Source organism: Symphalangus syndactylus, chromosome 11 (genome assembly GCF_028878055.3).
Source record: "Symphalangus syndactylus isolate Jambi chromosome 11, NHGRI_mSymSyn1-v2.1_pri, whole genome shotgun sequence".
NCBI classification, from domain to species: Eukaryota; Metazoa; Chordata; class Mammalia; order Primates; family Hylobatidae; genus Symphalangus; species Symphalangus syndactylus.
The window spans coordinates 101,949,388-102,021,476 of NC_072433.2; positions in this window are offsets into that span (position 1 = coordinate 101,949,388).

Sequence of the window (72,089 nt, forward strand, 5' to 3'; positions counted from 1 at the left end):
GATAAAAATTGTATGCACATGATCATTCAAATTATGTAGAATAAAAAAATTAAAATCCTAGGAAAATAATACACATATTAAGTCTATTTTTTTGAGGAGCAGAGTTGTGGTTACTTTAAAAAATTTTTCATTTATATACTTTCTAAGTAGTTTACAATAAAGGTACTACTTTTATAGTAATATAAACTTAAGGCCAAGCACGATGACTCACACCTGTAATCCCAGCACTTTGGGAGGCCAAGGCAGATGGATCACAAGGTCATGAGTTCGAGACCAGCCTGACCAACATGGTGAAACCCAATCTTTACTAAAAATACAAAAATTAGCTAGGCGTGGTGGTGCATGCCTGTAATCCCAGCTACTCAGGAGGCTGAAGCAGGAGAATTGCTTGAACCCGGAAGGCGGAGGTTGCAGTGAGCCAAGATCACGCCATTGCACTCCAGCCTGGGCGACAGAGCAAGACGCCCCATCTAAAAAAAAAAAAAAATGCACAACTAAAGGACTATACACTTAGCAGACACATAGTCAGTATAAGGCAGAAACCAAGGAATTAGCAACACAGAGAGCTAAAGGTCAGTGAGAAAAACAATACAGACATTAACGTGAAATCGATGAGGTAACTAAAAACCAGTTTCTTTGTTTCAGCTACATATATAGAAGCAACATATCATTCTGGTTTTAACAAGAATGTCAGGCCTGTTAAAATCAGGTCCAGGAAGAACAAACCAAGGTCACTGACTTCACTTGGGTAGTTGTAGATAAGAAAATCTAAAACAGACTGCACAAAAAAGGTAACATTGTTTTCTTTCTCTCCATTTTATAAAAGGTCCATTCTTTCTTTTATCATAATGGAATTTCTAAGAAGTGATTAAAGCTGGTAAAAGTAGAACTATAAATAGTAGTCTAGGAGTTCCAGCAGTAAGTCAGCAAAGTCATACTTATTATGGAATATGAGAGAAGCAGTAAGAGAAAAATGATTCAATAAAAAAGAGGGAGCTGCAGCTGACCAATAGGAAGGTTAGATATGAAACTCAGATAATCTTCTTCAGGGATGTAAAGATGACACCATTTAAATTGGGCTAGGAAAACAGATCAAATTACTTTTTTAATATTTGGGAAGCAATTTTACAACAGCTTCAATAATAATAAATGTAACATTCCCCTCTGGATTTAAATTTAAATTCAAAGTCTTGTACCAAGCAGCAGAACTGACTCGCTCCTTTATATAGCAATTTATCTTCAGAAATCCTACCTCTAGAACAGGGCTCTGGTCAATTATGATGAATACATTCCTTTTTGTGGGGAGAGAAGAGTGAAGGAAGCACTTCCACATCTCTCAAGTTCTATCCTTACTATCTATCAAGATTTTTTAAATGCTGAACATTTGACCCAGCAATTCCACCTCTAGGAATGCATACTAAAGAAATTCTGACATAAGTATGCAAAAATAAAGGGACAAGAAATGTTCATTGCAGTATTTTTTAGTAAAGACAAAAATTTGAAGTACCTGAATGTCCATTAACTTACTAGCAATACTATATAATCACTAAACAGAATCAATTATATATGTATAGGTCCAAAGTATGTTGTCAAGAGGAAAAAAATCAAAATTTTCAAAATACATAATGTAATCACCTGTGCTTTAAAATGTATGTCTACGTGCATGTAAAGGTGTGTATAAACATCTATATATCTGTGTATGACCGTATAGAAAGATAGTAATGACAATAGCTAACACTTACATAGTCTTAGTAATTATTAGCAGTAACAAATTATTAGCAATAACACACAAGTGAGAGACAAGAGCATGCTGGCAGCCCTCGCTCACTCTTGGCACCTCCTTGACCTTGGTGCCCACTCTGGCCATGCTTGAGGGGCCCTTCAGCCCAATGCTGCACTGTGGGAGCCCCTCTCTGGGCTGGCTGAGGCCAGAGCCATCTCCCTCAGCTTGCGGGGAGATGTAGAGGGAGAGGCATGGGCAGGAACCATGGGCAGGAACCAGGCCTGCAAGCGCTTGTGGGCCAGCGTGAGTTCCAGGTGGACGTGGGCTCGGCAGGCCCCACACTTGGAGCTGCCAGCCGGCGCCACAGGCCCTGAGCAGTGAGGAGCTTAGCACCCAGGCCAGCAGCTGTGGAGGGTGCGCCGGGTCCCCCAGCAGTGCTGGCCTGCCAGTGCTGCGCTCAAATTCACAGGGCCTTAGCTGCCTCCCCTAGGAGTGCTGCCCCCTGCTCTGCAGTGCCCCTGTCCCACCACTGACCAAGGGCTGAGGAGTGCAGGTGCATGGCGTGGTACTGGCGGCCAGCTCCACCTGCAGCCCCCATGTGGGATCTTCTGGTTGAAGCCAGCTGGGCTCCTGAGTCTACTGGGGACTTGGAGAATCTTTATGTCTAGCTAAGGGATTGTAAATACACCAATCAGCACTCTGTGTCTAGCTCAAGGTTTGTAAACACACCAATCAGCACCCTGTGTCTAGCTCAAGGTTTGTAAATGCACCAATCAGTGCTCTGTGTGGACTTGGAGAACTTTTGTGTCTAGCTCAGGGATTGTAAACACACAAATCAGCACCCTGTCAAAATGGGCCAACCAGCTCTCTGTAAAACAGGCCAATTAGCTCTCCATAAAATGGACCAATCAGCAGGATGTGGATGGGGCCAGAAAAAGGACTAAAAGCAGGCTGCCCGAGCCAGCAGCGGCAACCCACTCGGGTCCCCTTCCACACTGTGAAAGCTTTATTCTTTTGCTCTTTGCAATATATCTTGCTGCTGCTCACTCTTTGGGTCCACACTGCCTTTATGATATGTAACACTCACTGCAAAGGTCTGCAGCTTCTCTCCTGAGGCCAGTGAGACCACGAACCCACTGGGGGGAATGAACAACTCTGGATGGGAGGAATGAACAACTCCAGATGCACCGCTTTAAGAGCTGTAACACTCACCACGAAGGTCTGCAGCTTCACTCCTGAAGCCAGCAAGACCACAACCCACCAGAAGGAAGAAACTCCAAACACATCTGAACATCAGAAGGAAAAAACTCTGGACATGCCACCTTTAAGAACTGTAACACTCACCGCGAGGGTCCGTGGCTTCATTCTTTAAGTCAGTGAGACCAAGAACCCACCAAGTCCAGACACACAAGGATGCAGATAGGGGCAAAAACAGATGAAGAGAGACTATCCTTTTTAAATTTATTATCTTATACATTGATTTAAAAACTCTTTACAATTCTAAATATTAAGTTAAAAAATTTTAAACTTCTTTTAAATTCTGCTTTTCTTCTAAAATGTCCTAATAATGTTTAGAAGTAAAGCTTAGAAGCCAAGCCAATTACAAAATTAAGAAGCCACAAAGATCCACGTCATTCTAAAATACACAAGGTAAAGGAAAATATTAGACTCTCTCTTCCTCATGAAAAAAGTCTCCTGGTACGACAATGCTTATTTTTGTCAAATCCTATTTAAAACAATGCAGAATCTTCACCTAAAAGGCAATCATAAATTAAACAGTACTTCCATGTTTCTGTAGCAGAGCCATCCTGAAAAGCAGGTCCTGGCCTGAGCTTGCTCACTAGTGCTCTAAAGAAAGGATGCAACATAACTTCCATTTTCCTTATGCTGACTAAATCTATCATAAGCGAAGTATAATCTGCAAAGAATGCCAATTTTCCAGTCTTTGCCTTTGACTAGACTTACACCTTTCTTAGTATCTTTCTTCTATGTGCGTGAATTTGGTATTTTACTCAAATTTCGAGTCTACATGTATTCCTCAGGCTGCTGTCACCCAGTATTTCACATTATTACATCAATGTTTTTATCACTTTGATAAAAGTTGAAATCATCATTGAGGCTGGAGCAATAGGAAAATGGATCAAACCCATTTTCCTGTTAGGCCACTGTGCTTGCAGTCAGCATTTTACCCAGTCTGTGCCCCTCTATTCCCTTCTAGGTACTGGCTTCACAGGACACCAGAATGAAGGATCCAGGCAGACCTGTGGTCTCAGGACGACCCAGGGTGAGAATATGGAAATAAAAACAAGATAGGTTTCTGAGAAGTTGGTTGCACTATTCAAGTACCATTAAGTCTGTCCTATGCCTTAGCATCTCACAGAAGAGATATATGCCAATAACTTTTGATAATGGCATATTAACACAAAGAAATACAAAGAATCATGAGAAGTCACCTCATCAGTCACCAAGAGTCTCAGCATTCCCATTGCTGGGAATATCGGGTTCCAAAGACAACAGAGAAAACCTTAAGTATCTCTGAGACAAAAACTGAGGTAGAATGATCATCTTCTCTTGTTTACCTAACAAGGAGCATTTATTCCTCTTCTTGCTTGTCTCTGTTTTCTAGTTAACATGATTCAGGCTTCATATTCAGATCAGGTTTGACATCTCCAGCCAAGCTTTCCCTTAACTAGTCAATGTCCCAATGACAAGCTCTCAGAATATTATGTACTGCCTTATCACAGCATATGTCAACATTACAACTACCCCCTTGTTTATGTGATTATTTTATTATGATTATGCCTGCCTCCTCACTAACCTCTAACTTCCGCAAGTTCAAGAACTGTACTTGTAATGCGGTAGGCTCTCAAAAAATATTCATTGAATGGAGGAGTGAATGAATGAATAAATGAGTGAATAGAGCACGCCAGTTCGTCTCAGAGGCTGCTGGCCTTCCTCACCCTCAACCACAGCATGCTTAGCTTTGGCTGGTTTGTCAGTACATGGTCCAGTCATCACTGCCAAGGTAGAAAGGTTGTTTTTATCAATAATTTATGAAGTACAAATCATTGCAATTTATGTAAGAAAGAAGATAAGGTCTTATGGGTTCCTGCTTCAGCTTCTCTAGTTAATCAGATATTCAGAGGTGTGAGTCTGAAGAGTAAAACAGGAAATTTGCTTGTTGGATAAATAACAGGTGATAGAGAAGACTATTTGATCAAAGCAGGAAAGGCCATTCTTGGTGACAGTCTAGTAGTAATCCTGGCAGTTCAGTCCCAGGAACTGTGTTTTGGCTGAGCTTTCAGTGCCAGGAAATTTGATTCTTTGAAGGCCTTGGTACTAGACATAATCTCAACATGGAGGGAGTATATTCTTTCAAATGAGATGTCCTTCATTAGTCATTGTCCCTAACATTGCCAGAAAAGCATAAAGGTGATAAGGACCAATTTAACTTGTAATAACTTGGGAGGTTTTATTGCCCCTATAAATCAAATAGGCAATTCAATGAATCAAACCTATTTTTAAAAAGCATACTTTGACAAATTATGTATCACTTTAAAAAAAAAACTTATCCATTATCAACATATTACATCTCTACAATTTCAGCCACCTTCCCTTCACCATAACAACTTGCATCCCATGAAAAGCAGAGAGCTACCAACAGCAGAAAGAGGAGCATCCCCAATTCAGATATGTCTACCTTCTTTTTGAAAGCTCTCTCGGCCTATGTAACTGTTTTAAAATAATTTTATCTTTTATTTTAGATACAGGGATACATGTGCAGGTTTGTTACATGTGTATATTTTATGATGCTGAGGTTTGGAGTACAGATCCCAACACCCAGGTAGTGAGCATAATACCCAATTGGTAGTTATTCAACCCACGCTCCTCTCTTTCCTTCCCCCGTCTAGCAGTCCACAATGTCTATGAAATGCATTTTCAAAACGTATATGACCCAGTTATCACTACCAAGGTAGCACAGTTTCCATCTTTATGTCCATGACTAACCGATGTTTAGCTCCCACTTACAAGTGAGAACGTGCAATATTTGGTTTTCTGTTCCTATGCAACATTTTAAATTCTCATACACTTAAACTAATCATGGACGGCTTTAAAACGGGAAAAATAAAGACTCCAAAGGAAATGTTTGTCAGCATGCAAATAAAATTGGAATAGATTTAAAAGTAATAAATATATCAGTTAATTCATGTGCTAGATAAAATAAATCAATAGTGCAAAGGAAAAGGCATTTCTAAATAAAAAAAATCTTCTTTCTTAATTTTACTATAATAATAGCTTTGGGCTTCTGTATTTCAACAATTCCGATTTATCAAAATCCACATATTTTGAATTTTAGAAAAATTTTTTATTATGACTATTAATTGCCTCTAATTACTATTTTCTATTCTTTTTCTTTTTTTTTCTTCGAGGTGGAGTCCCACTCTTTCATCCAGGCTGGAGTGCAGCAGCTCACTGCAACCTCCGACTCCCAGGTTCAAGCAACTCTCCTGCCTCAGCCTTCCAAATAGCTGGGACTACAGGGGCCCACCAGCATGCCCAGCTAATTTTTGTATTTTTAGTAGAGACAGGGTTTAACCATGTTGGCCAGGATGGTCTCGATCTCCTGACATCATGATCCACCTGCCTCGGCCTCTCAAAGTGCTGGGATTACAGGCGTGAGCCATCACACCTGGCCTACTATTTAATTTTCTAACAAAGTTTTAAATTTATTTAATCTGATTCTGCCTTACTTCCCAAAGCAATCTTTTTGCTATGTTGTTTTCGATATACAGAAGCTGCTTTTCTCTTCTAGAGTGCCCAAACATATTCCTGTCCTTAAGCTTTCTCCCTTAGATAAATGCCTCTCAGTGGGCTTCAGACTTTAACAGTAGTGTGGCTTTCTCCAGCTACAACTAACTAAACCCTTTTAGGTGAATGACTCAGAAACTCTTCTTACCTTGAGCGGTTTCCATTACAGGTATAATAATTTAACACAGCCATTTTAAAAAAAAGCACATCCATATGTAAATAAGCATAGCCCATGAGAATATTCTTGTGTACTGTTTATAAATCTAGAAATAAAGTAGCAGGGGCTACATTTCCGTTTAAAACAATGGCAGTGCACTGAAAGGAATGGGAGTGCCAGACGGTGGGTGGGAGGCTGGAGAGGAGATCAGATCAGCTCGCATCTGTCTTGAAGGACTTTAGCAGCTGATAACAAGGAACACGCTCTCCCTCCAGACAAACCTGTTTTGTTTTGTTTTTTTCTTTTAATTTTAGGAGTTCTTGATTTGCAAAACAGATGATATCAGATTTTTTCAAGTTCTTTCTTTTTATCTAGAGCAGACATTCTGTGGGTACATGTGTCAGGGAAACACGTAAGGATGGTGGTGTATGTCGGGAAGATAGGATGAGGATAATGTGCAGCTTGAAAAAGTGTATGATATACCTTCTTGAGGAGGAAAGAAGCTGGCACAGCTTTATGGAATGACTCATAACTTAAGGTGCATTTGATCTAAGGAACAACCTTTTTTGTGCAGAGGAGCAAAAAAAGGTAAGGAACACTGCTGTTGATAATTACGATTGTCTAATCAAGATGTTCACATAGGGAGATATTGTAAACATGCTATCCCCAAGCAGACTCCTTTTTCTGAGTTATCAGCACCATGACATCATCCAGGCAAGAGTTCTGGGCAAAGTTGTAAAGAACGGCTTTGGTAGAGTCACATCTCTTCTAACGGTGGTCATTTCAACCTACTGGGCATCTTTTCCTCTCCTGCTTGGATTTCCAAAGGCCCAGTGATCCTGTATTGTACCCCTGAATGACTAAACTCTTAACTACATCTCCTACCTAGGTTTATCTTTCCCAAGACAGCACCTCATGTATTGACTTTATCTTACTCCTCTGTCACAGAGACACTTACCTTCTCAATGTCTCGTATTCATTGGTTGCCTCAAGAGATAATAAATAATTCAGTGTAAATGTAAATGGCTGGTTATGGCTTAAGGTTTTATATCTGCACAGTAATAATTTTGTTTATGCTTATGTATTCTATGAGAGTGAGCTGAAATAGATTGATATTCTAAGATAAATTTGATTTGAACTATGATAGTTAACAATGATGAGGTGAGTGAATTCTTCAGCAGATATATGTTGATGCGGGGTGTAAAATTTTAAGTTGGAGTTATAGCAATAATATTTAGGGAAACAAAAAGGATATAAAGAGATTTTCTAAGCAAGAAAAGCATAGATGATTATCTGCTGCAGAGCTGAACCAGATGTTCCAATAGCCCAAAGTGAGCCCAATATTAATTTCTGGTACATTGGTACCAACATACACCCCCAGTAGCCACTTGTGGCAGTATTTATCCACCTAAGAGATCACAAACCAGTGTAGTGTGTATAGTGTTTATTGTGTCAAGTCTTCTGGGCTCATCTCTTTCTAGCTATATGTCCTTGGGCAATTATTCATCATCATTCTGCTTTAGTTTCTTCATCTGTAAAATTAGAGTTGACATTATCTACCACAAAAGTTTTTTATTATGATTAAGTGCACTAGTAAAGATAAAACATCAAGTACTGTATCTAGCACATAGTAAGCATTCAATAAATGTTAGCCATTATTATTGTAGCACTGACAATTATTTTCAATTTGTATATCTTTATATCTCCGTAATCTTTTCAAATTCAATTTTATTGTTATCTTAATTTTTATTTATATCCTATGTATAAATGAACATTTTTCACATGCTGCATTAGACATTTATTATTTTTATATTGGAAATTATTGTTTGCCCTTACTCATTTTTCCTATGTGATTTTTTTTCTTGCTGACTTACAGATATTTCCCCAAGGTTGATATTGGCCTTTGAGATTTTTGAAATTATTTTAAAAAGCATATTCCCCTTTACAAATTCAAATAATACATTTTTCAGACATGAAAGTCATATGAAGTATATTTCAAAACACTAAGATCTTATGGTTATTTTAAATATGAACAAACTGAAGGCTGAAACCTTATAGACATAAAATCTGGAATAAATATATACATATAGATACATACATATACTTCATGAGGCTTTTGTTAGCAATGCTTCCAAATACTTTTTGTAGCACTCCTATAAACAAAGTCTTTGAAGTACTTTCAATTATGAGATGTTAGAAATGTATTAATATAACATCACACTGCCCTTTCTTACCCAGCTCGTTGCAGCTGGGTCTTCTTCAACAAGACTCCTCTACACATGAAATGCACCAAGTCCAGCTATTTTCACAGAGGAAGAACATCCAGAGAAGTTACACACTCTATAAAGAACAGAGCCAAGGCATTTCCGTTTGTTCCACTGGATGTATTTCTTTTTTAAAATTAGAACAGAAATGTTGATATCTTCAATGTATACTATGCTGAGAGGACTTTATCTTAAGTCAAAGAACATCAGTTAAGCTAATGTACCCATCAAAGCTGTCTCAAGTAAGGTTTAAGTAAGGTTTTGAAGATTCTTGTTAGATGTTCATTAGAGCCTTGTCATTATTTTTACCGTTTCTCAACAAAACATAAGACATTTTGATATCACACACACAAAAAGCAAGCTCCAACGGAATAGTTATGTCCAACTGTTAGTAGTCATCTGCCAAGATAAAGATACTTAGATGTCCTTAATACTTTTTTATAACTTCATTCAATAACAGTCCTTGCTGTTGAATCAAATATTTAATGATTGTCTACTATGTGCCAGGGCTGGAAACGCACAATAAACACAATACTTCTATCTTATCAATCATGGAATTTAGGGACCAGTGGGGATGGCAGCACAGTAAGAGAAGTTTTGGGGAGCTCCTAAACAGCTTCCTGGAAGAAGTGACCTCCACGCTAAGATCTTAAAAATAATGAACACACTTAAGAGAAATAAATTCCAAGCATAGAAAAATGCAATTGCAAATGTGTAGAAAAGAAATAGTAAAGCTTTAGAGGGATGGAAAATTCTATACCATTGGTGGGTAGCAAGAGATAAGTAATGAATTATATTAAAGGGCTCAGGTAAAAGATCTAGCTTTAGATGTTCATTGAAGCTGCAGGATAAATTGAGATTTACCAAAAAAAATTTAAAAATTTTTTAAAAAGTATAAAGTAAGAAGAGACAAGGGCCTAGGACAGTACTCATGGAAAGCAGATTTTAAGTAACCAACAGAGAAAAATATATTCACAAAGAAGGCTGAGAAAAGGGAAGAAGGCAGGGAGGAAGGGAGCCAGGGGAGGACAGAGACAGAGGAAAACTAGAAGAGTATGATGTACCCAAATACAAGGAAAGATGGGGACCTATTCTTCAATAGGTGCAGTTTTCATTTGGAATGATGAAAAACTTTGAAAATAGATAATGGTGATGGTTGAACAATATTGTGAACCTAATTATTGACATGGAAGTGAATATTAAAAATTGTTAAAATGGCAAATGTTATGTTATATATGTTACTTATAATTAAAAACAGCAACATAAAATACAAGAAACAAGTACTCCAAGGAGGATGTGGTCAAATGCTGTTTGCTCTTAAAAGTTCTAGGATTTAATTGGTGGTACTAGCGGATGCAGTGGGCCGAAAAGTGTTATAAACAAGGAAGTGGTATTGGCAAATGTAGACACATCTTTAAAGAGCCTTGTCTGGTAAAAGCAGTAGACAGATAAGGTGGCAGCTGGAGGGAACCCTGGAGTTGAAAGCCATATTACCTTTTTAAGATGGCAGTAATTGAGCATGTTAATATGCTAATGGGAAAAAGCCAATAGAAAAAGAGAGGTTAAAGGTGCTGAGAAATAACATCTGACAAGGAGAAGCAAGGAGTCTAAAGAGAAAATGGATGTCTGGAGAAGGCAACATTTTGGGCAAGCAGCCCTACTCAAGCACAGCAGAGATCTAAGGAACAGTGTAGTCCCAGGCAAAGTGGTGAAAGGGGAGGAGGTGGCACTGAGTAGGAAAGAATTAAGCCTGTTAATATCAGCCTCTTACAATGGAGGGATTAGTCAACTCAGTTTACTCGAGTGAGTCAGTTATGCAATCTTACACCATACACATTAATACAGTTTGGCTCTATGTCCCCACCCAAATCTCATCTCAAATTGAAATCCCCATGTGTAGAGGGAGCTACCTGGTAAGAGGTGACTGGATCATGGAGTAGTTTCCCCCATACTGTTCTCATGATAGTGAGTGAGTTCTTATGAGATCTAATGGTTTAAAAGTATGTGGCAATTCCCCTCACCTCCTACTGCCATGTAAGACATTCCTGCTTCTCCGTTTGCCTTCCACCATGACTGTAAGTTTCTTGAGGCCTCCCCAGACATATGGAACTGTGAGTAAATTGAATCATGTTTCTTTATAAATTACCCAGTCACAGATAGTTTTTATAGCAGTGTGAAAGTAGACTAATACAGAAAATTGGTAATGCAGAAAGTGGGGCATTGCTATAAAGATAACCTGAAAATGTTGAAGTGACTTTGGAATGGGTAATGAGCAGAGGTTGGAACAGTTTGGAAGTCACAGAAGAAGACAGGAAGATTTGGGAAAGTTTGGAAATTTCTATAGATTTGTTAAATGGTTTGGACCAAAATGCTGATATGAACAATGAATTCAAGGCTGAAGTGGTCTCAGGTGGAAATGAGGAACTTATTGGGAATAGAGCAAAGGTCACTCTTGCTATGCTTTAGCAAAGAGGCTCCTAGTTATACGACCAATAAGCTAGTTGGCTGGCTGTGTCCTAGAGATTTTGCCCATTCCCTGGAGATCTGTGGAACTTTGAACGTGAGAAAGATGATTTAGGGTATATGGCAGAAGAAACTTCTAAGCAGCAAAGCATTCTGAGTGCTTTTTCTGAAAGTCTGAAAGTTTACAGTCATATGTGTTCACAAAGAGATGTTCTGAAGATGAAACTTCTGTTTGAAAGGGAAGCAGAGCATAAAAGTTTGGAAAATTTGCAGCCTGACCATGTGGTAGAAAAGAAAAATCCACTTTCTGGAGAGAAATTCAAGCCAGCTGCAGAAATTTGTATAAGTAACAAGGAACCAAATGTTAGGGAGAAATGTCTCCAGGGCATTTCAGAGATCTTCAAGGCAGCCCCTCTCTTCACAGGCCCAGAGGCCTAGGAGGGAAAAATGGTTTTGTGTGCCAGGCCTAGGGCCCTGCTGTTTGGTGCAGCCTTGGGACATGGAGCCCTGAATCCCAGCTGCTCCAGTTCCAGCCATGGCTAAAAGGGGCCAAGGCACAGCCTGGGCCATTGCTTCAAAAAGTGCAAGCCCCATGCCTTTGTGGCTTTCACGTGGTGTTGGGACTGCAGGTTTGCAGAAGACATGAGTTGAGCTTTGGAAACCTCCACCACATTTCAGAGGATGTATGGAAATGGCTGGATGTCCAGGCAGAAGTCTCCTGCAGGGGTGGAGCCCTCATGGAGAACTTCTACTAGGGCAATGCAGAGGGGAAATGTGGAATTGGAGCCCCAATATGGAGTCCCCACTGGGGAACCACATAGTGGAGCTGTGAGAAAAGAACCACCATCCTCCACATCCCGGGATGGTAAATCCACCAACAGCTTGCACTGTGCACATGGAAAAGTCACAGGCACTCAACACCAGCCTGGGAAGGCAGCCATGAGGGCTATACCCCGAAGAGCCACAGGAATGGAGCTTCTCAAGGTCCTGGGAGCCCACTCTTTGCATCACTGTGCCCTTGATATAAGACATGAAGTCAAAGGAGATTATTTTGGAACTTTAAGATTTAATGACTGCCTTCTTGGATTTCAGATTTCCAGGGGGGCTGTAACACTTTTGTTTTGGCCAATCTCCCATTTGGAACAGAAACATTTACTCATTGTATCTTAGAAGTAACTAACTTGTTTTTCTATTTTACAGGCTCATAGGCAGAAAGGTCTTTCCTTGTCTCAGATGAGACTTTGAACTTTGACTTTGAAGTTAATGCTGGAATGATTTAAGATTTTGGGGGACTTCTGGGAAGGCACGATTGGTTTGGAAATGTGAAAAGGACATGAGATTTCAGAAGGGCCAGGAGATGAATGGTATGGTTTGACTCTGTGTCTCCAACAAAATGTCATCTCAAATTGTAATCTCCACATGTTGAGGGAAGGACCTGGTGGAAGGTAATTGGATCATGTAGGTGTTTTCTCCCATACTGTTCTCGTGACACTGAGTAAGTTCTCACAAGATCTGGTGGTTTAAAAGTACATGGTCCTCCCCCCTTTCCTTGCTGCCACATAAAAAGTGCCTCCTTCCCATTCACATTCCATCATGATGGTAAGTTTCCTGAGGCCTCCCCAGCCATGTGGAACAGCAAGTCAATTTAACCACTTTTCTTTATAAGTTACCCAGTCTCAGGTAGTTCTATATAGCAGTGTGAAAATGGACTAATACTCACATTGACATGTCTCTGGAACTTTCCTGTACTACAGTATATTCTTAGATAAAACTCTTGCTTCTCTGACTTAAGATTTGAGAAGGAATAGCACATAAAAATTCTTCAGAAAGAAAACCATTGATGCTAAAACATGAACTAGCTAACAGCCTACTTTATCACCTACCTTTATCTCAGATAAATGGTTGCCTCATTCATTTTTAAAGGATCTTAAAATAAGATTCATCAGGCCTATTAGTCTAACCCATGATTTAATCATCCATAAAGACAAGACCCTTCTTTTTCAAATAGAACTCTCTAGGTGAAATTTTATTCTCTATTTTCTCTTACTCTGGTCTGTACAGTGGGATAGTGGGATATTGAGGGCAATGGCTGAATGTACCTCAGTCATTGATTTATTAGATTAAATAAACCCATAATCTCAGCTCTTACTCCCAGACCCTACCTCTAACCTATTTTTCAACTCTTTTCCCAGGCTTGTTCCAATTTCTCAACATTACTCTTGCTGATCAATATCTGTCTCCTTATTTCTGTTTTTCTTCCTATTTTCCTTAAACATCTTTCAAAGTCAATGTTTGATGATGTTTTACTCAATCTTTAAAGAATTGCTGACTATTGTGAATAATGATGCAGTAAACAGGGGTACAGATAACACTTCAACATACTTATTTCATTTCCTTTGGATATGTACTTAGTAGTGGAATTGCTGGATCATATGATAGTTCTACTTTTAATTATCTGAGAAACCTCCATACTTTTTTCCATAACAGAAGTATTAATTTACATGCCTACCAGCAGTGTGTAAGGGTTCTCTTTTCTTCACATCCTCACCAACACTTGTTATCTTTTTACTTTTTTTACAGTAGCTACTCTGAATTGAATGAGGTGTTCCATTTTAGTTTCGATTTGCATTTCTCCAATGATTAATGATGTTGAGTACCTTTTATACATCTGTTGGTCATTTATATGTCTTCTTCTGAGAAATTTCTATTCAGATCATTTGCCCATTTTTAAATTGGGTTTTTCTGTTGTTGTTTGAGCTCCTTGCATATTTGAATACTAACCCTTTTATCAGATGTATAGTTTGCAAACATATTCTGCCATTCTGTAGATTGTCTCTTCACTCTGTTGATTGCTTCTTTTGCTATGCAGAAGCTTTTTTAGTTTGATATAATTCTGTTTTTCTATATTTTGTCTATATGTAGCTCATGCTTTTGAGGTCTTACCAAAAAATTCCTTGCCTAGACCAACATCATAAGCTTTTCCTTTATGTTTTCTTCTAGCAATATTAATAATAACTAAGACATAGAGTCAACCTAAATGTCCATCAGTGGTTGAATGGGTAAAGAAAATGTGGTATTATGCACAATGGAATACTATTCAGCCATTAAAAACATGAAATCCTGTTGTTTGTAGCAACACGGGTAAACCTGGAAGACAATGTGTTAAGTGAACTTAACTTAAAATTGTTAAGTGAAATAGGCCAGGCACGTAATGAGAAACGCCACATGATCTCACTCATACGTCGAATCTAAAATGTTGTTCAGAGAAACAGAGAGTAGAATAGTAGTTACCAGAGGATGGAAAATGCGAGGGATGGGAGTATGGTGACAGTTCATCAACAGGTATAAAGCTAGTTAGGAGGAATAAGTTTTGGTATTCCATTGCATAGTAGAATAAAGAGAGTTAACAATAACATATTGCATATTTCAAAATAGCTAGAAGACAGGTTTCTGAATGTTCTCATCACAAAGAAATGATCAATGTTCAAGACAATGGATATGTCAATTACCCTGATTTGAACATTACATAATGTTTATATGTATCAAAACATCATAGTGTACCCCATAAATATGTACCATTTTTATATGTTAATCATACATTTTCAAAATAAAATATTTATCGTAAAAAAGAGCTGCTAGGGAAGATTCCCAACTAGTTCCTTGCTTCCGTAATTTAAAACTGATTTCTCACTGAATTTCTTCTCTTCATTAGTCCTGTAGCCTATCTCTGTTTCTGAGGTTCCAGCTTTAAAACCTATTATGAATCCAACCATTTATTCAAAAAATATTTATTGAGACCATTCTATATTCCACAAACCATGAGAGGCATTGGCTTTACAAAAGAAAGAAATACAGATATAGATCCTGCCCTACAGTTTAGGGAAGTAGTCAAACCAAATAATCATATAAATACATGTAAAATTCTGACTTTAGTAAGTGAGGTGAAGTAGAGTGTTGATAGTATGAGAACAGAAAATAAGTGAATTTGACCTAGTTATTGATGTAAAAAAAGAAGTAGTAACTGTGCTGAGACCTAAAAGAGAAGCAGGAAGTAACAAGATAAATGAGTCCATAGAAGGGAGAAAGGGCTTGATAGGGCAGGAGTGCAGCATCTGTTGGAGAAACAGAGTATGAGGCAAGAGGGATTGAGAGGGGCCAGTAGGTGGAAAAAGGGAGACTGGGTAAGAATGCTGCACGGAATTAGGATAAAGGTGCAGAAGGGTTTTGTTAAGGATTGTGATCTTTGAAATGAGCACTATGGTCACAGTGTTTAGTGCCAGTTGGAGAGTGACTGAAACATTATTGACTATTGGTCAGGAAGTAATTGTAGTGGCCTAGGATCACTTAGTGGGCTTAGTATTTTAAACTAAGATGGGTTCAAGAGGTAAAAAAATGCTTGTCCTTTTGTCACTGGCTTATTTCACTTAGCACACTTTTATGAAGTACCTAGAGTATTCAAATTCATAGAGACAGAAAGAGGAATGGTGGTTTTCTAGGGTCAAGAGGAGGGGGAATGAAAACTTAATATTTAATGGGTACAGAGTTTCAGCTGGGGAAGATGAAAAAGTTCTGGAGATGGAGGGTAGTGATATTTGCAGAACACTGTGAATGTACTTAATGCCATGGAATTGTAGACTTAAAAATAGCTAACTGGTAAATTTTATGTCATATATATTTGACTACAATTTAAAGAAAATATAATCAAATTTTGGGAAAAAAGTTTTTTACACCAAAATAGAACATATTTAATCCAAATTCAAACATGACAATTTTGTGCCAACATCATTTAAACTGGAAGGATTAGTTCACAATAGCCAAAAAGAGGAAACAACCTAAGTGTTAGTCAAACTTCTAAATAATAAAGATAAAATAACATTTTAAAAGACACCAGAGTTGGCTTGGCACAGTGCTCATGCCTGTAATCCCAACACTTTGGGAGACTGAAGCAGAAGGATCACTTGAGCCAAAGAGTTTGAGACTAGCCTGGGCAACATAGTGAGACCTCATCTCTACAAAAAAATAAAAAATTAGCCAGATGGGGTGGCATGTGCCTGTGGTCCCAGCTACTCAGGAGGCTAATATGAGGGGAATGCTTGAGCCTGGGAAGTAAACCTGTAGTAGTAACCCATGATCACACTGCAACAGAGCAAGGCCCTGTCTCCATTAAAGAAAAAAAAGGAAAAAAAGAAGCTGCCAGATAAAAAAAAGAAATACATAAGGTCTAAAATAGAATTACCATAAGAAATTAAGCTGACTTCTTAGCTGAAATTATAGAAGTTGGAAGACAATGGAATTAGGTATTTTTAGCTTGTTTATATTAACCTTCATTTATTTTGAATTTTAAAGATAATATACATACATGGTGGAAAATTTATTGTTTGATTTTTTTTTTTTTTTTTTTAGCAACCTCAGGATTTTATGGTAGTAAAATGAAGCATGGATCCTGGACAGTCAGTGTTAATTGTATTTGCCACTATTAACCTTTCCTCTTCAACTGGTATTATCATTTTGTTATTATTAAAGTGCCTGTGTGATCTGACAAACTTGTTTCCCAAACCCGGCAGAATGTGGGTAGAGGTAGAATTTCTTACTGCAATACTAAAAATAATGAATCTTTCCACACTTACTAATACAAAATATTAACTTTCATAGAATTTTAGAGACTGGAAGGCCTTAGCAATCATCTAATTCCCCCTTTCCTTTTATTTTGTAAATTATTAAATCAACTTTAAATACTGTAAAGTATATTTTGGACATTTTTAAACTACGTAAACTTACAACCTACTTTCATTGTCTGTTCTAGTCTTTCAGCACATGTGTAATCACAGCGTATATATATATATATATATATATACTGTAATTACAGTGTGTATATTGTGTATATATATACACTGTGATTATATATATGTAATTACAGTATATACATACACTGATTATATATATATAATTTATATATATATATAATTCTTTCTTTTGAGATGGAGCCTTGCTCTGTTACCCAGGCTGGAAGATCAGTGGTGCCATCTTGGCTCACTGCAACCTCTGCCTCCTGGGTTCAAGCAATTCTCCACCTCAGCCTCCTGAGTATCTGGGATTACAGGTGCCTGCCACCATGCCTGGCTAATTTTTTTGTATTTTTTGTAGAGACGGGGTTTCACCATCTTGGCAAGGCTGGTCTTGAACTCCTGACCTTGTGATCTTCCCGCCTCAGCCTCCCAAAGTGCTGGGATTATAGGTGTGAGCCACCGCACCCAGCCGAATACATATATATATTTGAGTACATGTGCAGGTTTGTTACATAGGTAAATTATCTGTCATGGGGTTTTGGTACAGATTATTTTGTCATCCAGGTAATAAGCATAGTACTCAATAGGTAAATTTTCAATTCTTTCCCTCCTCCTACTCTCTACCCTCAAGTAGGCCCCAGTGTCTCTTATTCCTTTCTTTGTGGCCATGTATACTCAATGTTCAGCTCCCACTTATAAGAGAGAACATGCGGTATTTGGTTTTCTGTTCCTGCATTAGTTTGCTAAGGATAATAGCCTCCAGCTCCATCCATGTTGCTGCAAAAGACATACTCTCATTCTTTTTTATGGATGCATAGTATTCCTTGGTTTATATGTACAGCTTTTTATCCAGTCTACCACTGATGGGCATTTAGTTTGACTCCATGTCTTCGTTATTGTGAATATTGCTGTGATGAACATACACATACATATGTCTCTATGGTAGAATGATTTACATAACTTTGGGTATATACCCATGGAATTAAGTTTTAAGCTGCTAAAAGAAAATGTCTAACAATCTAGAATTCTATACCCAGAGAAAATACCCCTCACATAAAGATGGCAAAAATGTTTCAGACAGACAAAAACCAAAAGAATTTATTCTCCTCACACCCACTCCAAAAGGAATACTAAAAGAAATTCTTTAGGCATAAGGAAGATAACTCCAGACAGAAACACTAAAATGCAGTAACAAGTAAAGAGCACAGGAAAGGTAACTGTGTGGAAAAATACCAGTAACTTTACAATCAATAACTGTGAGGTACTAAATATATGTAGACTAATATGTCTAAAAATAACACAAAAGCAGTCTTAAGGAAACCCCTATTTGAACCCCACAGTAAGTCATCCTCGATCATGTTACTTTTTGTATTTTCTTAATTGCTTTTACCAATATCAGGAATCATTTTATATGTTTAATCTCTCTAAACTATACATAAATTCAATAAAAGCAGACACAGTAATTTATCTGGGTTGGGGAAATTATTTTAGCAAGTGTGTTAATATGTGCTCTGTTCTTTCTCATATGCAAACTCTCCTCCATTAATTTTGAGGCATAGAATATTTGGGAAATGATTTGAATTGCTATAGCAGAAATGCAATGAAAGGAAAAAAACTGAACATTTTTTCCCTCCAAAATAAGTTTCTGAGGCCAGAGTGACACAATAATTTTTACAGCCAGGCTTTATTCAGAGTAAAAAAAAGTTTTCTAATTTTCAGAAGCAAATTCTTATATACCAAGAATAAAGGTTTGAGATCTAACAGAATTTTATCTCAAGCCATAAGCTGAAGAGAATACAGGATATGACATGAAGAAGGTTCCCATTTGAAATGGGAGAAGTAGAGAGCACTTCTTATTGGAGGAAGGAGCCAGTTTGAAAGAGGCAAACCTAGATGAAGATGATGTCTGGCACTCTCAGTCAAAGGAAGTGGATCAAGAAGATAGAAATCTCAGATTGAGAAAGAATCCAAAATCAGAGGAAGTCTTAGCCCCACTTGTCATTGGTAACCACAGAAAGATAGCACAGTAGAGGAGAAAGGAAAATTGTGCTCCCAAGTATCTACTGGCTTCCATGTTAAGTAGAAGGAACTTAGACATTCCAGAATACTCCAAGGGGAAGAAATGGAGGAGCACAAAGGAAGTGGCTGAGACTGAAGGTAAGTGAGGGCTGACAGCTTGCTAAGGTTGAAATGTCCACATAAAAGTGGTGCAGAAGTCACAATTCAAAGGGATCATGCTCTAAGAGTCATTATTAGGCCTCACAGGATGCCAAGCCCCAGTGAGAACTGAAATAATGCCTCTTCAGCAAGAAGAGATACTTGAGTTCCTAAACCAAGATCATCACACTCTCCCTATGCCAAGACAAAATACTACATATTGCATCCAAAACACACGAATTGAGGACAGAAGTCAATTCCCAGAAACCAGGCAAGAAAAGCTGAGGTCAACAGGAGCCAACAAGGAACACCCGTTTAGACCAGACTCACTCCCCACTCCACTTCAGGAGGTTAAATAGACTCTTCCTGTGCCCAGACGCTTCGTAGCAAGAAATAAAAGAGAAGGGATGGGGAATGAGAAAAGCTTTGAAAAGCTGATCAAGTATCCAAAAGAGACTGAACTGAAAGCAGTGGCAACCTTAAAATGGCAAATTCATTCCCACCTTCCACACCTGCCAGTAGAGACCAGGGTGTTTCAGAGCAAGAATAGACTTATTTTAGAATTTAAACAAATCACCTTTTTATATGTTTACTTGTTGACATGTCTGGGTGGGCCCCACTATATCTGTTCTTGTTTATTGATATTTCCCCAGCAAAGAGTCAAAGGCCAGGTGTTTAATAGTGTTAAATAGATATTTGATAAATGAGTGAATTGTATGGCCCTGTCCCACAATTCATCAGAACTCACTTCATGTGTCACTCCCTCCAGAAAGCCACTCTGACCCTTTTGTCTCCTGTCCTGGCTGGGGTTAGCCCCACTTCTCCAGGTCTTTATGGCATACTGTGCACACCTTGAATATGCCATGTGTTTCCCTACAGGATAATTATGCTCTTGCTCCCCTAGACTGTGAACTTTTTATTATCTCATTTGTCTTTGTCTTCCCCCACATGTCAGAAAAATAATCTTTGTTGAATTAATTCATTAAATCATGAATGAACTTATTGTTCTTGAAGCAATAGGCTCAGGAGATGAACAAGCATAGCCAAAATAAAAGCAGAATGAAGAACTGAGCAGTAACCAAGACTAGAGAGAGTACTATTCATTGTATGGTCCTAAAGCACTAAGTTTATCATAGCCTTATCCAGCCTTGGGAAGTGGACCATCTCCAGAGCATTGTTAAGTCTTTTGGAATTCTGGGGAATTGGGAGTTTCACATTTCACAATATGGAAAAGAGGCCAAACACAGTTTCAGAACCCAGGAAACTAAAGCACCTAAAAAAAATGCATGATTCCTACCCATGTACACACATCTAAAAGGGCAAGATCAGCTCACAAAATAATAATCATTCTACTGCCACCTCATACTTAGCAGCCTTCCTCCTTCTTTCCTTGGTAAGGGTGAAGTAAACAGACATTGCTTTGAAAAGAAAAAAAAATGTGTCAAAATCTACTTTCTCTTCTACATTTCTTGCCTTTCACTCATTATTTTAAAATCCTGACATTTATTATTAATCAGTTTTATCCTGTATGAGATTCACATGACTAAGCTCTTATCCAAGCCTACTTGAATTAATTTGGCAAGTATTACTTCACCAAGCATGTGCTGAGCAAAATCTAAATATATCAGCCAAGAAGATAAGTATCCATGGCTCTTTAGCTATAAAAGACGTGCAACTATGATTTCACTAGGGAGTGAGGAGACTCTTAATAAAGCTGTATTCAGGTTTCTATTGCTGTTTGAAGACTAAAGAATTTTGGATTGTCATTTTTTTCCAAAGCCCAACACTGCCATATTCTTCAGATGAGCAGTTCCCAAAAGCTCCTTCTTACTTGCTTATAAATGTAATACTGTCTTTGTTTTACCCTCCATCTGCTGCCTTCCTGAGTTTCTTTCTGCTGCATTCATTCTCTGTGAGTTCCTGAGAATAACATACATGATTTATATACTTACCATTCAGTGTCTGGACAAGGTATATGATGATGGATGTTCCCATGACTTCCTTAACTCTCCTTAATTGTTCTTACTTTACACCAGATTTTATGCAGTCTTGTGGCATTTGCACTGTGGGGATGGTGAGAATATACATATTTGCTATGGAAAGCTCCTCCCACAGATGTCCTCTGAGAATCCCACTAAGTAGAAGCTCATGTTCTCTCTCAGAAAAACCATCTCAGATGCCAGGGAGGCACTGTGAAATATTTGTCATTGCCTCCCAAGTTCTTCCTGTTCAACTAAGAAATGCATGCATGTACAATGCTTTGCATTTGCTGGAGTGTCACAAAAGCTGGAGAACAGAAGGGAAGCTCTTAAACTACATATTCCCTTGGCTCATTTGCTAAGAAGGGAAACACAGACAGAAACAACGGCCCTTCGTGTTTCTCACACTCTCTTGTGCAGACTGATCTTATGAGTCTTCGGATTCTCCCTGCTGTTGCTTTGGCTCTCATCAAGCCCAACATTCTCCCTAGTGGAGGCATCTTTAATGACTCGTCAGCAGTACAAGCATGCTCTCCATTTCCTTATATTCTAGCACATTTGAAATTTACAAGAAGTTTCTCAGCCTGGTGATTTTACTGTGACACAAGTTTTAAAAAATAGAAGGTCAAATCTGTCCTACAGAACCTTATATGCCAGCAGTTAATGCCACTCTAAAAATGGGCCCAGTTATCAATCTGACCAGTTGATAATTAATCAATGGGTCTACCAGGCAGTATCATAAATACAAAAAGAACATAAAACACAGTTCCATCTTCCAAGAATGTATAGTTTATCTGAAGAGGTAAATAAGAAATAAGAGAAGGTACATCATCCAGTACTCAGTGATATGGTCTGAAATTAAATGAGTGACAAGAAATTGGCAAAACCTGAGCCTGTGGGTATGTTGAAGCTGGGGCTGTTTTCATAGCCAGTTTTCTTATACTGGGCCTTAAGGACATATGGGATTTTGCTGGGCAGAGAAGAGAAAGAACATCTGAGGTGTGAGAACTACAGGAACAGAGGCCAAGAAACAGGCATAAGCATCATTCTGACAAGATCAAGGGATCAGCTTCTCTAAACACTGTAACATTTACATGCAGTAATGTGGTCTTCATTTAAGAGCATCTTCCTTCATTTATGAACTCATGCCTTAGTTTGTGCATATTCACCTTTTAGAAAAATTGAAAACTATGGGTTTTAAAGTCAGAAAAGCCCTGGTCTCAGATCCCAGCTCAATTATTTACTAACTGTGTGAGCTTGGTCAATTTTCCGTTTTCTAAACAGTTGAATGAAGATAATAATGGCATATTTTTCATAAGCTTATTGTGAAAATTAAACAACATTAATATAAATAACAGAGCCTACCACATAGTAAACACTCAAAAAATGTTAACGAAAGTTAATTAATCCATTTTCACTAATGACTGCTGCTGATTGTCAGATTAAGAACCCCTACATTAGCTCATTTGCTGTTACTCCATCTTCTTGAATGAAAGACACTGCTTCTATGACACTTTCACTGATCCTCTGAGGTGAAAATAATTTCTCTCTTCCAAATTATCATAGCATGCTTGCTATATGTTCAACATTATGATTATTATGTTATGCCTTATATTTTTTATATTTATGTAATAAATACTAGTAAGTATCCAAAATTTCTAACCAGAGGTGCCTTGTATATCCTTATAGAACTTGCCAATATATGACCAAACAGCATTAGCAGCTGCTAATCCTTCCACGCATATAGGAAGCTAGAGATGCTTTAAGAAGGAAAGAGAGGCTAGTCGCAGTGTCTCACGCCTGTAATCCCAGCACTTTGGGAGGCCAAGGTGTGCAGATCACGAGGTCAGGAGATCGAGACTATCCTGGCTAACACAGCGAAACCCCATCTCTACTAAAAATACAAAAAAATTAGCCGGGCAGGATGGTGGGCGGCTGTAATCCCAGCTACTTGGGAGGCTGAGGCAGGAGAATGGCGTGAACCCAGGAGGCGGAGCTTGCAGTGAGCATAGATTGCACCACTGCATGATGAGAAAGGAAAGAGATTGTTTTCACAGGAATTCCAAAGAACAAAGGATAATGTGCATTTTCTCCTCCTTTCACTTTTCTGCCGCAGTGAGGGGCTTTGCTGGCTTTTATGTTGCCACGTGGCCATAGAGGGTGAGGTTACAAAGTTCTGGGAAAACTTGATATTGGTTCCCTGGATTTGGAGAAGGGCATAATGAAGACTGGCGCCCGGCTATCACATGAGAAATTTGCAGGCAAACTTGGCTGTGCTGCAGCTCAAAGATGCCAGTGTAGCTCTCATACAGTAAATGAACCCCCTGGACTGGGATTGAGCTTTCTTGAGAGGAGATCACCCATAACTGCATGCTGGGGAGTGTTGTCACCAGAAGAAAAAAGGCTAGAAGTAGAGGTGTTATTTAAAATACTTAAAACTAGTAAGAAAGCAGAACCAAACAATCAATCACTATACATTCCAGTAAACAATGAAATATCCACCATAGATCCATATTGACTGAATGTGAGTCTGTCCAAAGTGTTACTTAGAGAGCAAGGGCCAGGAGTAGCAGTTGGGGAGTTTTGGGAGGACAGGTTGTTAGCTACTAGGAAAAGGCCCAGTGTAGAAGTCCACAATGGGAAAGTGTCAAAATAACCAACCAAAGTGCCTGTAAGAGACAGCATAGGCATTTGAGTGATACAATTAAGACTGTGTATTTTTCCTTCTAATCTGCTTTCCCTCTGTACCTACCAACCACAAATGGGAAGAAAAAGTGGAGAGTAAATAAACAGACCACCTGTGCTCCTTCCCTTGTGCTGCTTGGTAAAAGCCTAAGTAGGGCCTGTGCTAGAGAGAGGCAAGAAGCTTTTAATTACATGAGGTGAAGCTGTAATGTACATTTAATGTAAGACAACTCCAAAATTCAAAAGTGACTGAAAAACTACCGAATCCACCCAAGATAATATCTAGGAACAAGAAAGAGAGATGGACTTGAAGATCGGAATCAGAGAAGAATTATCTCTGAAGGACAGTCTTCCATGCCCAACCTTTTCAGAAATCTGATTACAAAGCACTGAGACCTTCAGAAGTTGTAATGTAAGAATTCTGGCATTTGAAAAAATCATCTATTTTTCCACCTCTGTAAATACTTTGGCCACAGTCAAACAGCACTATAAAAGTATATCTCTAACATGGGCCATTTACTGCAGAACAGATGAAAGGAGCTTATTTACTGATTCTACAGAGACCAGGTTGTAATGTGCATGAAGTGGGAAGAATAATTATACTCTTCACAGTGATTGAGCTAGAGAAGCATATTGACATCAGTCCTTGGACAGAATTAACTACCCTTTCTGATGTATCATCTTGTGCTGCAGATGGGGATACATTCTGCAAAATATATCATTAGGAGATTTTGTACTTGTGTGAATATCACAGAATATACTTATATAAACCTAGATGGCATAGCTTACTACTCACCTATATAGAGGGTAGAGCTTATTGCTCCTAGGCTACAGCATGTTACTGTAATGAATACTGTAGGCAACTATAACACAATGCTAAGCATCTGTGTATCTAAATATAGAAGAGGTACAGTAAAAATGTGGCATTCTAATCTTAAAGGACCACAGTCGTATGTGCCACCCATCATTGACTGAAATGTCATTATATGGCACATGACTGTATCTAATTTTCATGTATCAAACAGAATACTGTTGGTGGGTACTGAGATAGAGACAGGAAGGCAAAGTCAAACAATATCCTAGAGTTTTAACAGAAAGAGCTGGCTTCCCTATAGCAGTCAGCCTGCGTTCTCCAGATGTATTAGTCCATTTTCATTCTGCTGATAAAGACATACCTGAGACTGCGAAGAAAAATAGGTTTAATGGACTCACAGTTCCACATGGCTAGGGAGGCCTCACAATCATGACAGAACGCAAAAGATGCTTCTCACATAGTGGCAGCGAGACAGAAGGAAAGCCAAGGGAAAAGGGTTTCCCCTCAGAAACCATGAGCTCTCCTGAAACTTATTCACTGTCAAAAGAACAGTATGGTGGAAACTGCCCCCTTATCTCCCACTGAGACTGTACCACAACATGAGGGAATTATGGGAGCCACAATTCAAGATGACATTTGTCAGGGGAACAGAGCCAAACCACAACACCAGGGTAGGGATGAATGTGATGCAGGAGAAGAAAATACAAAAAGAGACAAATGGAAAGGTAATTTCCACTTTTATGTTTATTATGACTGGGGTCAAAAACATTAAAAATCTCAAGTAAATTCTGAACCAGAGATAATGTCAACAAAATCACTAATATTAACAGATTTACATGGAAAGATTAGGTTATATTCAAATGATAACAATGAGTTCTTTAACAAATTTTTTTTCTCTCAGCAGAGTGACACACATTGTACAATCAGGAGCTCAAAGTCAGAAATTTAGATTAAATCTATCTCCTCATAATTGATATTCCCTCTTCCTGCCTCTGTCTAAACACAGAGAGAGGCTAACTCCAAAAATAATTAGATAACAAACACTAAAAAACACTTAACAAAATAAGATATACATCATATTTACTATGCCTCAAGTAGACCAAAAATTTAAGAATAATTTTTAAAAACATGTAGGGAATTTTGGCTGGGAGAAATGAGTTCTCCATAAAATAATAGTCAATCGCTTTTAAGGCTGGAATGTCCTCATTCAACGTACCTCATAGACAAATCCTTGTAGACACAGCAGATGTTCTGAGACCAAAAGGGGAAATTATCTAATTATTTTAAGAAAAGGGAAGTTGTGGTAGGCATAATAATGGTCTACCCATAATAACAGCTCTGCTGAAAAGTCCACATCCTAATTCCTGGAACCTATGAATGTATTATGTTGCATGGCAATGGGAACTAAAGTTACAAAAGCAATTAATGTTGCTAACTAGCTGGCTTTGAGATGGAGAGACTCACCCAGATTATTCAAGTAAACTCAATCTAATCACATGAGCCCTGAAAAGCAGAGGACCTCTCCTTGCTCTGGTAAGAGAGAGATGGGCCTATGAAAAAAGGGCCAGAGGGATAAGATTTATATGGTTTGCTGTATCTCCATCCGAATCTCATCATGAATTGTAGTTCTCATAATCCCCTCATATCATGGGAGGGACCCGGCGGGAGGTAACTGAATCATGGGGTGGATACCTCCATGCTGTTCTCATGATAGTGAGTGAGTTCTCAGGAGATCTGATGGTTTAATAAGGCGCTTGCACCCCTGCCTTTGCTCTGCACTTCTACTTGCAACCACCATCTGAAGAAGGACATGTTTGCTTCCTGAGGCCTCCCCAGCCATGCTGAACTGAGAGTCAGTTCAAACTCCTTTCTTTATAAATTGCCCATTTTCAGGTATGTCTTTATTAGCAGCATGAGAACACATTAATAGAAAACTGGTATGAGGTAGGGGTACTGCTGTAAAGATACCTGAAAATGTGGAAGCAACTTTGGAACTGGGTAACAGGCAGAGGTTAGAATAGTTTGGAGGGCTCAAAAGAAGACAGAATAACGTAGGAAAGTTGGAAACTTCCTAGAGATTTGGAGGGCTCAGAAGAAAACAGAAAGATACGGGAAAGTTTGGAACTTCCCAGAGACTTGTTGAATGGCTTTGACCTAAATGTTGATAGTGATATGGACAATAAAGTCGAGGCAGAGGCGGTCTCAGATGGAGATGAAGAAATTGTTGGGAACTGGTGCAAATGTGACCCTTGTTATGCTTTAACAAAGAGACTGGTGGCATTTGCCCATGCCCTAGAGATCTGTGGAACTTTGAACTTGAGAGAGATGATTTAGGGTATCTGGCAGAAGAAATTTCTAAGTGGCAAAGCACTCAAGAGTAAGCACAGCATAAAAGTTTGGAAAATTTGCAGCCTAACAATATGATAGAAAAGAAAACCCCATTTTCTGGAGACAAATTCAAGCAGGCTGCAGAAATTTGCATAAGTAATGAGGAGCCATATATAAATCACCAAGACAAGGGGGAAAATGTCTCCAGGGCATCTTAGAGACCTTCGTGACAGCCTGTCGTATCACAGGCCCAGAGGCTTAGGGGGAAAAACAGTTTCGTAGGCCAGGCCCAGGGTCCCCCTGCTGTATGCAGCCTAGGGACTTTGTGCCCTGCATCCCAGCTACTCAATCCATGACTAAAAGGGGCCAAGGTACAACTTAGGTCATGGCTTCAAAGGATGCCAGCCCCAAACCTTGGCAGCTTTCATGTAGCATTGAGCCGGTGGGTAAACAGAAGTCAAGAAATGAGGTTTGGGAACCTCTAACTTGATTTGAGAGGATGTATGCAAATGCCTGGATGTCCAGGCAGAAGTTTGCTGCAGGGGTGGAACTCTCATGGAGAACCTCTGCTAAGGCAACGTGGAAAAGAAATGTGGGGGTCAGAGCCCCCACAGAGTCCCCACTGGGGCACTGCCTAGTGGAGCTGTGAGAAGAGGGTTACCATCCTCCAGAGCCCAGAAGGACAGATCCACAGACAGCTTGCACTGTGCACCTGGAAAACCAGAGACACTCAATGCCAGCCCATGAAAGCAGCCAGAAGGGGACTGTACCCTGCAAAGCCACAGGAGCAGAGCTGTCCAAAGCCATGGGCACCCACCTCTTGCATCAGCATGACATGGATGTCAGACATGGAGTCACAGAAGATCATTTTAGAGCTTTAAGGTTTAATGACTTCCGTATTGAATTTTAGAGTTGTATGGGGCCTGTACCCCCTTTGTTTTGGCCAATTTCTCCCATTTCAAATGGGTATATTTACCCAATGCCTGTACTCCCATTGTATCTATGAAGTAACTAACTTGATTTTGATTTTACAGACTCATAGGCAAAAGGGGCTTGCCTGGTCTCAGATGAGACTTTGGACTGTGGACTTTTGAGTTAATGCTGGAATGACTTAAGACTTTGGGGGACTGCTGAAAGGGCATGATGGTGTTTTGAAATGTGAGGACATGAGATTTGGAAGGGGCCAGGGACAGTATGATATGGTTTGGCTATATCCCCACCCAAATCTCATCTTGAACTGTAGTTACCATAATCTCCACATGTCTGGGAGGGTCCTGATGGGAGGTAATTGAATCATGGGGGCTGTTACCTCCATGCCATTCTCGTGATAGTGAGTGAGTTCTCGGGAGATCTGATGGTTTTATAAGGGGCTTCCCCCCAACTTTTCTCTGCACTTCTACTTGCTGCCACCACATGAATAAAGACATGTTTGCTTCCCGAGGCCTCCCCAGCCATGCTGAACTGCGAGTCAATTAAACCTCTTTCCTTTATAAATTGCCCAGTGTCAGGTATATCTTTATTAGCAGTGTGAGAACAGACTAATACAGTGATGTTGCTGGCTTTGAAGGTGGAAGAAGGGGCCACAACCCAAGGAATGTGGGTGGCCTCTAGAAATTGGAATAGAAAACAGGTTTTCTCCTAAAGCCTTCAGAAAATAACATGGACTTGGAACTGGCAACACCTTGATATTATCCCAGATAATAGGATTTTAGCCTGAGAACAGAATTGAATTTCTGACCTTCAGAACTATAAGATACTAAATTTGTATTGTTTAATCAACTTACTACATAAGTTGTTATGGTAGTAACTGAAAATCATAACAGAGAGATATGATATAGGAGATAGCCCATTTCTAGAAAGATTCTCAGTAATTCTATAAATCAGGATACAACCTTAAAAATCATATAAATTTAAAATCAAATAATGTAGGAAAGGAAAAGTAACATTCCTTTTAGTTCATACTACAAAAAAAATTTATTTTGTTCAGATTTAGGTCTCCAAGCAAACTAGTAAAAATGGAAATCAGCCAAAAAAAAAGAGGCAAATGGCAAAGGAAGAAAAATGTAAATAAAAGAATAATCCATGGTATTATTTTGTGGTAAGTGTAATTTATTGCTTTTGTCTTGCTTTCCCCCGCTTATTTGCTAGTTCTCTTTGGTTCTCTTTTATTATAAAACTTTCACTCTATCCTCTCTTATTTAAATCACATATAGCAGAGAATTAAAGTACATTTTTGTTGTATGTTATGTTGATCAGATAGAGTCCTACATTTCCTATTCTTAATTTTTAAAATGAATGATTGAGCTTGTATTCCTTTTCATGTATGTACTTTATTCATTTTTTTCTGGGAGCCAAGATTCCTTATGCTCATGTGGCTACTTCCTAAGTGAAATCAAGACAAAGTGCTAGTGGGCATCAAGTGGAATAACCATAGGCTGCTTCTACCCAAAACAATTTGAGTGTTAACTTATTTGTATTTTTCAGAGAACTGAAGGCTTCAGTTTTCCAAGATGAATCTGTTAACTAACTTGCCTGGAAATCTTTCAACTAAATGCTCTCAAAAAAGAAAATACTCTGAATGAAACAGGAGACACTGAAAACCTTTCCTTCCCACCACCAACCCCCACAAGCAGAAAGCTACCCAGGCTCAGTGAGTTGCCCATCAGCTGTGTTCCCAGGTCTCAGTTGCATTGCCATCTTTTCAGATCAGTTCTATCAATACCAGATGTACCATCCGGATACATGCTCATTAGTCATATGTTTTAAAACGAGCCCAGTTCTCACACCCACCGAATGGTGGGAACGGAAATGATTACTCTGGGCACCATGACGGTGTGACTGTGAAAGCAACTCTTTGGTGTTAACTGATTTGCATATTGGTGGAGAACTCCCAGAGTCCTGTTTTGGGGTAGTCTTTCCTGTTTCTGCAGTTCTACATACAGTGCTGCTTCTCAGGGATGGAGGCTAGATATCGAAGCCGTTTCAACCCACCCTGTTTAAGGGAGCAGTGCCTCTCATCACTGTCTCAATCTAATCACATGAACCCTTAAAAGCAAAGGGAGCAGCTACCCTGAAAGCTTCAATGCCACAGGTAATGCATTCAGAGCCCAGGACTAAATCTGAGGGTCCACTAAACTCTAAAAAACAGATGAAAATAATCTAACAGGAAAACATTACTACAGCCTCATCATAGAAAAATGTGAAGTCTCTTTTCTCTACTTCTATCTAGTAGGCAAGCAGTGATTTTATCCTCCAGACATAACATATCCCTGGAGAGAAGGGAGGTATTTGTTTCTGAAGTTTACAGTCATGGCAATAAGCAGTTAAAAATGTGGGTTTTTCCGATTTCAAGGTGAGAAGGCTTTTGTAAAGAAATGGAGAATTAAAATCAAAGTAGGTTCTTCCAATGGTAGAGACCAGTGCCCCCTCCCCCACCCAGTACTCCAGGAGATGCTAAGATTTTCTCATGAAGATGGAAGGTGGATTTCTGGGGACTAAACCGGGAAAAACAAGCCTAAGAGGTCCATGTTTAAACTTCACATGGCAGAACTGGGAGTGAAACAAATAGATTTTTAAGAAGAATAATTGCATGACTTCAAATGGAACATAGTTTAGACAAGAGCAGTTTATCAGCAACAATAAGACACGGAGCCTAGAGGCCCTCAGGGACTTCCTGAACAGCATAAGAAGCCTCCCATTATTGGATAACCCCACTGGGAAGAAGGAAACCCCCAAACATGCTTTAAATATTATTTATTACCAGATTCAGAACCAAGTAAAATTTAAAGAAGAGAAATAAGATAAACATTGTTTCTTGCACCCAAATACTATAGATCAAATTCATGCTCCTTTAGAAAATGATCAGCACAAATCATATATTTTTAAATCCCTGAATGAGCCTCCCTGGTTACTTTTACCAAAACTGTTACACTTATACTGCTTAGCGTATCCTCATCTGAATAAATCCCCCTTTGGTCCCTTTCCACCGAAAGCTTTCCTCTTACCTATGGAATTTATGGTGGGAATAAGCTACATCTACAAACTATTCTTAGAATGATTCCTCCAACTTGGCCAGGCGTGGTGGCTCACGCCTGTAATCCCAGCACTTTGGGAGGCCGAGGTGGGCCGATCACAAGGTCAGGAGATCGACACCATCCTAGCTAACACGGTGAAACCCCGTCTCTACTGAAAATACAAAAAATTAGCCACGCGAGGTGGCAGGCACCTGTAGTCTCAGCTACGTGGGAGGCTGAGGCAGGAGAGTGGCGTGAACCCCGGGGGGCGGAGACTGCAGTGAGCCGAGACTGCGCCACTGCACTCCAGCCTGGGTGAAAGGGCGAGACTCCGTCTCAAAAAAAAGAAAAAAAAAAAAGATTCCTCCAACTTTTCATTTAATCAAAATCTGGTCCTGCCATGAAAACAAAGCATCCATGGATCACCTTCCCAGGAAAGGATACTCTTTTTTTCTTTTTAATTTTATTATAATTATACTTTAAGATTTAGGTTACATGTGCACAATGTGCAAGTTTGTTACATATTTACCCATGTGCCATGTTGGTGTGCTGTGCCCATTAACTCATCATTTAGCATTAGGTGTATCTCCTAATGCTATTCCTCCCCCCTCCCCTCACCCCACAACGGTCCCTGGTATCTGATGTTCCCCTTCCTGTGTCCATGTGTTCTCATTGTTCAATTCCCACCTATGAGTGAAAACATGCAGTGTTTGGTTTTTTGACCTTGCGATAGTTTGCTGAGAATGATGGTGTCCCGTTTCATCCATGTCCCTAAAAAGGACATGAACTCATCATTTTTTATGGCTGCATAGTATTCCATGGTGTATATGTGCCACATTTTCTTAATCCAGTCTATCATTGTTGGACATTTGGCTTGGTTCCAAGTCTTTGCTATTGTGAATAGTGCCACAATAAACATACGTGTGCATGTGTCTTTATAGCAGCATGATTTATAATCCTTTGGGTATATACCCAGTAATGGGATGGCTGGGTCAAATTGTATTTCTAATTCTAGATCCCTGAGGAATTGCCACACTGACTTCCACAATGGTTGAACTAGTTTACAGTCCCACCCACAGTGTAAAAGTGTTCTTATTTCTCCACATCCTCTCCAGCACACGTTGTTTCCTGACTTTTTAATGATGGCCATTCTAACTGGAGTGAGATGGTATCTCATTGTGGTTTTGATTTGCATTTCTCTCATGGCCAGTGATGACGAGCATTTTTCCATGTATTTTTTGGCTGCATAAATGTCTTCTTTGGAGAAGTGTCTGTTCATATCCTTCGCCCACTTCTTGATGGGGTTGTTTTTTTCTTGTAAATTTGTTTGAGTTCATTGTAGATTCTGGATATTAGCCGTTTGTCAGATGAGTGGGTTGCGAAAATTTTCTCCCATTTTATAGGTTGCCTGTTCACTCTGATGGTAGTTTCTTTTGCTGTGCAGAAGCTCTTAAGTTTAATGAGATCACATTTGTCAATTTTGGCTTTTGTTACCATTGCTTTTGGTGTTTTAGACATGAAGTCCTTGCGCATGCCTATGTCCTGAAAAGTATTACCTAGGTTTTATTCTAGGGTTTTTATGGTTCTAGGTCTAACATGTAAGTCTTTAACCAATCTTGAATTAATTTTTGAATAAGGTGTAAGGAAGGCATCCAGTTTCAGCTTTCTACATATGGCTAGCCAGTTTTCCCAGCACCATTTATTAAATAGGGAATCATTTCCTCATTGCTTGTTTTTGTCAGGTTTGTCAAAGATCAGATGGTTGTTGATATGTGGCATTATTTCTGAGGGCTCTGTTCTGTTCCATTGATCTATATCTCTGTTTTGGTACCAGTACCATGCTGTTTTGGTTACTGTAGCTTTGTAGTATAGTTTGAAGTCAGGTAGCGTGATGCCTCCAGATTTGTTCTTTTGGCTTAGGATTGACTTGGCGATGCGGGCTCTTTTTTGGTTCCATATGAACTTTATAATTTTTTCCAATTCTATGAGGAAAGTCATTGGTAGCTTGATGGGGATGGCATTGAATCTATAAATTACCTTGGGCAGTATGGCCATTTTCACGATATTGATTCTTCCTACTCGTGAGCATGGAATGTTCTTCCATTTGTTTGTATCCTCTTTTATTTCATTGAGCAGTGGTTTGTAGTTCTCCTTGAAGAGGTCCTTCACGTCCCTTGTAAGTTGGATTCCTAGGTATTTTATTCTCTTTGAAGTAATTGTAAATGGGAGTTCACTCATGATTTGGCCCTCTGTTTGTCTGTTATTGGCGTATAAGAATGCTTGTGATTTTTGTACATTGATTTTGTATCCTGAGACTTTGCTGAAGTTGCTTATCAGCTTAAGGAGATTTTCGGTTGAGACAATGGGGTTTTCTAGATATACAATCATGTCATCTGCAAACAGAGACAATGTGACTTCCTCTTTTCCTAATTGAATACCCTTTATTTCCTTCTCCTGCCTGATTGCTCTGGCCAGAACTTCCAACACTATGTTGAATAGGAGTAATGAGAGAGGGCATCCCTCCCTTGGGCCAGTTTTCAAAGGGAATGCTTTGTTTTTGCCCATTCAGTATGATATTCGCTGTGGGTTTTTCATAGATAGCTCTTATTATTTCGACATACGTCCCATCAATACCTAATTTATTGAGTTTTTAGCATGAAGGGTTGTTGAATTTTGTCAAAGGCCTTTTCTGCAACTGTTGGGATAATCACGTGTTTTTGTCTTTGGTTCTGTTTGTATGCAACTGGCTGGTACCAGTTGTTCCTTTCCATATTTAGTGCTTCCTTCAGGAGCTCATTTAGGGCAGGTCTGGTGGTGACCAAATGTCTCAGCATTTGCTTGTCTGTAAAATATTTTATTTCTCCTTCACTTATTAACCTTGTTTGGCTGGATATAAAATTCTGGGTTGAAAATTCTTTTCTTTAAGAATGTTGAGGGAGGGTGGAGCCAAGATGGCCAAATAGGAACTGCTCCAGTCTACAGCTCCCAGCCCGAGTGACACAGAAGACGGGTGATTTCTGCATTTCTGCTTGAGGTACCGGTTTCATCTCACTAGGGAGTGCCAAACAGTGGGTGCAGGACAGTCGGTAAAGTGCACTGTGTGCGAGCCTAAGCAGGGCGAGGCATTGCCTCACTCAGGAAGTGCAAGGGGTCAGGGAGTTCCCTTTCCTAGTCCAAGAAAGGGGTAACAGACGGCACCTGGAATATCAGGTCAGTTCCATCCTAATACTGTGCTTTTCCAACGGGCCTGGAAAATGGCACACTAGGAGATTGTGTCCCGCACCTGGCTCGGAGGTTCCTATGCCCATGGAGTCTCACTGATTGCTAGCACAGCAGTCTGAGATCAAGCTGCAAGGCGGCAGCGAGGCTGGGGGACGGGCGCCCGCCATTGCCCAGGCTTGCTTAGGTAAACAAAGCAGTCAAGAAGCTCGAACTGGGTGGAGCCCACCACAGCTCAAGGAGGCCTGCCTGCCTCTGTAGGCTCCACCTCTGTGGGCAGGGCATAGACAAACAAAAACTCAGCAAGAACCTCCACAGACTTAAATGTCCCTGTCTGACTGACAGCTTTGAAGGGAGTAGTGGTTCTCCCAAGACGCAGCTGGAGATCTGAGAACCCCTAAAGTGGGTCCTTCACCCCTGAGCAGCCTAACTGGGAGGCACCCCGCAAGTAGGGACAGACTGACACCTCACTCGGCCGGGTACTCCTCTGAGACAAAACTTCCAGAGGAACTATCAGACAGCTGAATTTGTGGTCTCACGAAAATCCACTATTATGCAGCCACCGCTGCTGACACCCAGCCAAACAGGGTCTGGAGTGGACTGCTAGTAAACTCCAACAGACCTGCAGCTGAGGGACCTGTCTGGTAGAAGGAAAACTAACAAACAGAAAGGACATCCACACCAAAAACCCATCTGTACATCATCATCATCAAAGACAAAAAGTAGATAAAACCACAAAGATGGGGAAAAAACAGAGCAGAAAAACTGGAAACTCTAAAATGCAGAGCACCTATCCTCCTCCAAAGGAACGCAGTTCCTCACCAGCAACGGAACAAAGCTGGATGGAGGATGACTTTGACGAGTTGAGAGAAGAAGGCTTCAGATGATCAAACTACTCTGAGCTACGACAGGAAATTCAAAACAATAGCAAAGAAGTTAAAAACTTTGAAAAAAAATTAGAAGAATGGATAACTAGAATAACCAATGGAGAGAAGGGCTTAAAGGAGCTGATGGAGCTGAAAGCCAAGTTTCGAGAACTACGCGAAGATTGCAGAAGCCTCAGTAGCAGATGCGATCAACTGGAAGAAAGGGTATCGCTGATGGAAGATGAAATGAATGAAATGAAGAGAGAAGGGAAGTTTAGAGAAAAAAGAATAAAAAGAAATGAACAAAGCCTCCAAGAAATTTGGGACTATGTGAAAAGACCAAACCTACGTCTGATTGGTGTACCTGAAAATGATGGGGAGAATGGAACCAAGTTGGAAAACACTCTGCAAGATATTATCCAGAAGAACTTCCCCAATCTAGCAAGGCAGGCCAACATTCAGATTCAGGAAATACAGAGAACACCACAAAGATACTCCTCGAGAAGAGCAACTCCAAGACACATAATTGTCAGATTCACCAAAGTTGAAATGAAGGAAAAAATGTTAAGGGCAGCCAGAGAGATAGGTAGGGTTACCCACAAAGGGAAGCCCATCAGACTAACAGCTGATCTCTTGGCAGAAACTCTACAAGCCAGAGGAGAGTGGGGGCCGATATTCAACATTCTTAAAGAAAAGAATTTTCAACCCAGAATTTCATATCCAGCCAAACTAAGCTTCATAAGTGAAGGAGAAATAAAATACTTTACAGACAAGCAAACGCTGAGTGATTTTGTCACCACCAGGCCTGCCCTGAAAGAGCTCCTGAAGGTAGCACTAAACATGGAAAGGAAAAACCGGTACCAGCCACTGCAAAAACATGCCAAATTGTAAAGACCATCGAGGCTAGGAAGAAACTGCATCAACTAATGAGCAAAATAACCAACTAACATCATAATGACAGGATCAGATTCACATATAACAATATTAACGTCAAAAGTAAATGGTCTAAATGCTCCAATTAAAAGACACAGTCTGGCAAACTGCATAAGGAGTCAGGACCCATCAGTGTGCTGTATTCAGGAAACCCATCTCACGTGCAGAGACACACATAGACTCAAAATAAAGGGATGGAGGAAGACCTATCAAGAAACTGGAAAACAAAAAAAGGCAGGGGTTGCAATCCTACTCTCTGATAAAATAGACTTTAAACCAACAAATATCAAAACAGACAAAGAAGGCCATTACATAATGGTAAAGGGATCAATTCAACAAGAAGAGCTAACTATCCTAAATATATATGCACCCAACACAGGAGCACCCAGATTCATAAAGCAAGTCCTGAGTGACCTACAAAGGGACTTAAATTCCCACACAACAATAATGGGAGATTTTAACACCCCACTGTCAACATTAGACAGATCAATGAGACAGAAAGTTAACAAGGATATCCAGGAATTGAACTCAGCTCTACATAAAGGGGACCTAATAGACATCTACAGAACTCTCCACCCCAAATCAACAGAACATACATTTTTTTCAGCACCACACCACACCTATTCCAAAATTGACCACATAGTTGGAAGTAAAGCTCTCCTCAGCAAATGTAAAAGAACAGAAATTATAACAAACTGTCTCTCAGACCACAGTGCAACCAAACTAGAACTCAGGATTAAGAAACTCAATCAAAACTGCTCAACTACATGGAAACTGAAAAGCCTGCTCCTGAATGATTATTGGGTACATAATGGAATGAAGGCAGAAATAAAGATGTTTTTTGAAACCAACGAGAACAAAGAGACAACATACCAGAATCTCTGGGACACGTTCAAAGCAGTGTGTAGAGGGAAATTTATAGCACTAAATGCCCACAAGAGAAAGCAGGAAATATCCAAAATTGACACCCTAACATCACAATTAAAAGAACTAGAAAAGCAAGACCAAACACATTCAAAAGCTAGCAGAAGGCAAGAAATAACTAAAATCAGAGCAGAACTGAAGGAGATAGCGACACAAAAAACCCTTCAAAAAATTAATGAATCCAGGAGCTGGTTTTTTGAAAAATCAACAAAATTGATAGACTGTTAGTAAGACTAATAAAGAAGAAAAGAGAGTAGAATCAAATAGATGCAATAAAAAATGAAAAAGGGGATATCACCACCCATCCCACAGAAATACAGTCTACCATGACAGAATACTACAAATACCTCTATGCAAATAAACCAGAAAATCTAGAAGAAATGGATAAATTCCTCAACAAATACACCCTCCCAAGACTAAATCAGGAAGAAGTTGAATCTCTGAATAGACCAATAACAGGTTCTGAAATTGTGGCAATAATCAATAGCTTACCAACCAAAAAGAGTCCAGGACCTCATGGATTCACAGCTGAATTCTACCAGAGGTACAAGGAGGAACTGGTACCATTCCTTCTGAAACTATTCCAATCGATAGAAAAAGAGGGAATCCTCCCTAACACATTTTATGAAGCCAGCATTGTCCTGATACCAAAGCCTGGCAGAGACACAACCAAAAAAGAGAATTTCAGACCAATATCCTTGATGAACATTGATGCAAATATCCTCAATAAAATACTGGCAAACCGAATCCAGCAGCACATCAAAAAGCTTATCCACCATAATCAAGTGGGCTTCATCCCTGGGATGCAAGGCTGGTTCAACATACGCAAATCAATAAATGTAATCCAGCATATAAACAGAACCAAAGACAAAAACCACATGATTATCTCAATAGATGCAGAAAAGGCCTTTGACAAAATTCAACAAACCTTCACGCTAAAAACTCTCGATAAATTAGGTATTGATGGGACGTATCTCAAAATAATAAGAGCTATCCACGAGAAACCCACAGCCAATATCACACTGAATGGGCAAAAACTGGAAGCATTCCCTCTGATAACTGGCACAAGACATGGATGACCCTCTCACCACTCCTATTCAACATAGTGCTGGAAGTTCTGGCCAGAGCAATCAGGCAGGAGAAGGAAATAAAGGGTATTCAATTAGGAAAAGGGGAAGTCAAATTGTCCCTGTTGGCAGATGACATGATTGTATATCTAGAAAACCCCATTGTCTCAGCCCAAAATCTCCTTAAGCTGATTAGCAACTTCAGGAAAGTCTCAGGATACAAAATCAATGTACAAAAATCACAGGCATTCTTGTACACCAATCACAGACAAACAGAGAGCCAAATCATAAGTGAACTCCCATTCACAATTGCTTCAAAGTGAATTAAATACCTAGGAATCCAACCTACAAGGGATGTGAAGGACCTCTTCAAGGAGAACTACAAACCACTGCTCAATGAAATAAAAGAGGATACAAACAAATGGAAGAACATTCCATGCTCATGGGTTGGAAAAATCAATATCGAGAAAATGGCCATACTGCCCAAGGTAATTTGTAGATTCAATGCCATCCCCATCAAGCTACCAATGACTTTCTTCAAAGAATTGGAAAAAACTACTTTAAAGTTCATATGGAACCAAAAAAGAGCCCGCATCGCCAAGTCAATCCTAAGCCAAAAGAACAAAGCTGGAGGTATCACACTACCTGACTTTAAACTATACTACAAGGCTACAGTAACCAAAACAGCATGGTACTGATACCACAACAGAGACATAGATCAATGGAACAGAACAGAGCCCTCAGAAATGATGCCGCATATCTACAATGATCTGATCTTTGACAAACCTGACAAAAACAAGAAATGGGGAAAGGATTCCCTATTTAATAAATGGTGCTGGGAAAACTGGCTAGCCATATGTAGAAAGCTGAAACTGGATCCCTTCCTTACACCTTATACAAAAATTAATTCAAGATGGATTAAAGACTTAAATGTTAAACCTAAAACCATTAAAATCCTACAAGAAAACCTAGGCAATACCATTCAGGACATCGGCGTGGGCAAGGACTTCATGTCTAAAACACCAAAAGCAATGGCAACAAAAGCCAAAATCGACAAATGGGATCTCATTAAAATAAAGAGCTTCTGCACAGCAAAAGAAACTACCATCAGAGTCAACAGGCAACCTACAGAATGGGAGAAAATTTTTGCAACCTACTCATCGGACAAAGGGCTAATATCCAAAATCTACAATGAACTCAAACAAATTTACAAGAAAAAAACAAACAACCCCATCAAAAAGTGGGCAAGGACATGAACAAACAATTCTCAAAAGAAGACACTTATGCAGCCAAAAGTCACATGAAGAAATGCTCATCATCACTGGCCATCAGAGAAATGCAAATCAAAACCACAGTGAGATACCATCTCACACCAGTTAGAATGGCCATCATTAAAAAAGCAGGAAAGAACAGGTGCTGGAGAGGATGTGGAGAAATAGGAACACTTTTACACTGTTGGTGGGACTGTAAACTAGTTCAACCATTGTGGAAGTCAGTGTGGTGATTCCTCAGCGATCTAGAACTAGAAATACCACTTGACCCAGCCATCCCATTACTGGGTATATACCCAAAGGACTATAAATCATGCTGCTATAAAGACACATGCACACGTATGTTTATTGCGGCACTATTCACAATAGCAAAGAGTTGGAACCAACCCAAATGTCCAACAATAATAGACTGGATTAAGAAAATGTGGCACATATACACCATGGAATACTATGCAGCCATAAAAAATGATGAGTTCGTGTCCTTTGTAGGGACATGGATGAAACTGGAAACCATCATTCTCAGTAAACTATCACAAGGACAAAAAACCAAACACCACATGTTCTCACTCATAGGTGGGAATTGAACAATGAGAACTCATGGACACAGGAAGGGGAACATCACACTCCGGGGACTGTTGTGGGGTGGGGGGAGAGGGGAGGGACAGCATTAGGAGATATACCTAATGCTAAATGACGAGTTAATGGGTGCAGGAAATCAACATGGCACATGGATACATATGTAACAAACCTGCACATTGTGCACATGTACCCTAAAACCTAAAGTATAATTTACAAAAGTTAAAAAAAAAAAAAAAAGAAAGAATGTTGAGTATTGGCCCCCACTCTCCTCTGGCTTGTAGAGTTTCTGCTGAGAAATTAGCTGTTAGTCTGATGGGCTTCCCTTTGTGGGTAACCCAACCTTTCTCTCTGGCTGCCCTTAACATATTTTCCTTCATTTCAACTTTGGTGAATCTGACAATTATGTGTCTAGGAGTTGCTCTTCTCGAGGAGTATCTTTGTGGTGTTCTCTGTATTTCCTGAATCTGAATGTTGGCCTGCCTTGCTAGATTGGGGAAGTTCTCCTGGATAATATCCCGCAGAGTGTTTTCCAACTTGGTTCCATTCTCCCTGTCACTTTTAGGTACACCAATCAGACGTAGATTTTGTCTTTTCACTTAGTCCCATATTTCTTGGAGGTTTTGTTCATTTCTTTTTATTCTTTTTTCTCTGAACTTCCCTTCTCACTTCATTTCATTCATTTCATCTTCCATCACTGATACCTTTTCTTCCAGTTGATTGCATTGGCTCCTGAAGGTTCTGCATTCTTCACGTAGTTCTCGAGCCTTGCTTTCAGCTCCATCAGCTCCTTTAAGGACTTCTCTGCATTGGTTATTCTAGTTATCCATTCGTCTAATTTTTTCTCAAGGTTTTTAACTTCTTTGCCATTGGTTTGAATTTACTCCTGTAGCTTGGAGTCGTTTGATCATCTGAAGCCTTCTTCTCTCAACTTGTGAAAGTCATTCTCTGTCCAGCTTTGTTCCGTTGCTGGTGAGAAGCCTTGTTCCTTTGGAGGAGGAGAGGCCCTCTGCTTTTTAGAGTTTCCAGTTTTTCTGCTCTGTTTTTCCCCCATTTTTGTGGTTTTATCTACTTTTGGTCTTTGATGGTAGTGACACACGGATGGTTTTTGGTGTGGATGTCCTTTCTGTTTGTTAGCTTTCCTTCTAACAGACAGGCCCTCAGCTGCAGGTCTGTTGGAGTTTGCTAGCGGTCCACTCCAAACCCTGTTTGCCTGGGTATCAGCAGCGGTGGCTGTAGAACAGCGGATATTGGTGACCCACAAATGCTGCTGCCTGATTGTTCCTCTGGAAGTTTTGTCTCAGAGGAGTACCCGGCCATGTGAGGTCTCAGTCTGCCCCTACTGGGTGGTGCCTCCCAGTTTGGCTGCTCAGGGGTCAGGGATCCACTTGAGGAGGCGGTCTGCCCATTCTCAGATCTGTAGCCGTGTGCTGGGAGAACCACTACTCTCTTCAAAGTTGTCAGACAGGGACATTTAAGTCTGCAGAGGTTACTGCTGTCTTTTTGTTTGTCTGTGCCCTGCCCCCAGAGGTGGAGCCTACAGAGGCAAGCAGGCCTCCTTGAGCTGTGGAGGGCTCCAACCATTTCGAGCTTCTGGGCTTCTTTGTTTACCTAATCAAGCCTGGGCAATGGCAGGCCCCCCTCCCGCAGCCTCGATGCCGCCTTGCAGTTTTGATCTCAGACTGCTGTGCTAGCAATCAGCAAGACTCCATGGGCATGGGACCCTCCGAGTCAGGTGTGGGATATAATCTCCTGGAGTGCTGTTTTTTAAGCGCGTTGGAAAAGTGCAGTATTAGGGTGGGAGTGACCCAATTTTCCAGGTGCTGTCTGTCACCCCTTTCTTGAACTAGGAAAGGGAACTCCCTGACCCCTTGCACTTCCTGAGTGAGGCAATGCCTCGCCCTGCTTCAGCTCACACACGGTGCACTGCATCCACATTCCTGCACCCACTGTCTGGCACTACCAGGTTCATCTCACTAGAAAGTGCCAGGAAAGGATATTCTTGCCTCAAGCCTCATGTTTGTGGTGGGCAGGTGGCTCTCCTTCTTTCCCATTGGCATGTCCAATCCATTGTATATCCACACTCTTACAAACCTCCTATTTTGAGACTATGCCACCTTGCTATACCACCTTACTCCTGACTCAGAACCTTCCTCTCCACCCCAACTCCTTTTATCATTTTACGTAATATGAACCTATGAATGGAAACCTTCTGGAACACCCTAAGACACTCAAATTCTTGACTCCCTTCTTTTGTAACTTGACTTAACTTCAACCCACCACTCTCATAGTTACACCATGGTGGGACGTTGTCATCACTAACAATTGTACAGCCTCTCTACTGCTAGCACACTGGCTTAACTACTACCACTTTAAAATGTTTCAACCCCAACCTGATTTCTAATCCACCATACCTGTCACTTTTTTTCTTTTCCTAGAGATTTATCCTCCATTTACGTTTCTCCTTATCCCACTTAGATGACATGCTCCAACACTATATTTCTGCAAACACCGTCAATTCCCTTGCCACTTCTCTCCCTCCATTATACCCACCTGGAAAAACTGCCACACTGGAGACAAAGCAACCATTTACCATATCTGTCCCTCACCCAAACAGCTTAATATTTCTAGAGAAATTCAAATAACCAGAAAAAAAAAGGTTTTCCTTTTAATTTATATTCACATATTGCAAATAGAATCTCAACTCCCTAGCAATTCTATTTGTTACTACAGTAAATTTGATTTGCAGTCTTGTAAGAAGACTTTTACATGTTCACTTTTCTCCACAAATTTCCCACCCCACTCTTGGTCCCAGATGTTGGCCTTGCCTCATACTGCACAATACTTCCTTGTCTTTTTACCACCAGATCTGTAAATATTTGCCCATGTGCACACATATTCCACAGTTTCCCTTTCTTACAATTAAAGAAGTGACCTGTGCTTTGCTAAAGTTTTCCCCAATACTTTCACAGGGACTTTGGCTGCCATAATTCTCCAGCAACATCAATCTTTTTCCCTCTACTTTATTATTTCCAGCAGCATACAAAAATGCTATAATATATCTTGTCATGAAGAAGACTAAGAGGAGGAAGAGGAGAGAAGAAACTACACCCTTATATATCCTGTCAACCATTGCTCTTCTTTACACGCAAAATTTTCTAAAGAATTGCTTGCACACATAGTCTCTATAACCTGCTTCCCATCCACTCCTCAAATCCCTTCAACCTAGTATCTTCCCCCATCTTCCTCATATGTTCTCTTTGTTGATAGTGCCTAGAAAAGCTGAGGACTTTTGTAAATTCATTCTGATTTACTCTTTTAAAAGAACTACTTGTGTGTCACCAGATTCTGTTTTGATTTTTCAGTAGACAAACACAATATCTGCAAATATGTGATTTTTTTCCAAAAGTAATGCTATTATGTATTTTGTTCTTATTGCACACATTAGGACTTCTAGTACAAAATAGAATGGTAGCAATGAAAACAGACAGTCTTGACATAATTCTGACTTCAAAAAGAATGCTTTGTGTGTGATTTTTTGCGTTTATTTTGAAATGATTTCAGGCTTTTAAAACCTGCATAAATAGTACAAGAAAATCATATATATATAACATAAATGGTAAGAAACATTAACATGATTCTAAAGACACAGAGGCATACTCAGAGAAGTGCCACTCTCCCCATGCCTTCTAATCCATTCTCATCTCCTGTCCTTTTTATTATATTCCACCATTCCTATGTTTCTTTTTGTACAATAAGAAGATAAAGATCAGATAGAAATGGGGAAAGGATTCCCTATTTAATAAATGGTGCTGGGAAAACTGGCTAGCCATATGTAGAAAGCTGCAACTGGATCCCTTCCTTACACCTTATACAAAAATTAATTCAAGATGGATTAAAGACTTATATGTTAGACCTAAAACCATTAAAATCCTACAAGAAAACCTAGGCAATACCATTCAGGACATCGGCGTGGGCAAGGACTTCATGTCTAAAACACCAAAAGCAATGGCAACAAAAGCCAAAATCGACAAATGGGATCTCATTAAACTAAAGAACTTCTGCACAGCAAAAGAAACTATCATCAGAGTGAACAGGCAACCTACACAATGGGAGAAAATTTTTGCAACCTACTCATCTGACAAAGGGCTAATATCCAGAATCTACAATGAACTCAAACAAATTTACAAGAAAAAAACAAACAACCCCATCAAAAAGTGGGCAGAGGACATGAACAGACACTTCTCAAAAGAAGACATTTATGCAGCCAAAAAACACATGAAGAAATGCTCCTCATCACTGGCCATCAGAGAAATGCAAATCAAAACCACAGTGAGATACCATCTCACACCAGTTAGAATGGCCATCATTAAAAAATCAGGAAACAACAGGTGCTGGAGAGGATGTGGAGAAATAGGAACACTTTTACACTGTTGGTGGGACTGTAAACTAGTTCAACCATTGTGGAAGTCAGTGTGGCGATTCCTCAGGGATCTAGAACTAGAAATACCATTTGACCCAGCCATCCCATTACTGGGTATATACCCAAAGGACTATAAATCATGCTGCTATAAAGACACATGCACACGTATGTTTATTGCGGCACTATTCACAATAGCAAAGACTTGGAACCAACCCAAATGTCCAACAACGATAGACTGGATTAAGAAAATGTGGCACATATACACCATGGAATACTATGCAGCCATAAAAAATGATGAGTTCGTGTCCTTTGTAGGGACATGGATGAAACTGGAAACCATCATTCTCAGTAAACTATCGCAAGGACAAAAAACCAAACACCGCATGTTCTCACTCATAGGTGGGAATTGAACAATGAGAACTCATGGACACAGGAAGGGGAACATCACGCTCCGGGGACAGTTGTGGGGTGGGGGGAGGGGGGAGGGACAGCATTAGGAGATACACCTAATGCTAAATGACGAGTTAATGGGTGCAGGAAATCAACATGGCACATGGATACATATGTAACAAACCTGCACATTGTGCACATGTACCCTAAAACCCTAAAGTATAATTAAAAAAAAAAAAAAAAAAAAAAAAAAAAAAAAAAAAAAAAAAAGAAAAGAAAACTGAACCAATCACAAAAAAAAAAAAAAAAGAAGATACATTTTTATTTCTTCTTCTTTCTCACACAAAATGAAATGTACTATATTCTTTTACATTTTATATATTTTTAATTAACAATATACCCTGGAAATCATTCCATATTTTTATTCATAGAGATTCTCTTCATTGACCCTCCAGCTTGTGGTTATACCACAGTTTCTTCAATCAGTCTCCTATGCATGGGTATTTGTTTCTGTTACTTCACAGTTTTAAAAATGCTGCCATGAATAACCATGTGCATTTATAATACAATTTATAAAGGAAAAGAGGTTTAATGGACTCAGTTCCACGTAGCTGGGGAGGCCTTACAATCATGGCAGAAGGCAAAGAAGGAGCAAAGTCAAGTCTTACGTGGCAGCAGGCAAGAGAGAGAGCATGTGCAGGGGAACTCCTCTTAATAAAACCATCAGATGTCATCAGACTTATTCATTATCATGAAAACAGCATGGGAAAGACCCACCCCATGATTCAATTACCTCCCACTGGGCCCCTTCCATGACATGTGGGAATTATGGAAGCTAAAATTCAAGATTTTGGTGGGGATGCAGGCATACCATATCATTCTACCCTGACCCCTCCCAAATCTCAAGTTCTCCTTTTCAAAACCAATCATGCCTTCCCAACAGTCTCCCAAATCTTAACTCATGTCAGCATTAACTCAAAAGTCCACAGTCCAAAGTCTTATCTGAGACAAGGCAAGTCCCATCTGCCTATAAGCCTGTGAAATCAAAAGCAAGTTAGTTACTTCCTAGATACAATGGGGGTCCAGGTATTAGGTAAATACATTTATTCCAAATGGGAGAAGTTGGCCAAAACCAAGGGGCTACAGGCCCCATGCAAGTCTGAAATCCAATGAGGCAGTCAAATCTTAAAGCTCTGAAATGATCTCTTGTGACTTCATGCCTCACATCCATGTCACACCGATGTAGGAGGGGGGCTCCCATGGCCTTGGGCAGCTAAACAGCTGTGGCAGGGTACAGCTCCCACCCCAGCTGCTTTCACTGACTGGCATTAAGGGCTTGCAGCTTTTCCAGGTGCACAATGCAAGCTGTATGTGGACCTACCATTCTGGGCTCTGGAGAATAATAACCCTCTTCTCACAACTCCACTAGGCAGTGCCCCAGTGGGGATGCTGTGTGGGTGCCCTGACCCCACATTTCCCTTCTGCACTGCCCTAGCACAGGTTCTCCATGACTGCTCCACCCCTGCAGCACACCTTTGTCTGGATATCCAGGTATTTCCAAACAGCCTCTGAAATCTAGGAGAAGGTTCCCAAACCTCAATTGTTGACTTCTGTGTACCTGCAGGCACAATAACACGTAGAAGCTGCAGAGGCTTGGGCCTTGCACCCATTGAAGCTATGGCCCAAGTTGTACCTTGACCCCTTTTAGCCATGGCTAGAGCAGCTGGGATGCAGGGCATAAAGTCCCTAGGCTGCACACAGCAGAATGTCCCTGGGCCTGGCCCACAAGATCATATTTTCCTCCCAGGCCTCTGGGCCTGTGATGGGAGGGGCTGCCACAAAGGTCTCTAACATGCTCTGGCAACATTTTCCCCATTGTCTTGGTGATTCATATTTGGCTCCTCATTACTTATGTAAATTTCTGCAGCCAGCTTGAATTTCTCCCCAGAATATGGGTTTTACTTTTCTATCACATCATCAGGCTGCAAATTTCCCAAACTTTTATGCTGTGCTTCCTCTTGAATGCTTTGCCACTTAGAAATTTATTCTGCCAGGTACCCTACATCATCTTTCTCAAGTTCAAAGTTCCACAGATCTCTAGGGTAAGGGCAAAATGTGGCCAGTCTCTTTGCTAAAGCATAACAAGGGTCACCTTTGCTCCTGTTCCCAACAATTTCCTCATCTCTGCCTGAGACCCCCTGGCCTGGACTTTATTGTTCACATTACTATCAACATTTAGGTCAAAGCCATTCAACAAGTCTCTAGGAAGTTCCAAACTTTCCCCCATCTTTTTGTCTTCTTCTGAGCCTTCCAAACTATTCCAATCTCTGCCTGTTACCGAGTTTCAAAGTCACTTTCACATTTTCGGGTATCTTTACAGCACTGCCCACTCCAGTACCAATTTACTGTATTTGTCTGCTGTCAGGCTGCTAATAAAGACATAGCTGAGACTGGATAATTTATAAAGAAAATGAGATTTATGCACTTACATTTCCACATAGCTAGAGAGGTCTCACAATCATGGCAGAAGGCAAATGAGGAGCAAAGTCAAGTCTTGCATGGCAGTAGACGAGACAGAGTATGTGCAGGGGATCTCCCCTTTATAAAACCATCAGAACTCATAAGACTTATTCACTATCACAAGAACAACATAGAAAAGACCTACACTCATAATTCAATTACCTGCCACCGGGTTCCTTCCACAGCACGTAGGAATTACAGGAGCTAAAATTCAAGATTTGAGCATGGAAACAGCCAAACGATATCATGTATCTTCAAGGTAAATTTCTAGAAGTGGAAGTGCTGAGTCAAAAAATAAACATTTTTACTGTTAAAACCTACATTAATAACCATAAGACTGAAAATATATCCAAGATCATTTCTAAACCAAAATAGTATGAAACTAGAAATCAATAACAGAAAGAATCTTGGAAAGTTCACAAATACGTAAAAATTAAACGTACTCCTAAACAACGAGTGGGTCAAATAAGTTATAAAAACAGAAATTTAAAATACCTTGAAGGTCAGGCACAGTGACTCATGCCTGTAATCCCAGCATTTTGGGAGGCCAAAGCAGGCTGATGGCCTGAGGTCAGGAGTTCAAGACCACCCTAGGCAATACAGTGAAACCCCATCTCTACTAAAATACAAAAAATTTGCTGAGTGTGGTGGCGTGTGCCTGTAGTCCCAGCTACTCAGGAGGCTGAGGCAGGAGAATTGCACGAAACTGGGTGGCAGAGGTTGCAGTGAGCCAAGATCGTGCCACTGTACTCCAGCCTGGGTGCAACAGAGTGAGACTCCTCCTCCAAAAATATATAAATAAATAAATAAAAATACCTTGAGTGCTTTTTCCTATGAATATTGGCCATGTGTATGTATTCTTTTCAAAAGTACCTGTTCATGTCCTTTGTTCACCTTCTAATGGAGCTATTCGTTTTTTGACCTTCATCAGATGCAGAGTTTGCAAATATTTTCACCTATTCTGTAGGCTGTTTACTCTGCTGATAGTTTCTTTTGCTGTGCTAAAGCTCTTTAGTTTAATCACCAAATCTTACCTTGAATTTTTGTTGCAATTGCTTTTGGCATCTTGGTCATGAAATCTTTGCCTAGTCTTATATTCGGAATGGTATTTCCTAGGTGATCTTCCAGGTTTTTTTTTTTTTAACATTCCATGTTTTACATTTAAGTCTTTAATTCATTTTAAGTGAATTTTTGTATATGGTATGAGGAAGGGATACAGTTTCAACCTTCATATGCTAGCCAGTTATCCTAGCATCATTTACTGAATGGAGAGTACCTTCCCCATTGTTTGCATCTGTTGAGTTTGTCAAAGATCAGGTGGTGGTAGGTGTGTGACATTACTTCTGGGCTCTCAATTCTGTTCTGTTGTTCTATGTGTCTGTTTTTGTACCAGTACCATGCTGTTTTGGTATTTATACCTTTGTAGTATAGTTTGAAGTTGGGTAATGTGATGCCTCCCACTTTGTTCTTCTTGCTTAGGACAGCCTTGGTTATTCAGGCTCTTTTTTATTCCATATGAATTTTTAAATAGTCTTTTTCTAAATCTGTGATCAATGTGATTGGTAGCTTGATAGGAATAGCATTGAATCTATAAATTACTGTGGGCAATATGGCCATTTTAACAATAGTGATTTTTCCTATCCTTGATCATGGAATTTTTTCTGTTTATTTGTTTCACTTCTGATTTCTTTGAGGAGTGTTTTGTAATTCTTGTTGTAGGGACATTTTACCTCCCTGGTTAGCTGTTTTTCTAGGTATTTTATTCTTTTTGCGGTTATTGTGAATGGGATTGCATTTCTCTGTTGACTCTCATTTTGGAAATGGTTGGTGTATAGGAATGCTACTGATTTTTGTACACTGATTTTGTATTCTGAAACTTTGCCTAAACTGTTTATCAGATCAAGGAGCTATTTGGCTGAGACTATGGGGTTTTCTAGGTGTAGAATTATAACATCTAGAGACAGGGATAGTTTCGCTTTCTGTCATACTATTTGGATGGCTTTTATTTCTTTTTCTTGACTGACTGTTCTGGGCAGGACTTCCACTAGTATGTTGAACAGAGAAAAACCATTGAGATTGTTTGGCTCTGTGTCCCCACCAAATCTCACTTTGAATTGTAATAATTCCCAAGTGTTGTGTCAGGGACCAAGTGGGAGGTAACTGAATCATGGGGGCAGATTTTTCCCATGCTTTTCTTGTGATAGTGAATAAGTCTCATGAGATCTGACGGTTTTATAAAGGGGAGTTCCCCTGCACACAGTCTCTCGCCTGCCACCATGTAAGACAAGACTTTGCTCCTCATTCACCTTCCACCATGATTGTGAGGCTGCTCAACCATGTGGAACTGTGAGTCAATTAAACCTCTTTCTTTTATAAATTTCCCAGTCTTGAGTATGTCTTTATTATCAGTGTGAGAACAGACTAATAAAAACATGGAAAGAATCAATATATCTAAGAGTTGGTGCTTTTTTTTTTTTTGAGATGGAGTCTCACTCTGTCACCTAGGCTGGAGTGCAGTGGTGTGATCTCAGCTCACTGCAACCTCCACTTCCCAGGTTCAAGCAATTCTCCTGCCTCAGCCTCCCAAGTAGCTGGGACTACAGGCACGTGCCACCATTGTGGCTAATTTTTGTATTTTTAGTAGAGATGGAGCTTTGCCGTATTGCCCAGGCTGGACTTGAACTCTTGACCTTGTGATTCACCCACCTTAGCCTCCCAAAGTGCTGGGATTACAGGCGTGAGCCACTGTGCCCAGCCAGAGTTGGTTTTATGGAAAAAAAAAAAAATCAACAAATCCTTAGCTAGACTAAGAAAAAAAGATAACTCAAATAAAATCAAAGTAAAGAAATTAAAACACATGCCTCAGAAGTAAAAAGCATCATAAGAGAATATTATGAACAATTATATGCCAACAAACTGAATAACCTAAAGGAAGTTGATAAATTCCTAGAATAATGCAACCTACCAAGATTGAATAAGGAAGAAAAATAAAGTCTGAACAGTTCAATAACAAATAAAAGAGATTGAAGAAGTGATCAAAAACCTTTCAAAACAAAAAAAAGCCCAGGACCACGTGGTTTCATGGCTAAATTCTATCAAACATTCAAAGAAGAATTAATACAATTTCTTAAACTCTTCCAAAAAATAGAGCTAGAGTGAATATTTTTAAACACATTTTATGAAATCAACATCACCTTGATATTTGAACCAAACACATCACAAGAAAAGAAAAGTACAGGCCAAACTCTTTGAAGAACACTGATGCAAAAAATCCTTAGTAAAATATTGGCAAATTGAATCCAATAACACATCAAAAAGATTATACATCATGACCACATTGGATTTACCCCTGGCATGCAAGTCTGGTTTAATGTATGCAAATCAATCAATATGATACATCACATTAAGAAAATGAAAGATAAAAACCACATGATCATTTTACTTACATTAAAAACAAAAGCATTCTATGAAGTCCCACATCCTTTCTTGGTTAAAAATTCTCAACAGTTTAGGCATAGAAAGAAACTTCCTCACCATAATAAAGGACATTTGTGAAAAACCCATGACAAACATCATAATCAATGAGGAAAAACTGAAAGCTTCTCCACTTAAATCTCATGCCAGGCAAGTATGCCCACTCTCACCACTTCTATTTGACATAGTACTAGAAGTACCAGCAGGAGCAATCACATAAGAAAAGGAAATAAAAGGCGTCTGAGTCAGAAAAGTAGGAGTATATTTCTATTTGCAGATGACATAATCCTATATGTAAAGAAAAAGAAGATTCCACAAAAAATTTGTTAGAACTATTAAGTGAATTTATTAAATAGTAGTGTATAAAATCAATGTACAAACATCAGTAGCATTTTTATACACAAATAACCTACTTGAAAAAGAAAACAATCACTTTTATGATAGTATCAAAAAACACAAAAAAACTTAGAAATAAATTTAATCAAGGAGGTAAAAGATCTGTACATAGAAATCTTTATGAAAAAAATTGAAGAGACAAATAAATGGAAATATATCCTATATTCACGAAGCCAAAGAATTAATCTTGTTAAAATGTTCAAACTACCCAAAGCAATATACAGATTCAATGCAATCTCTACCAAAATTCAAAAATGATTCTGAGAAAGAAAAACAAAGTTGGAGGCATCACACTTCCTGATTTTGAATTATATTACAAAGATATAGTAATCAAAAAAGTATGACACTGGCATAAACACAGACACATAGAGAGGTGGAATAAAATAGAGAACCCAGAAATAAATCCACACATACATGGTCAACTAATTTTTGACAAGGGCATCTAGAGGATCCAATGCGGAAAAGATAGTCTCTTCAATAAATAATGCTGATAAAACTTGATTTCCAAATTCCAAAAAATGAAATTGGACTCTTATCTTGTCTTACAGAAATCAACTAAAAAATGGGTAAGACCTAAATATAAGATCAGAAACTAGAAAACTTCCAGAAGAGAACATAAGGAGAATGCTTTTGGACATTGGTCTTGGCAATAACTTTGTAGATATCATACTGAAAGCTCAAGCCACAAAAGTAAAAATAAGTATGGGACCACACTAAACTAAAAAGCTTCTGCACCACAAAGGAAGCAATCAACAAAATAAAATGGCAGCCTACAGACTGGGAAAAGGTATTTGCAACCATGTATCGATAAGGGGTTAATATCCAAAATTTATAAAGATTTCACACAACTCAATAGTAGAAAAACAAATAACATGATTAAAAATGGGCAAAAGACCTGAATAGACTTTTCTCCAAAGAAGACATCAAAATGGTCAACAGATACAAGGAAAAGGTGCTCAACATCATTAATTATCAGGAAGATGGAAATCAAAACCATCATGAGTACCATCTCATACGCATTAGGATGGGTATTATCAAAAAGTTAAAAAGTAAGAAATATTGACAACGGTGTGGAGAAAAGAAAACTCTTATATACTGTTGGTGGAAATGTAGATTGGTACAGCCATTATGGAAAACAATATATAGGTTTCTAAAGAAATTAAACATAGAACTAGCATATGACCCAGCAATCCCTCTTCTGAGCATATGCCAAAAGGAAATGAAATCACCACCTCATAAAGATACTGTCCATCATTATTCACAATAGCCAAGTTATGAAACAACCGAAGTGTCTGTCAATGGATAAATGGATAATCCATGGTATATGTACACATGCACTAAAATATTATTCAGTCCTAAAAAAAAAAAAGAATGTGATCTTGCCATTTGCCACAACGTAGATGAGCCTGGAAGACATTATACCAAATGAAATAATCCAGACACAGAATGAAAAGCATTACATAATTTCACTTAAACATGGAATCTAAACAAAAAATGTTTTCAAATATACAGAGATAGAGATCAAAACAGTGGTTGTCAGTAGCTAATTTGCATTGCCAGGCATAGCTCTAATCCCAGCTACTCAGGAGGTTGAAGTGGGAGGATCACTTGAACCCAGAAGTTTGAGACCAGGTTGGGCAATAAAGCAAGATTTCTTCTCTAGGGAAAAAACTGGTCATGGCTTTAGTGAGCTATGCCAGCCTGGGTGACAAAGTGAGACCCCATCTGAAAAAATGGTGGTTAATATGTAGGATGAGCAAACCTAAATATATAATATACGATATGAAGACTACAGGTAATAAAATTGTTTTGTATTTTGAATTCATGCAAAATGAGTAGATTTTACCTGCTCTTGCCACAGAAAAAAATGGGTAACTATGTGAGACTATGTATATATATTTCAGTGCAGGAGTGAAAGTCTATTAAAAAGCTTTGGAACAGTAAGGCAAGGAAAGAAAAGAAGGAAAGTACAACTTGGAAGAGGGCCAAGCAGGTGTCTTGAGAAATCAAGTGCACCAACAATAAATATATTAATGTGCTTCACTATAGTAACTTTTTGCTATCTATATGTATCCTGTAACATCATGTTGTATACCTAAACATACAAAATAAAATTTATTTTTAAAAGAGAATTTTTAAAAGGTAAATGCCTATGTAACTTGCTACCTATTGCTAAATTCCATCCAAAAGTAATTTACTAGTTTTAATTTCCACCATTAATGTATGAAAGTGGCTGTTTTCCCCACAACCTCACCAAAATAATTTCTAGTAATATTGTGTTTAATTTGTATCAATATGATAGGTGACAAATGGTATCACATGTGGTTTTATCTTGCATTTCTGTAATTATGAGTGAGGTTAAAGAGACTTTTTATAACAAAAGGTGATTTTAATGTCTTTTTTTCTTTTTGTCTGTTCATGTCATCTCATTTTCCTATCAGGTCTTCCTATTTTATGCGCTCAATATCTTAGAGTCCTATATCTAATTCAGATATTACCCTTTACCTAAAATATATGTGGAAATATTTTTCTGCCAGTTTGCCATTTGCCTTTTGCCTTATGGTTCCTTTTGATAGATAAATTTTTATATAGTAAAATGTATCAATCTTTTATAGCCTCTGATTTTGAACCATAGTTAGAAAACCTTTTCTTTAACTCAGGTTATAGAAAAATTGACCCATTTTTCTTCTACTGCTTGGTTGGCTTCATTTTTGTGTTTAAAACCTACATACATTTGGAGTTCAATCTTGTGTGTGGTGTGAGAAAATGATGTAATTTTATCTTTTTCCAAATCAGTGAGCAGGTTTTTTTCAACACTATTTATTTAAAAGTACATCTTTTACCTAGTAATTTCAGATGTCACCTTTATCATGTATACAATTTCCAGGTGTACTTGATGCTTTTCCTGAACTTTTTATTTTACATCACTAGCTTGCTTGTTTACTTATGTACCAGTGTACTTATGTAGACCGTTTCATTGCAGAGGCTTTATGTTTTAATGTTAGATAAAACATTAGTTCCCTTCGTGTTTGGTTGTGGGGCTTTTTGGCTTTGTTTGGTTTTGTTTTGCCACTTTCCTAGATATTCTTGAATGTTTGTCTTTCCAATTGATCTTTAGAATCAACCTGCCAAGGCTTGTAGGAAAACTTACTGGTGTTTCTGTAGAAATTTCATGAATGGGCCAGGCGCAGTGGCTCACGCCTGAGATCCTAGCACTTTGGGAGGCCAAGGCGGGAGGATCATGAAGTTAAGAGATTGAGACCATCCTGGACAACATGGTGAAACCCCATCTCTACTAAAAATACAAAAATTAGCCTGGCGTGGTAGCAGGTGCCTGTAATCCCAGCTACTCAGGAGACTGAGGCAGGAGAATTGCTTGAACCCAGGAGGCAGAGGTTGCAGTGAGCCGAGATCTTGACGTTGCACTCCAGCCTGGGCGACAAAGGCGAAACTCAGTCTCACAAAAAATAAAAAAAAGAAAAAGAAAAAAAAAATTTCATGAATGAATTTAGAGAGTCATCCCATCAAAAATAAGGCATGTCTTTTCAGGTGCTCAAGGATCCTTTTGAGTCTTCCATGAGTATATTAAAGTTTCCTCAAATAAAGTTTGCACATTTCTTGTTAAGTTTATTTCTAGATATTTAGTCTTCTTTGCCACTGTAATATGTTCGTTTTTTTCTACCTTCATATCCTGTAACTCATTATTTTTTGTAGATATATAGGCTGTTGGTTTTTTATGTAAATTTTATAGCCTACAACTTCGCTGCCTTTTTATTGTTTGTGTTAATTTTATTGTTAATTTTCTAGAGTTTTTCATGTATGCTATCATGTCATTAGCAAATTGAAATAATTTTATTTATTTATTTTGCAAAGTTTTATTCTCTAGTTGATGTTGCTTGTCTAAGTGTATTGGCTAATACTTCCAATACGATGTTAAGTAGTAATGGAGATAAAAGGAATTCTCTACACTTCTCTATGTTTAAAGTTATGGGCCAGGAGCAGTGGTTCATGCCTGTAATTCCAGCACTTTGGGAGGCTGAGGCAGGCAGATCACAAGGTCAAGAGATTGAGACCAACCTGGCCAACATGGTGAAACCCCGTTTCTACTAAAAATACAAAAATTAGCTGGGCATGGTGGCAGCCACCAGTAGTCCCAAATACTCAGGAGGCTGATGCAGAAGAATTGCTTGAACCCGGGAGGCAGAAGTTGCAGCGCCGAGATTGTGCCACTGCTCTCCTGCCTGGGGACATAGTGAGACTCCGTCTCAAAAATAAATAAATAAATAAATAAATAATAAATAAAGTTATATATTGGGACCCCTAGTTACTTGAAGGATAGGCTGGCTGAAATGAGTTTTTAGTTCAAACTTTTTTGGAGTCCGTTGAAAATTTTTTGTTGTTGTTTTTGAGGAATCTAATTTCAGGTTGAATTCTTTGTTTTTGTATTTGATCTTTACACTTGAATCCTTGAGGATTTTTTTATATTAGAAGTCCAATCATCTTTCTCAGATATGTCTTAAGGTTAATTTTTCTTGGTTAATTTCCAGATGTTCAGTGATGTCTTAATATATGGATCTGGATTTTATTTCTGAAAGTTATCTTGAATTATAGTTTTAAAAGGTAGTTCTATTCTGTTGCGCTGTTTCTCCTACAAATGTTTTAATTAAGCTTTTATTGTTTCTTCTTTGTCTTCCATTTCAACCACTTCCTTTCTAACTTTTTTTTACTTCTATCCATATCCTATATTTATTCTCTGGGTTGTTTTCTATGTTTCTTCAATGCTTCTTTTAAAATTTCCTTTTGAGCCTATTCTCCCTTGGGCAACTTGTAATTTAGTCTCTATTCGTGATGTGATATGGTCTTTTTTCTTCTATTTCTTTCCGGAGTTTAATCAAGTCTCTTTTCATTTATTTCTGTGGTTTTGTCTATTTCTGTTTTTAATGCTTGCATTTTTTATTCAAGATAAGTTTTCATACCCAAATGTTTGTTTGAGTATATTGCATCAGTTTAGAGTATTGCATTACAGTTTCTTATGCTTCTTGGTTGCTTTGTTTGTTGTTTCTTTGTTTGAATAAATGAACTTTTTATCAACTAAGGTAGATTGACTCTCATTTTCTTATTCAGTAACTTTACATAGATTTATTCACACAGGAAACAAAAGCAAAAATAGACAAATGGGAATACAACAAACTTAAAAGCTTATTCTGCACAGCAAAAAAAAAAAAATCAACCGAGTGAAAAGACAAACTGCATAATGGGAGAAAATATTTGCAAACTGCATCTGACAAAGGGTTAATATCCAGACTATATTAGGAACTCAACTCAATAGCAACAACAACACAAAAATCTGATTTAAAATAATCAAAAAACCTGAATAGACATTCCTAAAAAGAAGATATACAAATAGTCAACAGATATATGAAAACATGCTCAACATCACTAATCATCAGGGAAATGCAAATAAAAAACACAATTAGATATCACCTCATTCCAGTCATAGTGGCTACTATCAAAAATCAAAAGATAGACTGGATTGAGAAAATGTGACACATATACACCATGGAATACTATGCAGCCATAAAAAATGATGAGTTCATGTCCTTTGTAGGGACATGGATGAAACTGGAAACCATCATTCTCAGTAAACTATCACAAAGACAAAAAAACAAACACCGCATGTTCTCACTCATAGGTGGGAATTGAACAATGAGAACTCATGGACACAGGAAGGGGAACATCACACTCCAGGGACTGTTGAGTGGTGGGGGGAGGGGGGAGGGACAGCATTAGTAGATATACCTAATGCTAAATGACAAGTTAATGGGTGCAGCACACCAACATGGCACATGGATACATATGTAACAAACCTGCACATTGTGCACATGTACCCTAAAACCTAAAGTATAATAATAATAAAAAAATAAAAATAAAAATAAAAAAATCAAAAGATAAGTGTTGGCAAAGATGTGGAGAAAAAGGAATCCTTACACCCTGCTGGTGGCCATGTAAATTAGTACAGCCATTATGGAAAACAGCACGAAGTTTCCTCAAATAATTAAAAATGGAACTACCATATTATCCAGTAATCCCACTGCTGGGTATATATCCAAAGTAAATGAAATCAATATGTCAACAAGATATCTGCATTCCCATGTTTATTGGAGCATTCTTCACAATAGCAAAGATGTCGAATCAACCTAAATGTCCATCAACAGATGAATGGTTAAATGAAATGTGTTATATGTACACAACAGAATACTATTCAGCCACACACAAAAAAAATAAAATAAAAATCCTGTCATTTGCAGCAACATGGATGAACATAGAGGACATTATAAGTGAAATAAGCCAGACACAGAAAGTCAAACATGCAGTATATCACCCATATGTGGAATCTAAAGAAGGTGATTTCATAGAAGTAGAGAGTAGAACGGTGATTAATAGAAGCCAGAGAGGGGAGGGAAAAGGGATAGATAGGGAGAGATTGGTCAATGGGTACAATGTCACCGTTAGATGGGAGAAATAAGTTTGAGTATTATAGTATAGCAGAGTAACTATGGTTAAAAATATTGTATTGCATATTTCAAAAAAGCTAGCAGAAAGGATTTTGAATGTTCTCACCACAAATAAATGACAAATGCATGAGGCAATAGTTATCCTAAATATTGATCGTATTTTTTACACAATGCATACATGTATCAAAATGTCACACAGTACCCCATAAATATGTACAATTATTACGTGTCAAAAACAAAATTTAAGAAAAAAACATACTTATTCAGTTATTTTCTATTCATTTTGTGAGTTTGAGGTGGGTTTCTAGATTTCTTATTCATGTCACAATCTTCTACTAGTAAGCAATTTCTTGTTTCTTTAGTTGATGAATTTTAGTGTTTCTGTTTATCCATTCTCTTAATTTTTGAAAAATTGTATGTTGATAGAAAAGTTGCAGACAGCTCCTGTATATCCCCTAGCCAGCTTCAGCTTCCTTTAGTGTTAAAACTAAGAAAACGCCATTCGTATATCAGTATTAACCAAACTCTGGACTTCATTTGAATTTCCATTCCAAGATCAAATCCAGTATATCACACGGCATTTAATTGTCATCTCTCCCTTGGTCTATGACAGTTTCTCAGTATTCTCTAACTTTTCATGACCTTAACAGTTTTGTGCAGTACTGGTAAGGCATCTTGTAGAATGTCTCTCAATATGAGTTTGTGTGATGTTTTTCTCATGCACTGTGAGACTGGACTATATTCAAGCTTGAAAAGAACTGAGACAATTTGGCAAGAACACCACAGAGGTGAGGTGTCCTTCTAATTACATCACATCGGGGGTACAGAATACCCACATGACATCATGGTCATGTTAACCTTGATTATTTGATTAAGATAGTGTTTGTCAGATTTTTCCACTGGAAAATATTATTTTCCTTTTTCATATATATCCTTTGGAAGCAAGTCCTACAGTCTGGCTCACAGTTAAAAGAGGAGAGTGAGGGGTTGGTTGTGGTGGCTCATACCTGTAATCCCAGCAATTTGAGAGACCGAGGCGGGTGGATCACCTGAGGTCAGGAGTTTGAGACCCAGCCTGGCCAACTTGGTGAAACCCTGTCTCTACTAAAAATACAAAAATTAGCTGGGCATGGGGGCAGACGCCTGTAATCCCAGCTACTCGGGAGGCTGAGGTAGGAGAATCACTTGAACCCAGGAGGCAGATTTTCCAGTGAGCCAAGATTGTGCCATTGCACTCCAGCCTGGATGACAGAGGGAGACTCCGTCTCAAAAAAAGAGGAAAAAAAAAGAGGAGAGGGACTAAGCTCTACCTCCTGGACAGGGGAGTGTCAACTTATATTATTTGGAATTCTCCTGTATGCAAAAGTTGTCTCTTCTACCCCAGTTATGTATTTATTTAGTCATTCATTTATAACAGATGAGAATGGACTCATCTATATTTATTTTTTACTTTGGCTTATAATTCAATGCTACATTATTTATTTTGCTGCTCAAAATATTCCAACTTGGCCATTGGTAATTCTTTCGAGTTGGGTACTATGTCCCTTTGACATATCTCCATTCTTTTATTTGGTATTGAAAGAGGAATTTTAGCCTTCTAACTTTTGTTCTTCTGTCTTGAAGGACTCTAAATTTGCCCCTATTCTTATCCTTTACCACTCAATTACTACAGAGTGCCTTTCCCTTCCTTTTTGCCTACTTCACCCAGAACTATACTTTTAAAGACAGCCACTTCATATCATGTGTATTTTTTGACTCTTCCCTGTAGTCAATGCTGTCATCTAATGGGACAATTTTTTTACTCTTTTTATGCATCAAATAAACTTCTCTTTCCAGTGGTTATTTTGGGGCAATTTCAGGTCCCCTGCTAGTTCTAAATTTCTCTCTTCCTCAGCTTTTCTTTGGACTGCTCTTACTTGCCTCAAACACTTACACCAGAAGCCTGAGTGATCACTTATTGGAATTTGGTGCTTTTTCATGTTTTATTAGCAGGTAAGTTAAATTTCAGCATATTTTCCCTTTACTTATGCTGAAGGCATGATATTTGTAACATTTTATGTGTTCTAGTTGTTCTGCACTGTTATTTGGAGGATATGGAGATACAGATTTAAGCAGCTGCCATAAGTTCTCATCTACTCCACGAATGATGCTTGATGTTGATGCCTCTATCAACTTAAAGAAGTTTTGTTTAATCTTAGAATTTTTATTTATAATAGGTATATATTTTTACCAAATACTTTCCACATTTAGTGAGATAATAAAATGACACAATCAATTGTCAGTTCTCCATTAATTCTTTAATGCAGTGATTACATTAGGGTTTTTTTTTTTAAAGTTGCCTCCTCTTCCATTACTGTAACAATCCCAGAGTTGACGATAATAAATTGGTCTTTTAATTCATTGCAAATTACATTGGTAAATTATTCATTTCAGATTTTTGTACCCATGTTCATAAATGAGATTGCCTACACCTATTTTGTGGGCCTGATAAACTTGTCCAGTTCTGATACCAGAGAAGTTTTAGGATTCTAAAATGAGTATCATGCCATGTTTTCCTCTTCTAGAACACGAGGGTTAACTTTCTCTTAAAGTACTGAAAAAATTTACTTGTAAAAATTCCTGGGTCTAGAAAAGATAAAGCATATTTTATTTTTTGCATGATGTTAGACTTACTGAGGTTTTCTACTTCTTTAATTTTACTCATTTATATTTCAAAAAACATACTTTAATTTATCTAATGTTTTAATTTACTGGTAATATTTATGCTCAGCTTTTCCATTTTTAAAATTTGTCATATCTACAATTGTGACCACCCTCACACTTTCGTTGTTGTATCTTTTCTCTATTTTCTAGATAAACCTGACAGTTTATTTTGTTATATATTTTTTAAAGTTTTTATTATTCATCTGCTCCCATATGTGTTCTATTTTGTTTTTATCTCTATTGTCATTCCTTCTAGTTTTTCTAATTTATTGTGTTCTCTTGTTAGCTTCTTATACCGAGCACTCAGTTCAATCACTCTCTCTTGTTCTCATTTGTTAATGTCTGCATCTAAGTGTAGACTCTTTTCTCTGCGTACCACTTTGGCCATATCCCAAAGCACAGATTTTGAAATATAATGCTCAGTCTTCTTCATTTTTAAGTACTTCATCATTTTTGTTTTTATAATTTTATGAGTGAAGAATTATTTAAATGAGTGTTTTTCCAAAGATTTTTGGAGGTAGAAACTAACTGTGAGAATTTTTACTTGAATTGAGTTGCGCACAGTAAATGTGGCTTATGAGATTTTCCCTTTTCTATGTTGGTTTAGGGTTTTCTTTGTGACCTAACACATGGTCTGGTTGAGGATGTTTCACAGAAGTGTATGCGTGTGTGTATATGTGTGTGTTTGTGTGTGTATATATACTCCTCAACTTACAATTGGCTTACATTCTGATAAATTCATTGTAAGTCAAAAGCAACATCAATCAAAACTGCATTTACTTCCCTAATAAACTCATCATAAAGTCAAAAAGTGTTAAATCGAATCTTAAAAGCCCAGATGTTCCTCAATTTATGATGAGGCTCCATGCTGATAAATCTGTCATAAAGTCAAAAAAATCATCAGTCATGCAATCATAAGTCCAGATGCTCCTCCACTTAAAGTGGGGTTATGTCTCCATAAGCCCACTGTAAATTCAAAAAATCATAAAAGAAATCATTTTATGTCAAGGACCACCTAAACACAAACACACACATATACGTATGTTATCACCAAAACTATTTTCTTTCTATACATTCAACTAGATAACACTTCCCAGGCTCCTTTCCAGGAACGTATGGCAAAACAATGAAGGAAAGAGTATGGTGTCTGTCTTAGTGAATTTGGGGATGCTATAGTAGAATACTTGAGACTGATAATTTATAAAGAACAGAGATTTATTTCTTACACTTTTAGAGGCTGGGAAGTCCAACATCAAGGGACTCACCTCTGGCAAGGTCTCTTGTGCTACATCATTCTAGGGCAGAGGGCAGAAAGGCAAGACAGAGTGAGAGAGCAAGACATGGGGGGTAAACTCACCCCTGTTATAACCAACCTATTCCCACTGTAACAGCATTTATCACATTTATTCATTCATGAGGGCAGAAGTATCATGGCCTAATCACCTCTTATTAGGCCCTACTTCCTAAAACTGTTTCACTGGGGATTCAGTTTCCAACACATGATTTTTGGTAGACACATTCAAACCATAGGAATGTCTACCTCAGGTTTTGGCCATAAAAATCTTCCACTTTTGATCCAATAGGCTCTTTTAAGGCTTGCGGTGATAAACACAGTAAGCTTGTAAGCCAGATGTTAAAGGGGGAAAGATTGTTGATATTGGTTGGGTAATAACTTTATCCAACATAGGGAGAAAGATTCTTGATATTGGTTGGATAATAACTTTATGGATATGACACCAAAAGCACAGGCAACAAAAGCAAAAATAGACAAATGCTTTTATATCAAACTAAAAGCTTTTGCACAGCAAGAGAAACCATCAATAGAATGAAGAGATAAACTGTAGAATGGGAGAAAATATTTGCAAACCATGTATCTGAGAACAGGTTAATATCCAAAATATATAAAAAACTCAACTCAATCACAAGAATTTAAATAACCTGATTTTATAAATGGGCAAAGGACTGGATAGACATTTATCAAAAAGAAGTCATACAAATGGCCAATAGGTAATTTTTTTTAAACGCTCCACATCACTAATCATGAGGAAAATGAGAATCAAAACCACAATGAGATGTCACCTCATCCACACTATATTGGATATTATTTTAAAAGATGAAATACAGTAAGTGTTGGTGAGGATGAGAAGAAAAGGGAATGCTTGTACACTGTTGATGGCATTATAAATTGGTACAGTCATTTTGGAAAACAGTATAAAGTTTCTTCAAAAAACTAAAAACAGAATTACCATATGATTCAGCAATCCCACTTCTAGGTATATAGACCCCAAAGGAACTGAAATCAGTATGTATAAGAGGTATCTGTCCTCTCATGTTTATTGCAGCATTATTCATAATACCAAGATATAAACAACCTAAATTTCTGTGGACAGATGAATAGACAAAGAAAATGAAAGGTTATTCATTCTTAAAGAAGGAAGAAACCCTGTAATTTGCAGCAAAATGGATGAGCCTGGAGTACATTATGCTAAGTGAAATGAGCTAGAAACAGAAAAACAAACATTGCATGATCTCACCTATATGTGAAATCTGAAATAGCTGCACTCATAGAAGCAGGATAGAATGGTGGTTGCCATATGTTGGTGTGGGGGAAATGGGAAGATGGCCAGAAGTACAAAGTTCCAGTTACGCGAGAGGAATAGTTCTGGAGATCTAACAACAACAACAACTCACCTAACATAGCAAAAAGAATGCTAACCACATTTGAAGAAAAAATTTGAAATCTTGGTGCAGGGAAAATTTCTCTTTTAAGAAAAATTTCCAAGCCTGGGGTGGAGTATTAAGCAGATAGTACTACAGTTGAAAAGAAAAGTCTAAAATAAAAGAACGAGAAGTGTATACAAAAAAGTGAGAGACGAGAGTTGTCAGATACACTACAGAAGATTGCAATATTCTTGACAAATAAGTCCAGACATAGGAAGTTGAGTGAAGTTGACTACTAATGTCCTTCAGAATTGGAGTTGTATGTGACTACCCTACAAACTGGATCCTTCAGACACACTTGAATCAAATATGAATACAGCATTCCTGAGACAGATCCCTACCTCTTTTTATACATTGTACTCAAAGGTCACAGCTGAGAAGTCTCAGCAGACAATTTGGGCAAAATCGGTCTAATTTTAATAAGGGTGAAAAAACTCTCATTTCAAGTTGTGTATTTTTTTCTCTCTCTGATAAAATACCTTCTACATTGTTGTCTCTATCACAACACCTACGTAGCCTATGACACATGGGTGCATAGTGGGGGTAAATGTTGCTCCATGATTCTTTAAATATTTTCAACATTACTTCCACAATTACTTTAGCAACTATTTTTTAAGAACGTGGGTAAATCACTTAGATTATAGAGATACTAAGTTTTAACACTGAAAGTACCAACAGACATGTTCAAGACCTGAGAAGGCAAAAAAAAAAAAAAAGCATTTTATCATTGTCAACTGTGATTGATTGCTCCTGACTGCTTGGAGTTCTGCTTTGTGAAGGACTCTAAGGTCATTTCTATGGCAAGAGTGGTACAATTCATTAGTGATGCCTGCTAGGGAAAATGGTAGCTTGCATTCTGCATGTTCACCATCCCTTCTCTAGGATAATGCCTCCTTTTACAGATACAGGAACTCAGTCTTAGAAAACAATTGGCTCAAAGGCCAATAGCTATTTAGTGTCAAAGCCAAAACAACCTAGGTCTCCTGTATTAGTGCTCATTTCATTGCACAATACTTGGGCTGGGATTTTTGGTTGTTATCAATTTTCCTATAATATTAACTCAAATTTTTGGCTGGGCATGGTGGCTCATGCCTGTAATCCCAGTGCTTTGAGGGGCCAAGGCATGAGGGTTGCTTGAGGTCAGGAGTTCAAGACCAGCCTGGCCAACATGGTGAAACCCTATCTCTACTAAAAATACAAAAATTAGCCAGGCCTGGTGGTGGGTGCCATTAATCCCAGCTACTGAAGAGGCTGAGGCAGGAGAATAGCTTGAACCCAGGAGGTGGAGGTTGCAATGAGCTGAGATGGTACCACTGCACTCCAGCCTGAGTGACAAAGCAAGACTTCATCTCAAAAAAAAAAAAAAAATTAACCCAATTTTTGGACTTTAAAAAAATAGCTGAAAAGACTAACAGTAAAACCTTCAAAATGAAATATAAACAAAAATCTCTGAAGACAAAGCTACTTATTTTAAAAGACCATTCTAAAAAATGTTAACCTAAAATGTGGTAATATTTATCTCCCCACAAACAAGTATATATTAGTTGTCTGTGGCTGTATAACCAATCAACCCAAAACATAATGGATGAAAAAATAATAATAATCATTTATTAACATTTCTCTGTGTCAGAACTTTGGGAGTGCCTTGGCTGGGCAGTATCACTGAGTCTTCTATGAGGATGCAATCAAACAGTGTTAAAGCCGGGGTCATCCAAACAGAGAAAACTTGAATTTCTGGGGGCTGGAATGGCTGGGCACCTAAAGCATCTTCTCTATGTGGTCCCTCCATGTGTTGCCTCCAGCCCAGTGGCTTCAGGGTAGCCAAACTTATTACATGTCAGCTCAGAGATCTCTCAAGGGGCATGTCTTAAGAGAAAGAGAGGCTGGTGGAAGTTGTACTGCCTTTAAGGAGCCAGCATCAGGATAATGTAACTTCCATCATAATCTGTTGTTCAAGGCGGTTACAAAGTGCATGCAGATCCTAACTCTCAATGAAAGAGTGTCGATGTCACATTGTAAGAAGACAACATGGAATGGTATATAAAATACAATCTGCCATGCAGGAGTAGGAAGAGTCCAACAACTAGCATTGCAGGAAAGAGTTCAAAAGCAACCAGGTCATAATGTCCTGAGAATTGGGCTAAGATTATTAATTACCCCAATTATGGTTTCAAATGCAGGGCATTCAGTTAAATTTGAACTTCAGATAAACAATGAATAATTTTCAATAGAACTATGTCCCATGTAATATGTGGGACATACTTATCCCCCAAAATTATTTATTATTTGAAATTCAAATTTAGCAAGGCATTCTGAATTTTTATTTGCTAAATTTGGGAACCTTATGCCAGACTGACTCAGACGGACAAGGAATCATATTTCTACATGGTGTTCAGATTGGAAATGAGACCATCTTACTGCTAGTATCATCATTACCAAGTTTGCCTGGATACAGTAACCAAAATTGTCTTATCTGAAGTTGGTTCCGTCACTGGAGTAGAACATGAATGTCCACGTTCCAAGGAGGGTGTGAATTTGGGATCATTGTCATTTTAGCTCTCCTCTCTTAGTTTCCCAGAGTTTTCTCTTTCAATCTTTCAGTTGTGCGTAAGCTGATCTCCTGGCACTGGTTTTGTTTCCTGACAGGCAACATTAATTCATTTTCACATTCACACTAAAATCACTTCCCTCTCTGTCTAACGACAACAATAATGGTGAAAGCCCACTTGGAAAACAGCTTGATGGAACAGCTGCTTCAGACTCATTAGGAATCTCACACTTTCTGTAATTTAGGGGAAAGGATGCCCACAACCACAAGCACATTGCAGTGCAGGTATCAAGCAGACACTGCACTTCTTTTTCTGGTTCATTTTTCTACTCATACAATTAATATATAAACTATTCACTCAATTATTATGGAACCTTAAGTGACTTGCTAACATTTTCACCACTAATTTCCAGCATATTCAACCAGAATGTCTGGCAATGGCTCTCCCCGTATTCCATAAGTTTCAAAGCTGTCTCGCATTCCCAAAGTCAGTTAAATACTGGCTTAAATCTTCCCTTTTATGTGGCATCATTAGTTGTTGTATATCCCATTCTGAGTCCCCAAATTAAGATCTGAGACTTAAGATATTCATTAACAAACTAAGAAAATATTTATCGCTATGTTCTTCCTCTGCTACAGACAAGTACAAGTTTTGATGACTCACCTGAATTCAAGTTACCGTGGGAACTATCAGAGTGATGCTACCATATATAGAAAATATCCTTGGATGCAACATATTATTAGGGCCCTCCATCTATTTCATGGATAGAGCCAGCTTTTCTCTTTCATTGCTGCAATAAAGTATGTAGTAGACACTGTTGGTACCAATACAACATCCATTGTCTTCTTTTTCCTTAATAACAGAACCTCAATTTTTCACAACTATCTACCTCCTTCCACCATGTGCCTCAGGGAACAGTTCAGGGCTCAGAGAACAAACACTGAGACCAACTGTGAGGTATCCTGATGCATACCAAACTCATCTACAGGTTAGTCTAAGTCAACCAAAGAATACTATTTCCCTGGCCACTGTTATTGGTCCAAGCATAGGCAGGTGGACATGGAAAGGCAAGTAGGTAGCCCCAGTTATACTAAAGGTCACCCTGCAGTAATGTCAGAACTACTCTTGGAATTAAGCCAACATGAACCCCAGCAAAATGGTGAGGCAGAAAGAACCAGGGTCATTGATGGCATCACTGAAGCACTCTGACACCATCTGCTTTGAGCCACAACTGAAGCAAAATAGAAGATAAATTTCTTTACTTATCAATCACTTTGAGTCAGGGTTTTCTGATTCTAGCAGTCAAAAGCTTCTTCAGCAACACTAGATATAGAATGTCATGTGATGTAACACAGTGTCAGCCAATAAATTGTCTGATTCTGTGCTGACATTGGCCTAGATTACAAACATCTACCTGCCACTACTGTATTTCTGTGATCTTGCCCTACAAGTGTCAGAGATCCTAAGCAAAATTTGAAGTATCAGAGATCCCAAGCAAAAACACAGAATTTACCGGCTAATGTCCCTGAGAAATACAAAGATTAAATATAAGTTCTGTTAAATTCATAGTTTCTAATAGTATTATTAGGACTTTATTTCTCTTCCCATTTCTTTCCATTCTATTTTTCACCAGTGGGCCTCATTATCAGTAAGAACTTACCCATAGCAGATCAATGACCTCCAGCAGATCCAATTTTATGTTTTAATGTCAGATATAAAGATCCCTCATTTTCTATCAGCATATATATAAATCCCTAAAGAGGGATCTGATTAGCTATTCGTCATGTTCCTCCTCTAAGTAACAGTGGTGCTATAGATTAAATTGTGTCCCCATAAAATTCACATATCGAACTCCTAACTATATTTGGGGAGAGGGCCTGTGAGGAGGTGATAAAGGCTAAATGAGGTCATACGATGTGGCCCTAACCCCTATGGCCCCATCTTATAAGGCTGGTGCCCTTATAAGAATAAAGAAACACCAGAGTAAGTAAGCCCTTAAAATCACCCCCTACTATCCTCTAGCTCCTTCTTCCCTTCCCCAGAAACTTCAGAAGTCACATGTTCTGCATGATATAGCTACAAAATGGAAGCAGGTTGGGTCCCTACTTCCTGCTTGGACAAAGTTTCTCATTTCCTACCAGACTGGAATGTAAGCAAGAAAATGCCTTAATTTAACCAACTGAGGTTTTAGTATTTGTTTATCACAGTACTGCCAGCCTAGCTTAAATAATATACCAAGACATACTATTGTACTATTATACTAGACATTAGTAATGTATAAGTTGGGAAATTAAAGTATTCTAAAATCTTTTCTATGTTCAGGAAAACAGTGGCTATTTTGATTACCATTTTAAAAACTAATACAATATTAATATAATTTGAACAACCAGAAAGAAATGGAAAAATAAAGAAAATTGAAATATTCACAATTATTTAAGGTAAAATATAATTCTATTTGTGAATGGCTTTAAAATCCTTAGCAAAAGAGAAAGAAGCATTAAATAAAGTACATTGGTAAAAGCATTAATAATATAAGGGTTTATTATAATACTATTTTTTTGTATGTATTTGAAAATTTCTGAATAAAAACTTTAAAAAACCAAGATAGCATAAAAGGAGGTAAAGCAAAAAAAAAAAAAATCAACCACAAGAAATAGAAAGAAGAAAATCAAATGACAGAAATAAATCCAATTCAATAATCCAAATAAGTGTAACTATACCAATTATACTAACTAAAAGACTTCCAGATTAGGAAAAAAAAAACAAACGAAACAAAACACATATGCTTCTTATAAGACAGACAATAAGATAAAATAAAATGATATAGTAATGTTGAGAGTAATGAGATAGAAAATCTGAGGAAATTGATTCTAAAGCTTAAAGTGTCATTAAATGTATCTATTAACTGCCTATTTAATATCCATTTTCCCTTTCTTCCTTTATACTAGAACTCGATTGTGTTGTTACCCACTTATTATGGTATTAGGGGAAGATGACTTCATCCCCAATTCAGGGATGAATGTTGACAATCATTGAGACCTTTGCCTGCCAGTGATTCACTGATAAGAGGACACATCACCCCTTTCTGGCCAATGAGAAGTAAACAGAAGCTGCCGGAGGCCGTCTGGGAAAAATATTATCAAGCTTTCAAGGTTATGTATAGATAGATTGATCATATATAGAAAAATAATACAGATAAAATCTATTTTATATTGATATATTATCCTAGTAATTAGTAAAAGTTGATTACCTTGCATATTTTATTTAAATCTTATTTATTATTCCATTAACTTTAGGCAGTACACCTTTACCTTCACTTTGAAGATGAAGACATTCATACCCCTTCCCTACCTTTCTTCACCCACAACACACTCTAAACCTCTGTTAGCTCCATTTGTACTTTTGTATCATCAACGTTTTCAACTGTTACACTTTTTAAACTACAGCACAAAACCAACTCTTCATACTTTGCTCATAGATATTCTCTAAAAGTCAGCTTCTAAAAGGTAGGAACCCAATTCAACTCTGCAATAATATAGGGATAGGTGAGATAAGAGCATAAGAGGGGAAAACGCTAAAATCATGGGTCTGGGTACTCTAACAATGTGGTCCTGGATAAGTTACTTCTGTGGCCCCAATTCATCATCTATAAAGTGAAGGACTTGGCCTAGGCTGCTTCTCTAGAATCTTTCAGCAACAGAAAGAAAAACTAAAATATAGGGTAGAATTATCTGATCTAACTGCCAAGAAGGAAAGTACACCTAGAACTTAGAAAATAATTTTAAGCTAAAGTAAGGAGAACGTCAACAGTGACCTTTATCCATACCACTAGAGTTCAATGTGTTTCTGCTCTAGCGGTATACAGAGATGGCATATTTATTCAATTCTTTCAGTTAGAAAGATTAAAATGCAAATGTATGTAAATTATGCACATTATAAATGAGAACAAGAAAGAAAAATAAAACTCTGATTACTGGTTGGCTGGAGGAACATTAACAGAATCCTGAAATGAAACCCAAAAATCTATGCTTGGAGAACCACAGCCAAGATAAATCCCCACTCTCGCCCCTTCATTTCTTAAGTCACCACCTGGCTTCTCTACCATCAGTCAGTGCTCAATGCTCCTGGCTGCATTTACATTACATGTGTGTAGGAGGTACTGAGTCTCAATCCACAAAACTCAAGTATGACAAAATTCAACTTTATTTTCTATATATGATATATTACCTTACTTTCTATCTCAAACTTTCTACTCCATCTTTTGGCAAAACTTAAGTCAGGCAGTTTTGGGTCAATGCAATCAAGTCAAAATTTTATTCTCTCAACCCTTATCACAGGGGTTGCAACTGAGATCCAAAGGATGGAAGACTGTAATACTTAGCATCAAAACATGGAAAATGGCCTTCTGTCATGATCTCATAGGTCTACGCTGACATCTACTGCAGTGTCCTGATTCCCTCCAGTCACCTTTCCCCACTGACATCTGCAGAGCCCTGCACATCCCACCGAGTCCCTATTTAGTCACAGTCTCCATGCTGGCCATGCTGCTGCTTCCCTCACCCCAGTGAGTGACTTCTCCAAGTCCTAGACTTCCTTCAGTTATCTCTCTGGCTGTCTCAACAGGTACATGAAAAGCATTAGATGTTCTGCCCTGCCAATCTCAGTTGTAAGAAACCTAGGGGCTGTCTCACACCCTCTTTTTCTGGATACTGCATATCAGCATCTTTATTCTGCTTTTGCCATACGGTGAGGGGTGCTAGAAACTCTACGACTTGCTGGCTTCCCTAATCCTCACTTGGCATGAAACGCAAGTCTCCCCTGCCTTTGGATCATATATTCTCTCACTCCTCTACTCCTCACCAGGACAAAGCTCCCTTCTCAGAGGTACTCGTTGCTAAATCCCATGCCCTTTATTCCCTTCTGCTTTGCTGTCTTCCTTTCAGCTCATAAGATCTTTATCTAGCTTAGGAAGCTAAGGGAAACAAAACCACAGAGGCTCTGCTTCTGGCAATAGCACACCAACTCCTGTCAGACCAACCCAACCACAGGTAACAACATAAGCTATGAACAAAATATGAAAAATAACCATCAGAAAGCATCAAAGAACAACCAAAAGCAAGAGAAACTAGAGGGGAATCAACACGGTGAAAGGTAACGGTACTAGAAGTTAAGCCTTCTCATCTAAGGGCATGCAACAATTAAGATGGCTAAAATACGTACATAAACCTGCAGACCCACTCACTAGAAGAACTGGAGGAAAGAGTTAGGGGCTAGCACAGCAGCTGGAAAGTTAAGAGGGAATCCCACAAAAGAAGGAGCTCAAACTTCTGCATATAAACTCTGTCCAAATCTCTATCTCACCCCTCAATTCTGCTTGCTTGGGGAAGATTCCAGGCATCTCAGCTAAGGCTAAAAGAATCAGTCAGACATTTCAGCTGCTGCCATAGGAGAAACAGAATTTTGAGTTTTAATCCAGCCTAGTTAACTGCCTACTAAAACAAAAATCAATAATCTTCAGAGGACAATTGTAGAATAGTCAGAATCTGTATGTTGTATCATTCACAATGTCCAGAATGCAATCTAGAACTACCATACAAATGAAGAGACCTTAATCGAGAGTGTAGGCAATCAATGCAGACTAAACTAAGATAATCCAGAAGCTAGAATTATCAGGTAAGATTTTAAAGCAGCCACTGAGATGGTTAGGGTGGAAACTGACTGTTAAGAAGTATAAGGCGGCTGGGCATGGTGAATCATGCCTGTAATCCTAGCAATTTGGGAGGTGGAGGCAGGTGGATTGCTTGAGCCCAAGAGTTTGAGACCACACTGGACAACATGGCAAAACCCCGTCTCTACAAAAAATACAAAAATTAACCAGGTATGCACATCTATAGTCCCAGCTATTTGGGGGGCTAAGGCAGGATCACTTAAACCCAGAACACCGAAGGTGCAGTGAGCTGAGATCATGCCACTGTACTGCAGCCTGGGGGACAAAGTGAGATCCTACCTCAAAAAAAAAAAAAGTACAAAAGAACTTTCTAGGTGATGGTAATATCCTAAACTTTGATAACAGATGTAGGGTCACAACAATATATAAATTTGTCAAAACTTATTGACTGCACACTTAGGACATAAATATTTCATAACATGTAAATTTTACTATAAAGAAGGTAAACAAAATTGAACTCTAGTTAATTATATGCATGTTTTTAAGTGTTCAGGAGTGAAATGTAATGATATTGTCAACTTTGAAATCCATCATAAAATAAGTTAGATAAGTTGACAGATATGGATTAAATAAATATAGCAATATGTTAGTTGTTGAATCTAGAGAATTGATATACAATTCTATCAAAATTTTTGC